Source organism: Henckelia pumila, chromosome 2 (genome assembly GCF_033568475.1).
Source record: "Henckelia pumila isolate YLH828 chromosome 2, ASM3356847v2, whole genome shotgun sequence".
Classification (NCBI taxonomy): domain Eukaryota; kingdom Viridiplantae; phylum Streptophyta; class Magnoliopsida; order Lamiales; family Gesneriaceae; genus Henckelia; species Henckelia pumila.
Window position 1 is genome coordinate 89,796,077 of NC_133121.1, and position 72,089 is coordinate 89,868,165.

Sequence of the window (72,089 nt, forward strand, 5' to 3'; positions counted from 1 at the left end):
TCTCGATGAAGGATTTAGGTGAGGCATCCTATATTCTAGGAATTCAGATCTATAGAGATAGATCTAAAAGAATGATAGGACTCACTCAATCAACCTACATCGACACCATATTGAAAAGGTTTTCAATGGATGGGTCCAAGAGAGGACATCTACCTATGTGTCATGGAGTTTCTCTATCCAAGTCCATGTGTCCCAAGACTGACGAAGAGATAGAGAAGATGACACACGTGCCATATGCGTCAGCCATAGGTAGTATCATGTATGGGATGATATCTACCAGACCGGATGTGGTCTATGCTCTGACCGTCACGAGCAGATACCAAGCCAATCCCGGTCAAATGCATTGGAAAGCCGTGAAGGATATTCTTAAGTACTTGCGAAGGACTAAGAATTTGTTCATGGTTTATGGAGGGAGAGAATTGAAGTTGGAAGGCTATACCGACTCTAGCTTCCAATGTGACGTGGATGACTCGAAATCAACCTCTGGATTTGTATTCGTGCTCAATGGCGGTGTTGTCTCTTGGAAGAGTTCCAAGCAGGACACCACAGCGGATTTCACCACTGAGGCAGAATACATTGCAGCATCAGCTGCTGCTAAAGGGGCGGTTTGGATAAGGAAATTCATCCAAGAGTTGGGTGTAATTCCTGAAGCTGTTGGTCCAGTCCCAGTGTACTGTGACAACACGGGTGCCGTTGCTCAGGCAAAGGAACCAAGGTCTCATCAGAAGTCCAAACACGTACTGAGGAAATACCACATCATCCGGGAGATCGTGGAAAGAGGAGACATCAGTGTCGAGAGAGTGGCCTCTACAGACAATATCGCTGATCCGCTTACTAAGCCCTTGTCAGGACCATTGTTTGACAAACATCGCGAAGCAATGGGATTACGTAGTATGACTAGTTGGCTTTAGGGCAAGTAGGAGATTGAAAGAGTGGGTGCTCGGTTAGCCAACTTGTGGCTAAGGGCTTTTATGACTCTATATAAAACAATTTTTTGTTTAATATAAATTACACTTTTATAATGGCATTGACTTTATCTTTCTTCATAATGTTATATTATGATATACTATTGTTGTTTTGATAAAGACCTTGAATATACTATAGTGTATGTAAGATGTGGTAGCACATGGGGATGGCTATCATGAAACACATCTTATAGTCACTGTATATTCTAAACTGTTCCAAGTCAATTGAGCCGTCCGCAAATAAGGATAAGGATCGCTCGAGATTGAGACTAGCATTTGCGATGCCGAGTACCACGTTTCATTGGTATGGAACATAGAGATGTTCAAAGCATGCAAATGGATATTCAGATGATGAATGATCGAACTACCCTATTCGGACTTTCCAAGTGGTTATCACTTATCGAGTGGATAAAGTCCGCGGTTTTGGTTGTACACCATTAGTCCTTATTACTTGAAACATCATTGAGACTCTATATGCTAGTACTGTACTTTGACTCATTTACCGACTCTATTGGGATCATCAGGTGTCGGGATTGGGTACAGTTACGACACATATAGGAGTCGATGCTTTGTTGTCAAGGATTCACCACATACTTGCGAGTGTGGATATCCTATGCGATCTGAGGAGATATTAGTGTGACGAATCTCTGGCCAGAGTACATGATGTGTTTTAGGTTACTTGGTGTTCCTAGTAACACATGCGATATCACTAATAGATCTCCAAGATGTTATGCATAGTTATCGGATCTCGAACGACTCTCGATATACCAATGGTTGTTGATTCGATCGGGATATATGGATGAAGGGACCGTACTGTACGCTAACCAAAATCTACTGGTTCTTGCAGACACTATCAGTAATACCTAGGGAATCATGGGGCGATGTTGCTAGGCGCTCTTACCATGATTCGATGGGTAAGTCGGAAATTGTTGTTCCGAGTCACAAGGAGTTGTGAGCCCACGGCTAGCTGTATTCCTGAACCATTGAGGGTTACACAAGTAATGGATTACTAAAACCCCGTAGAGATAGTTAAATTTAAAGAGTTAAATTTAATGAAAGAGAAGTTGGACTTCTTAACTAAAGGGAGTGAGATTTCCTAAAATGACATAGGGATGGGCATTTTTGGAAATCACTGAATTCGGATTCAGAAAAATTATCTTGACTCTAAAAGATGCAGAAATGGTTTCTGTGCATATTGGTGAAATCAGTTTATCAATCGGAGTCACGATGAATTTTATATTAATTTCTATAACAACAGGCTTGGCTTGTTGGGCTTAAGTTATGGATTGTGGGCTTTAAGGAGTTAGAGTCCTAATACAATTATAACTAGAAATTATCTATAAATAGAGGTGTGGGCTTTATGGATTGTATATTGCAATTTTCGAAAATACACTCTAGAATTTTCAAGGGGATTTTCGAAATCCTCTATCCCTTTTTGGAGAAAATTCGACTTGTGATTTTTGTGAAAAATTACAAATCGAATTAACAGATCATATCTGTTTATTCTCTACGTAAAACTTCTGATTGATTTCTAGTGCAGTCAATCAGAGGGTTTCTATTTTTCATTCGTGGATCTAATTCCAGAGTTAGATCGTGACTGTCATCGGTTCCCGGGATTTACAAGAAGAGCAGATTAAATTCTGTTGGAGTCCACGATCAAGCCTTTGCTTGACGAGGTAAAAATTTAATTGTGATTTTATTTTTACTTGAACAAATTTAATCGTAAAAATTTTTGATACCCATATATGGAATCGTTCCATATAATAAAATAAAATTTTAAACTTTCGCTGCACCGGGTATCAATTCTTAATTGATCTGAACACAGTTTTCCAACAGAAGGTTGAGGCAGTGCAGAAATGGGGTATTCCGAGGAATGCTTTGGAGATTCGCAGTTTCTTGGGTTTGGCAGGATATTATAGGAAGTTCATCAAGAGTTTTTCCTCTATTGCAGTACCCTTGACTTCCTTAACCAAGAAGAATGCGAAGTTTATTTGGAGTTCAGACTGTCAGAGGAGCTTCGATCAGCTGAAGGAAGCACTCACTACTGCACCGGTTTTAGCGATGATAGTACCACACGAGGAGTTAGTAGTATACACTGACGCGTCTAAGCTAGGTTTAGGCGCAGTACTTATGCAGTGTGGTAAGGTTATTGCTTATGCATCGAGGCAGTTGAAGATTCATGAGCAGAACTACCCGAAACATGACTTGGAGTTAGCAGCAGTGGTCTTCGCTTTGAAAATCTGGAGGCACTATCTGTATGGCGAGAAGTGCAAGATTTTCACTGATCACAAGAGCCTCAAGTACTTCTTCACTTAGAAGGAGTTGAACATGAGGCAACGGAGATGGTTGGAGTTGGTGAAGGATTATGACTGTGACATTAGCTACCATCAAGGTAAAGCTAATGTAGTGCCGATGCTTTGAGTCGGAAGTCGTCAGTGGTATCATGTTTGTCAGCGCAGTTACCACTGCAGAGTGAGATTCAGAGGTTTGATTTGGAGTTTTACTCGAGTGGTCATGCACCGAGCTTGTCAGTGTTGACGGTGCAGCCGATTCTACGGGATCGGATTAGAGAGGGACAGCCTACAGATGAGGAGTTGCAGCGTTGGAGACAGAGGGATGAGGCCAAGGGTGGTCTTCTGTATACAGTTGTGGATGGCATTGTTCTGTACCGTGGTAGGATGTGGGTACCAAATGTTGATCAGTTGAGAGCTGAGATTCTAGCAGAGGCTCACACATCTCCGTACTCCATTCACCCCGAAAGTACGAAGATATACCGAGATTTGCAGCTATTGTATTGGTGGCCTGGGATGAAGAGAGACATCGGGAGAGTTGTGTCAGAGTGCTTGACTTGTCAGCAGGTCAAGGCTGAGCATCAGCGTCCAGCAGGACTTCTTAGACCTCTTCCTATTTCGGAATGGAAATGGGAGAATATTACGATGGACTTTGTAGTTGGCTTACCGAGGAGTGCCAGAGGTTGCACAGCTATTTGGGTGATCGTGGATAGACTCACCAAGTCAGCTCATTTCTTACCGGTGAGGACTACTTACTCGTTGACACAGTATGCAGAGCTTTACATCAAGGAGATTGTTAGACTGCATGGCATACCAGTGTCGATAGTATCAGACAGAGATCCGAGATTTACGTCTGCGTTTTGGAAGAGTTTTCACACTGCATTGGGGACTAGACTTTTGTTCAGTACAGCGTTCCATCCCTAGACAGATGGTCAGTCTGAGAGAGTGATCCAGGTTCTCGAGGATCTACTGAGAGCTTATGTCATCGACTTTCAGGGCTCGTGGGAGACTAGACTGCCATTAGTGGAGTTTACCTATAACAACAGTTTTCAGTCGTCTATAGGTATGGCTCCTTATGCAGCTTTGTACGGGAGGAGATGCAGATCTCCTGTGCATTGGGATGAGGTTGGCGAGAGGATTTTACTTGGTCCTGAGATTGTGCAGCAGACAGCTGACATTGTGACTCAGATTCGGGATCGAATGAGGACTGCTCAGAGTTGTCAGAAGAGTTATGCAGATACTCGACGACGAGATTTGGAGTTCACAATAGGTGATCACGTGTTTCTGAGAGTGTCACCTATGAAGGGAGTGGTACGATTTGGCCGGAGAGGGAAGCTTAATCCGAGGTATATAGGGTCATTCGAGATCTTGGAGAGAGTTGGCACGTTGGCCTACCGTTTAGCTCTACCGCCAGGGCTTGCAGCAGTGCACAACGTTTTCCATGTATCCATTCTTCGGAGATATGTCTCTAACCCGTCGCATGTGTTGGATTTCGAGCCCTTGCAGTTGCAACCTGATCTAGTTTATGAGGAGAGGCCAGCGCGGATCTTGGCTAGGGAGGAGCGGAGACTTAGGACGCGAGTCATACCGATAGTCAGAGTCCAGTGGCTGAATCACTCAGAGGAGGAAGTTACTTGGGAGACCGAGGCAGAGATGAGGACTCGTTTCCCGGAGTTGTTCGGGTAAGTACTTTAATTTCGAGGACGAAATCCAATTTAAGGGGGGGAGAATTGTAACACCCGATATTTTTAATACGTAAATTCGCATGCATAATTAGGAAATTTATTTATTTGAAATTTTAGATTATGGGTTAAATATTTATGTGAATTATTTGTGCATGATTTAATTTATTTTCAAGCATTTAACCCATAATTAGAGATTTTCATGATTTATGGTAATTGAATTATTTTATCGCGTTGACGGGACCGTGGACGGACAAGATGACAACTTTCTATCCAATTTATTTTATGAGCATTTTAGAGCCCAAAAATATTATTTTGAGTTTTATTTCCTCAAAATTATTAGTATTTAATTTTATATAATTTTAGGAGTCCATTTTTATTCAAAATAAGCCAAAATAATGACTTTTTATTATCTTTAAAATTCTCTTAATTATTTATTTCGGGATTTTTAAATTAGTTATCAGATTTTAATTATTAGTTAGAGCTTTTAAGTTATATATTTCATAATTAAAAATCCTTATTAATATTTTATTATCCTAAAAACCTATTTTTATTAAAACCTTACCCTAAACCTACCCAACCCTCACGCCTCCAAGCTCTCAGCCGACACCTCCACCTCTCCTTCATCTTATTCATCGATCAGCAGGCTCTAGGACTCCATAGCCGATTTTCTTCGAAGCTTCAAGGTTGCTCGTCGTCCCGGAATCGTTCTACGCGCCTTCTTCTCTTCAAACATCGGTGCAAGCCATGATTTTCTTCCCTAATTTTCATACTATATCAGATATTATGGTGTGTGTATTGTGTATGCATCGAAATTTCAAAGGTTTCAGAAAAAGGGTTCGTTTTATGATTGTAGGCGCACGGTTCTTGTTGTGTTGGTTGTTCATGCTCATGTTTTCCTCCATGGTTGCATCTAGGCTGCTGGTTAGGGTTCCTAAGTGGTGTGGGAGTGGCCTGGACTCGAATGGCTCGAGTGGTTCGAGCCAAACGAGCCCAAGAAACCACAATGTTCAGACAGCTCCCTTGGATGCGCTGATTAGGGCTTCGTGGAAGGGGGCTCGGGGTCGGCTCTGTGGGTTGCATGGGGCTGGGACAAGGACTAGGTTCGAACCGCCCAGACGTGGGCTACGTCTGGGCGGCGGCGCTCCAGCCAGGGGCGGCCGGAGCAGGCCGGCAGCAGCCAAGGAGTGGCTGCTGCTCACGGCCGCAGCTGAATTGGGAATAGGGGCGACGGGTTTAGGGTTTTCAGGGCGGGTCCGGGTCGAATTATGGGTCCGGGTCGGGTCTGGAATTAAGTGGGTTAAGTTAGTTGGGTCTGGGTCCGGGTTAAGTTAGTCGGGCTCGGGTATTTTATTTTTAAGTTAATGATTAAGTTTAAGTGTTTAATGAGCCTAATTAAATCTCAAAATTTAATTGGGCTCCATTTAAATTCTTTTGGGTTGAATTTATTTGTTATTGGGTTTATTTAAATTTAATTAAGTTAGTCCAATGATTTTTATGGGCTTGGGGGCCCATGAAAATTATTGGGCCAGTCTTTGGGCTTTTGGGCCCATTAGGCCAGAATAGGTTATTATTGGGCCAGGAATGTTTTAATGGGCTTGAATTTATTAATTGGGCCTAGAAATGTATTTTTGGGTTTAAGTGTGTTAATGGGCCAGTCTCAGTGTTAATGGGCCAGAATTTAAGAAAATGGGCTTGAGTGTTAGGGCCAGCAGTTCAGTACAACCCATGAGAAATTGCATGTGTCCTGAATATATATTTAATTATTTTTATGCATGGAAGTTATTTTTAATATTTATATGTTAGTATGAAATTAAATTAAATATATATGAAGGACACACATTTTATTTAAGTACATGCATTCATGAAATAATTTTTTTATGCATGATTTAATGTCTAAGGTTGAGCATAAGAAAATAATTTTATGTTAGAAGTTGAAGTAGTGTGACAATTTAAGGGGGATTCGTCCCCATATGTGAACTATTGAAGGGCAGTTTACTGCCAATTTAAGAGGTGATTCGTCACCGCCACGTACGTTGGTTTACCACGCTGATCAGTATTTAATGTATGTATGGTTATACTATGGAGACGACCTTTCGATGTTAGAAAATACTTTGCTCAACAATGTTTATGTATTATTATGATATTCAAGTTTAATTTATATTTATGTTATGTTCATGATATTTTTAAGCATGCTCATTCATGTATATGTTATGTATTAGTATTAAAGTGATTTAAATTATTTTAAACCCTTGTTATGTTAGCATGTTGGGCCTCTAGGCTCACTACACTGATATGGTACAGGTGAGTACGTAGAGGAGGATGTAGTACCCACCGGCGGCGAGGACCTATGAGCGGACAAGCAATAACCCCGTGACCGTTGTCTGAGTCTACGTCATGTTTTGAATATTTTTATCGTGTTATACATTTTTATTTATTTTCAGTGGTGGTTATTATTACTCGTCTTATTTAAATATTTTCAGTGCATTCAAATTTTATTTATTTTGCTTATGTCAGTATTTTATTAAATGTTAGACTCAGATATTTAATTTATTAAAGGTTGCATTTTTATTTAAGTTATTTATTTTTAAATCTATCTATTCTGTGCATATATGTAAGGGCATGTATGTACATATTATTATTTAGTAAGTAATAAAAAAAAATTCCGCATATTTATTTATATTTAGAGAGTTAGGGTCGTTTCAGAAACAGGCTCCTAGAGCTTGGTATGACACTTTAACTAAATTTCTTCTTGAACACGAGTTTGAAATAGGCACATTTGATAAGACTTTGTTCAAATTCACGAAAGGTGATCACACTTTATTAGTTCAAATTTATGTTGATGATATTATCTTTGGGTCAACTAACCCCAAACTGTGCACAACATTTTCTAAGCTAATGCAGGAAAAATTCGAGATGAGCATGATGGGTGAACTGAATTTCTTTCTTGGATTACAAGTTCGCCTAATGGAAAATGGGACATTCATAAGCCAAACTAAGTATACCAAAGAACTTATCAAAAAGTTTGATATGGAAAACTGCACAGTTGCAACAACTCCCATGGGTGTATCGATTAAGCTTGACAAAGACGAATGGGTAATATCAGTTGATGAAACAATGTATCGAGGTCTAATAGGTTCATTGCTTTATTTAACAGCCAGTAGACCTGACATTGTCTTTGCAATTTGTTTATGCGCCAGATTTCAGTCTAATCCTAAGCAGTCCCACTTCATAGCTGGCAAGAGGATACTAAGATATCTTAAAGAAACTCAGAATGTTAGGCTGTGGTATGCTAAGCATAATTCTTTCAATCTAGTTGGATACTCAGATGCTGATTATGCTAGATGTAAACTGGATAGAAAAAGTACTAGTGGATCATGTCAATTCCTTGGGAATATACTGATCTCATGGTTTAGCAAGAAACAAACATCCATTGCAACCTCTACAACAGAAGCAAAGTACTTGGCTGCAGGAAGTTGTTGTGCTCAACTGCTCTGGATTCAACAACAGTTGAGGGATTATGGAATTGAGGAACAAGATTCACCAATATTCTGTGATAACACCAGCACAATTGCAATCACTTACAACTCCATTTTTCATTCAAGAACAAAGCATATTGAAGTTTGCATCATTTTATCCGTGATCATGCACTCAAGAAGAATATCCGACTAGAGAATATATCAACGGAGCAACAAACTGCTGACATCTTCACCAAACCACTCCCAGAGTCTAAGTTTTCTTACTTTCGAAATATCTTAGGACTTATTGAGTTGAATTAAAATTAGTTTATACATTGCAAATTGTCTAAAGAAGTTTAGCATGACCTAAACTGAACTCTCCTCAAAATCATTAAATTTTTCATTTTTTTACTTGTTCACGATGCTTTAAAATTCTCCTTATATATTTAACTTAGTATAAGCATATATTAAGGGGGAATATTGTTATTCCTTTTTGCAGTTTATCTTTTAGGCGTTTAACAGATATAAAAATATATATAAAATAAATAACACCATATACAACAAAATAGCATACTTTATTAATAAACACCATTTACAATGTCTATTTCAGTTTTCACAGCTATTTTTCAAAGTAGAAGATGCTCCTCCAGCGGGCCATCTTCCACCTCCTCCAAGCCATGAAGAAGGGTCACCACCCTTAACTCCTTCTTCAGGAGCAGCAGTTGTATGCCCTCTCGGCCAAGGACATACGCAGGGCTGTTAATCCCAAGCACTTGCTTATACTTCTCAAGACGACGAACCTCTTCAGGACCAAGTGCATTCGGGCCTCTGAACTGCATCCGTATTAGTTTTGCTCGAAGACGAGCAAGTTTTCCTTCGACGAAATCTTCATGAGCAATTCTCCAATTATCCATTTTTTTTTGCTTATCTGATTTAATATCTACGTGCATATCCTCATCTCTCCTTCTTTTTATATAGAATAAAAGCTCAAACATCGAAGAGTCTCTCACATTTATTATCTTTAAATTTATTCAGAATATAAAGAGTCTATTACGTATGCTTTCACACAATAAGACACTGTTCAGGACAAAATATCTCTGAAATTTGATTGCATGCCATAATTACCTGATAACATAGTTTTTCGTGCTTATTATTACATATTGCAGTTTACCTTTATTAATTTAGCATTACCATCAAAACAGTTTGGGAAAACAGTTCATGCACAATATCATTTTAGTAAAATTTCTTTTATTGATACTTGAAATCAAAAGACTACAATCACACACTTTTTATTTCCCTCATCTTGAGGAAAATCTCAAAACTCCAGTTCGTCACCCATGCTCGTAGAGGAGCAACTGAAGGATCCACTAGCTCATCGGTCGCAATGCAAACCAATGTGATATACTCTTTACTGAGCATCATATAAAGAACATTCTTGTCCTTAAAAATGTCTCTGGGTTCAAATGTGTCCAGTGTTATCATGTAGTACATCGCCCCCTGAGCTATCTCCTTTGCATCCTCAAATTTCCTCGGAGGAAATTGAGCATGATGATACATGTGGAGTTCTTCTATCTTCAGCCAGACTTTCATCACTTTCTCATAAACCCTTTCCTCGATCCTCTTCTTTTCAAACTCAAAGTAACTCTCTCGACATGCCTCACATGCCACATATGGACTTTGACCAAAACCAAACAAGGGAACAATGTTACTCATCTTTCTCTACTCAACTGAATTTATAAAATCAATCATCCTACTATAAGTTCACTATTTATAGTTGGAACGCGTAGCCCTTTTAGAGGGAAATATGTGTATCATCTCCCGCCTTACTGTACTATTTATTATAAATTTCAAAATTGGTCTATGTGATACGTCACTCTCTTGTATTATTGACCAAATCACCCATTATACACCATATCAGTTTCTCATAAACCCTAAACGCCTAAACTAACTTCGTTAAAACTTCTCTGTTTGATTCACAGGAACTATTTCCATGGCTACCTCATCTGCAGTGTACATTCTCAATGCCCTCGCCGTCGATTTTGAATCTCTGTATGGAATGGATAAACCAGGCATATCCAAGGTTTGCACTGCTCTTGAACAATATGAACTTCACCCTTTTTTGGATATCCAAAACTTGAATATCTATCAAACGGACCTGTTATCGTTATATCATAACTATACGCTCAACAATGATGGCATTTTATTACTTTCTCTCGGAGGACATACTATTCAAATCAGTGAAGAATTCTTTGCCAACACTTTCAGTTTACCCACTTCAGGGAATACTGACTTCAATATTGTATCAACCACTGATATCACTAAAATGCAAAGCATATTTTCTGGCTAAACTCAACCGATTTCTCTGTCTGGATATAAAAGAGATTTAAAGCCTGAATATTAAATGCTAGCTGACATTGTTGCCAAAAGTATTTTGGCAAAAGGAGGGTCCTTCGCAAAATTAACTGTCGGAAAGTTTAAGGTCATGACTGCTATCATGAAAGGGGTAAAGATCAACTGGAGTAATATCATTTTCAACATCTTTGTCCAAATGATGACACCCACCAAGCAATCTTCTGAATATATACTACAAGCTAGTCAACTCCTTGAAAATCTCGGAATTACTCTTCAAGCATCTTCTCAACTGCACAAGCTTAGAGTTCTGAATGTTGAGTATCTGGAAAATTTTCAGTCCAGAGAATCAACTGATTTAACTACTGCAAAAATACAAAAAACACCAATGAAAAGACAAGCAAAAAAGAAGAGAAATCTTTTGATATATGACAGTGATGAAACTGATAGTGAAGAAGTCGTGAAACAGGCTCCAACCAAGCATACTAGAACTCTTCAAACAAAAGCTATCTCATTCCCAGCTAAACTGATCATCTATGTGATTCCTAAACAAGTGAATATGGCCTCAACTGAAGACACACATCTCGCTGATAAAACAGCTGAGGAGCTAAAAACCAGAACTGATCCCAAAGGAAAGAAACCAATGATGATTGAACCACTTCAAAGCCTTCAACCATCTCACATGAAGACTTGGGAACATTTGTTAAAACTCATAAGGCCCCTCTACAATATATCTCACCAATCGTAGCTTTGTCTTCAGCAATACCAATCGGTGGTTTATCTTCAGAACAAATTGTTGAATATACTCACTCAGGTTAGGATTTGGCAACAGGAAGTTCTCAGATATCATCCTTCTCTGATCCTGACAGACCATCCAATGCTATTCAACTTCAAATCGACTTAACCATGGATGAAGTACTTGAATATGCTGAGAAGCGCACTGCTGAAATTTTTTATACTTGGCGCAAATACAGGACCTCTACATTGGCCAGACATCTCACCAAAAAGAATGAGCTGTCTAAATTTGTCAAACTTGAAGAAATCGTACTAAGGGTAGTCAAGACTGTCAACATTCAAGATGCATTGATAAGAAGAAAGTACTTCTATGATCTCTTAAGGATCAAGAAACTAAGTGAAATTGTTGATGAATTTCAAATGAAATATGATCCGCGTACCAGAATCTCTTATGAAGATCGAGCCATTTTTACTCAACTGCAAACTGATCTCATCAATATACAAATAGAAGTAAAGTTCTAGGAGACTGATCAAACTTTGGAAACTCCATAAATCTTTGTTTGGAAGAAACACAAATCACACTCCACATCCAAATCTAAACACAAGAAAAGCAAGAAAAGTCACACCTCCACTGGATCCTCCAACCATTCAATCGATCAGGTGTTTGAATAACTTCAAAAAGAAACTTCAGTTGCTCCCAATACAACAGATACATCCATTGAGAAGCAGTTGCATACCTCAGGCACTGAAACTGCTTTACCCGAGCTTCAACTAATGAACATCGATGAAGTCATCTCTCATATTGAAGCTGAGGACCATCCAAATCCTTCATTAACAGCACCATATCTATGGAATAAGTTGTGTCTCCACTGTCTTTCTAAGAGGAACCTGAAGAACCTCAACCGATCACTATGGAAGTACCATCTATGGAAGAAGTTGTGCCTCCATTATCTTTCCAAAAGGAACATGAAGAACCTCAACCAATCGCTATGGAAGCATCAACCTCTAAAATTCTTGACCATACAGATGAGCCATTCACTTCAGCTCAGAAGGAAATCACATAACCATACATGTCTCAAATAGATGAGTTATCCTTCTCAACTCCCACTGAACAAGCTCAGACAGAATCAAAGGAAGTCTCACACATTTTGGATATTTCATCTCACTTTGATGACACATCTGTTCCAACCAAGTCTATTGATGAAGAAGCACTTCGGACATCCAATTCAACTGATGATCCACCAGTCATGCCAATTCTTATTGATAATGAACAGCTGCAAGAACCAGTGCATGAATCATCAACACATGTACAAATTATCAATGATTCATCTCTTAATGACAAAGCTGTTGAGACTGAGACTTTATCTCAAAATCTAGCAATGATTGTTCATACAGTCCCTGAATCATCAACTCATCAAGACAAAGGAAAAGAGAAGGTTGAGATGATCGCAACTGCACCACCATCTCCTCCTAAAGGACAGAAGACAGATTTTACCAAAGAAAATCTCTCATTCATTGGCAAAGGAACTCCATCTCCCACAGCAACGAATGATGATGATTGGTATCAGGTGATCTCTCAGATTGAAAACTCAGTTTATGCCATATCTAAAACTGTCACTAGTCTCAAAGAGAATCAACAAACAACCAACAACAACATCTCCTTTTTGAAACAATCAATGAGTACCGAGCTCGATAAACTTCACGAAAAACTTGCACTATTAGATAAAATCCTAGTAGACTCAAGTCAACTGACAAGCTCACTGTCTCAACTACAAGATTCTCATCAGTTTTTGGAGACAAAAGTTGGCAACTTGAATGGATATTTTCAATCTTTTCACACTTCAATTCAATCAAATTTTCAAGAAATTTCTCGGCAACTCAATACGTTGGCAAGTCTATCTCAGAATATCTTGCGAACCCAACATGAAGCTCAAGCTCTACATCGTAACACCTCAGCAGCTCATCAACCATCTCGCAGCTCATCATTCCACAGATCCTCTTCCAATCGAAGATAGTTTATCTTCTATTATATCAAGATTATTATGTTATCTACTCTTGTATCTCTCCTTCAGGATCTTTATTTTTCAGTTTATCAAAAAGGAGGAAGATTTATAAGACCTTGAAGATTTACAAGAACATGAAACTGACTTTGTATGACATTAAATATCATTTTATCATCCACATCTCAAAGTTTTGATAAACACCAAAAAGGAGAAAATTGTTGGAAAATTCAGTTTTGGTATTTACAAAAGAAAGTCAAACTAACTTAGCAACCACAAAAGGGCTAAACTGATATTCGGAATTGATGATGTCACTATCAACGACCACATGATCGATACGATAAATTGAATCACTCAACTGGCTAAGGGATGTCACTCAACTGGCTAAGGGATAGAAATCAGTTTACCCCCACTAAAATGAATAAGGAATGCAAATCAGTTTACCCCTCTATAAACTGAATCCATCAGGTTACCCCTGCCGAACTGACTACATCAGTTTATCCACAACAGTTTTACTACCGTGTCATTTCTGGATAAGATCATCCGTACTCTGACATCTCTGCAGAAGGTAGTGTCGCGATACTAAGGGAATGTCGGCTCCAAAAATCATTGATGATGGTGACAAATCCAACGGGAATAATTTAAATTCTATCTGAAGGACAATTTGAATTTATGACCGTTGGCAATCCAAAGGGTATAAATAGAGATCTTGATCAATCTCCGATACAACTAATGATCTAAAAACTCTGCCATTCTTGCGAGGACATTAAAAGCTTTTACGCTCAAATTTGATCAAGGAACTCGAAGCACAAACGCTCAAGCATTATTTTGATCATTGAAGGATCGATCTTTGTGCTAAGGATTTCGAGTTGTATTAACTCTATTGTACTATCAGTCTAGGACTGAAACTAAGGTGTTATACTAGGAGTTCTTGTTTAGGCAGTGTCTAAGTCCTAAAGTGGTGACGTAGGAGTGTTTGAAATCTCCGAACATCCATAGACAATTACTTGTGTCATTTCAGTTCACTCACCACTACCACACACACCCTAAACTGATTCTCACTCAGTGTTTTAAATCTGCAGCTTGACATATTTCCGCACATACTTTGTTTGTCAAACTGCATTTGACACTAAGATAAGCCTTGGACTTATTCATTAAACCGATCGAGTTTAATATTTCCTACTAAACTGCTTGAAAGTATATTCACCCCTTTTAGACTTTCAACCGATCCTAACAATACACGTATATATATACATATATGTATATGTATGCAATTATGTTTGGAATAATATATATACATATATTTGTATATATGGTAATAATATACAATGGTTGATATATTATTACCTTAACCCACAAACATGCTCATTAAGAAAATACATAATTGTTATGTATGATTTTCGAAAAATCACTCTCAAGAATGATTTGCAAGAATTCGGCCACTATCTCTAATTGAAAGAGAAATTTTGTGTGGCGTTTCTTGTTATTTTAATATCTCAACGAAAAACTTCTTCCTATCTCTCTAGTGCGAGTTCGAAGAGGAACGAGTCATCCGGTTGTGGAGTTGATTCGAAGATTAAAGAAGAAGGTATTCCAGTTGATCGTTCGTAGGGAATTACAACAAGAGCTATCTCCACTAATCCCGAAATAGTTGGTGCCAAGTGAGATATTCACTAAAGGTATAATTTCGTAAACACCCTATGAATGTATATTAAATCACACGAGTGCCTAAGTAATTTTGAATGTCAAAATTAAAAATTTAAAACTTCCGCTGCATCTTGGGCACGAGAAAAACGGTATTCCAATAGTGGTATCAGAAACAGGTTCTCTATATCGTATGGTTAATTTAATGTTAAATTTTTATTTCTAATCGCATAAAAAAATCTCAAAATCGCAACGCCTTAAAAAATTTATTTTTCAAATTTTTTTTAAAAAATATTATCAATTGGAGTTCACGAATTGCAATTGCAATCGAACTGTCATTATATTAAATTGGGCCGAACATCGGCCCAATTGCAATTATTCGCAATTGCAGTTCACGAATTGCAATTGCAATTAATTGCAATTCGTGAACTGCAATTGCGAATAATTGCAATTGGGCCGATGTTCGGCCCAATTTAATATAATGACAGTTCGAACAACAAGAAAATGGACAAAATATTTCGAAAAACTTTTTTGCGAAACAAATGTTGAAGAATATCGAGTTGGTCTAGTAATTTAGTTTTTGGAATTTTCTCATGTTTTTCTCCTAAAAATATTGTTTGAAACTTGTCTTATGAAGTAAAATTATTAAATATTTTTTTTAGTTTCACTCTAGTTTTTTTTTTTTGTTTATCTTTTAGCATATTTTCATATTTTATTAATACTAGAAATTTATTATAGAATATTTTTTTTATCTTTATTTATTACTAGAATTTTATTTTATTAAAAGTTGATTGTACAAAAAATATTTTTTATATCACTAGGACGATGGAAAAGAAAAGTATTAACTATTGATGGATTTGATGATTTGATGATGGAAACTCGATATTTGATGTATTGGATTAGATTAGTTATTTTTAGCTTATAAAATTTAATGTTATAATATGATATACATTTGTTTTTGAAAAAAATAAAACATCAATATTATTTTGAATATTTATTTATATAAATAAATTAATAAATTTAGTAATTTTTCTCATTGGAACAAATGAATAAGTATATATATATATACATACTATTTTATTTTAGTTTTTTAAATTAGACATTGTTATTTTATATCATAATACTTGTCTTCATTTCAAACTATACGCAGATTATAGTAACGTTTTTGTGATTTGAAATTCTCATATTTTATATTCAAGTAACATATTTCTAACTAATTAAATTGAAATCCATTTGAAATTATATGTCCATCTAAGCCAATGATTTAATAACTAAAGGATTTCAAACTAATTGATTTCAAACATATCAATTTGAAATACCCTCTCAAATTCAAATCCCTTCAACCAAAGTACCTAACACAACTTAATATTACGGCACATATATTGCACCGATAGCTGGTAGGAATATATGGTCTTTCAAATCCTCACAAGTTGTCTTTGCGAAAATACCCCAAATCACAAAAATACATAACACTAAAAAACATAAAATGCAAAAAGAACACAAAATAGTCAAACTAATTAAATATAAAAAATATTTCAACGTATATTTATATAATATAATCTTTACTATTTTATTAAGTGTGCGTAGCCTATTCTAACTGTGTTTGATGTCATGGTCCATTTTCTTCAATTTTACCTTTTGTACACATACGCTCGCTCTCCAACTCACTTATCTCTCCTTTTCTCTCAACTATTTTCATCCTCTATTCTTTTATCATATCTCTTTTCATCAATTAAAACTGAATTTAATTCATGACTAATTTTTTTTATATTTGAAAAAAAACAAAAATAAAAATAAACAAACACTTTAAAATTAACAAATTATTCAATATACAATACATTATATTTGTACATAATATTTTACACACGTAATGCGTGTGCTCCGTCGCTAATATATATTATAAATGTCATTGATGCATTTAGAACAACCGTATATTCAATAAAAAAAATATTATAATAGGGATACAAAAAATATATTTGATACAAGGGAAGGGGTTAAATAGATATAAATCATATAACAAATGAATACCTATATATATAGGGAGTGTTATTTACACTAAAAAAAGTGTTAATAACACTCCATCTTATGAATTTAAGTTATATATAGACAAAATTATCCCTAATATTACTTTTCTTATATTATAAAATCTATATTTACCATTAAAAAAACCACCTCAAGTTATATCATTTTATTTGTCAACGTCTAAAATTTTATTATCTCAAAAAAAATTTCATGGTTTTTAATAAATTATAAAAAAACATAAATTTTTCTTGTTATCTTAAAATTAAATTATTCATGTTTTATTCAGAATTTTATAAGGTATACAATGTTTACAAAATTTTGTTTTACCAAAATTTGAATCAATTCCTGGGATAAGATTTAAATTTTTATATATTAAAAGATAAAATATTTTATTATTTCAGAATATTTTTGACCGTGTATAATCTAGTTATTAAGAATTTAATATATAATTATGATGATATAAAGATATTATTTGAACTCTATTCATTTAACATCAATATTTTTTTTTGAACTCATTCATTTAATATAGATGTATTAAAATCAATATTTTGCTATTTTATTTTTGGTATAGAAGAATTTTTACCACAAATATATTAACTAAAAATTTAGTAACTATATTTTATTGATAATAAACTAATAATGTCTCGTTATAAGATATTGCAATAAAATTAAACTTTGACTTTTTAAGTTGCAGTAAAAACATAATAAAATGTATGTAATAAATAATGAAAAACATAATAACAAAATATTTATTCCAAAAATTAGAAATATAATTAATAATGAAAAATCGTTATGATGAATAATATTTTAAATTACTCAACATAATAATATTTTCTTATTGTTCTACATTTAAAAATACGGAATAGTTAAATAATAAAAATTATTTTTTGAATTATTAAAGTCCTATATAATTAATTATTTTAGGAATAAAAATTACTAAAAAATTTGCCCAAACAAGAAAAGCAATCAATGGAAGGATAGTATAGTCCATTTTTATGACAAAATAAAAAGTGGAGTGAAATTAACAAATAGTGGAGTGTAAATAACACTTTCATATATATATATATATACTATTACATAAAAGTTGAGCTTATTATAGTAACTAACTTTAAGGACATTATAATTTTTTATTCCATAATTATCCTTTTTGATCCACTATCTCAAAAAACCTTCATCTCAATCTATTTTTTGGTTTAAAAAAATTACATAAAAAATCATTTTATTTTACACATGCAAAACATGTGCATTTTGCACTAGTATATATAAAATATTTCCTTTTAATAATTGCAGTTTTGATATAATTTTTATTTTTTATGTAACATTTAAAGAAGAATAAACTAAATATTTATTTATACAAGTCACCATGGCACACGCGATGCGTTTACCGTAAATATATAATTTGGTGAAAACTCCAACTTGATAAAGTGTCGACAGAATAAAATTTAATTTGATAGTGAAGAAAAACGGAAGAGAAAGAAGGAGATTAGAAGAAAAACCGAAGAGAAAGTGGGAGGAAATGAGACATGATAGTTTTTTTTGGGAGTGTGGGGTATATTCAAAAAATTTAAGAAAATTTACCATGACACCAAAAACAATTTTTCTAGGGTACGCACACTTAATAATATAATAATATATATCGTGGCATACGCGATGCGTGTGTAGAACATGAAAATGTCGAAAATTAGACATTTAAAACTATCTATATTTATAGTTATGTATGTATGTGATAAAATATAATTAAATGAATAAGAGATTTATTGTTACTTAAAAAAAATGAATGTATCAAGATGTTGAAATTTATAAAAAAAATAAAGAGAAAAATATATTGTAAAAAAATATATGGAGTCTTGTACGGCCTAAGTAGTGGGGAGAAAGTTTGGAGGATGGAGGTTGTTGGAAGGCGTGAGAAGTGAGGAGAAAGTTTGGAGAGAGATAGTGTATGTAGGGGTATAGAAAGAATAAATAGGTGAAAATTTATCATGACATCAAAAATAGTTTGTATAAAGTGCTTAAACTTAATAATATAGTAAAATAATAACCAGTGTTTTCATAACCGGACCGGCGATCGAACCGTTCTAGCTAAAAAACGATTCAACTGGTCGGACCGTTTTAACCGGACGGTCGAATCGAAAAACCGTTTATATAATATAATATAATAAATAATATGTTTTGAATTTTAAAAACTCAAAAATACATATGAATATACAAAAAATATATATATTATCATAGTTTGAAAACTAAAAAAAAATATGTAAGTACATTCAAAATATCAATTATAGTTATAAATTATTTAAATAACAAATTATTTATTTTAAAAAATCTATTATTATTAAAATAATATTTTTAATGAATTACAAATAATCATATATATAAAAAAATATTGAATTTAAAGTTTTTAAAATAAAAAAATTAAATTTTCGAAAAAAATAAAAAAATTCGAAAAATCGGTTCAATTGATTCAACCGATTTTCCGATTCTTGGCAGGTTCAATCGGTTGTTGACCGATTATTGATCGGTTCTGACCGGTTTTCCGATTTTTTGGTTTTTAGGGGTGAACCGAACCGGATCGGCGATAGGTTCCTGGTCGAACTGGTCGAACCGGCCGGTCCGATCCGATTCTAAAAACACTGATAATAACTACAATGTATATAAATTTTAATGCTTAACATGTTAAGTTAATTTAAAAAAAAAAAAAGAACTCAAATTGGCAAAGAGTGTTATTGGAGATGTGAGGATACTGAGTAAGAAACATGGAGAAAACAAAAAAATTGAAAAGAAGGGCATTTTGGATATATTGAAAAATAGACCGTGACATCAAGTTAGTTATTCTAATATGCCTATAGAGGTGTTAAAATGGGCTAGGCCCGTCGGGTTGGTCCGTCCCGCCATACAAAATTGGTGGGTTTGATTGGTAATTTCCCAACCCGCGTAAAAAGTAGGCCGACCCGCACCCCCCGCCTAATGGTGGGTTGTGGTGGGTTGCGGTTGGCCCGCAAAAACCCGCCAATTTACACATGAGCTCGTTGGATTGGCCCGCTCCGCCACCTAAAATAGGTGGGTTGGTTGGTGTTTTTCTAACCCGCCTAAAAAGTGGGCCGCCCTACCCCGCCTAATGGTGGTTTTGATGGGTTGTGAACCGGCCCGCCCCGCTGGCCCGTTTTGACACATCTATATGACTACACTTAATAAATAGTAATACATATATATATATATATATATATAATATAATATAATATAATATAATATAATATATAGTAAAAATAGTAAGGGCCTGTTTGGTACGCATGATTATGGGCGGATTACGAACAAGTCCTTCGTTTGACTCATTTTTACGCAATAGTAGGATAACCATAGGCCCGGTATTATTTTCTGTGGACAAGGGAAAAGGTTGGAAAATGTATTCCAACGTCAAGCAGGTATTATGAAACCCATTTGCTAGAGTTCGTGGGAAAAGAAAATGCAATTACTGCCTTCGTTTCCTTTTTGGGTTTGATCTGATTGAAGGCCAAGAAAGAGGAGTATTGTGACTGTGATGGCTGCTTGTATCACACGCCGAATGAGATTCTCAAGATTTTTGAGGAGATCCGATCGCTTCATGTGAATATTCCCAGTTATGGCGATAGAAATATCGGTTCGAAAACGAGTAAGAATCGAGATGTTTGTACGAATTTGCTGTAATTGAAATAAGAATTCTGGAGCCAAAAGCAGAGCTGTGTGATTCTTGGAGTCAAAATCTTGATCTGTAAGCAACAAAGTCGAAGAGAATTTGCGTGAAACCGTGAGTGAACTGGATTTGATTTCTGATGAAGAGCTGAAAATGAGACATGAGTTGATTCGAAAAATCGCGAAACATCAGAAAAGCATCGAAAATGTGGTGAACACAAATGAGAGTAATAAAGGAAAAGTACACATGAACATAGGGGAGATTCGGGAGATGAGGAATTCCAAAAAGAAATAATATGATCAAGTTCATTCATGGAGGATGAAACACAGAAAGATTTATGGTAGAATATAAGCAAAGAAATGGGTCAAAGATTAAACTTTGAGGACGTATGGGTTCATCTCACGTAGAGTGCGTTTGGATTTTGTAGACTTTTTTTTAAAATAAGTGCTTTTAAAAGTTACAATTTATGGCTTTTAAAAAAGCTCTAATTTTGACTTTAAAAAGTGCTTATTTAAACACTTTTTTAGTTAACCAAACACTTTGTTAATTGAAAAACACTTAAAAAAGTGTTTTTTTGGCTTGGCTTTTGAAACCAAACGGAACCGTAATTTCTGAGTCTTGTAGAGGGTATTTTCGAGAACAAGTTGCTTGGTCAAAGATTTATCCCAAACAAAAAATCTCAACCAAACACAAAATAATCGTATTTTGTATATTAATAATCCCAACGGAAAAACCATTTATCCCTCATATATTTTTTATCTCATATATTTTTTTTTATCAAAATAGTCTTATCACACATTTTTTATCTCATATATTTTTTTATCAAAATAGTCCTTATCACACATATCAAACGACCAAATGACCTCGATAGATATTAAAATCAATTAGTTTGAGTTTGGGAAAACAGGAAGATTCGAATCAAATCAGATCAAGAGAACCTCCATTGTCGCGTAAAATAGGAGAGGAGAGGTGAAGCATAAGCTCGATTACAATAATGGCGGAAGATGATTCGCAGCAGGAAACCGATTGTAACTTCGAGTGGGAGGAAAGCTCTCAGCTTTACTACCATGCCAGGTTTTCGTTTTTCTTTTTTCCCTTAAATTTGTTTCTCTTGTTTTTTTTTTCAGTTGGTTTCTCTTGTTTGTGTTCGTTGCTTGATTCGTGTTTGGTTAATACCGCAGCTTGCAATTTTATGATTTTTTTAATAATCACTGCACGTGTGATTGAAAATTTGGATTCGGACCCTCATATTGAAGCTTCGATTTTTACGTAAATTTTCAAACTCGGAATGTTTCAGTTAGATTTTGTTACCTTTTCACGTATGTTTTGGTTTTCTTTATTTTGATGCAGCTCTGGATTTTACCATGACCCAAAAGCAGGCTGGTATTATAGCAGCAGAGATGGGCTTTATTACAAATTTGAAAATGGAAATTATGTCCTGCACGGATCCGATCAGGTGTTCAGTTGAAAGATGATACATGGAAGTATTATCAAACCAATTTCCAAGTTCCCGACTTCTTTTTTCCCATCATGTTACTAGCTTATAAGTTGCCATGTTTTTAAGGCCTTATCTATTAATATTTCAATAGTTTGGTTTTAATACTTATTTTGAGCCGACGTAGCCAAAATACTGCAATCAGTTGGCGACCTTCGATATTTTGTTCCAAGACTCTGTTTGTCTTTGGCTTACGCATGAGTTGCTCGTTCAAACAAAAGCTATTATTGACACACTCACAATCAGCTCAAACTTTTGAAACTTCTGTCGTCCAAAACACTGCCACCACATATATTTTGGAAATTTGCTTACGAGCCTATATTCTCTGGTCTCTGGCCTGCAAGTCATTGGCAGTTCAAATGATAAATTAATGTGGACCATTCTCAGTCGGCTCAAGCCTTTGATACGAGTAGCTTGTAACATGAAAATCTGGATAATGGTGTAACGAGCATTGCTATTTATATTCATCAGGATGCGGATCAACCTGAAACTATTGATGCTAATTGTGAAGGAGACACACATGAAGCTAACACTAGTGGAGAAGAAGTTTCTGATGAGCCCATGCAAGGTAAACTAGTATGCATGTGCTGGTTTTATGTTCGATTGACCTTGTTCGAACAGTTTTCCATCATGCCATATATTGCATTATTATGCCAGTAACATGTTTGCAATCGTGTAAATGTCTTCCTGATGTTAGTTTTTGAGGTCTTCATTTTGGTATGTGTTGTAACGGTTGATTTTCTTGCATCAGTTTTTCCCATGTGTAAATACTTTCGTTCACTATTTCTAGTTGGTACTAGTATTGGTGCTTATAAACATGTAGGCAGTTTGTGATATTTTGTATGATCTATCGCATGGATTTATTTGTTATTTTCCCCATATTTTTCATGTTCTATGTTGTGTGTATGTTACAATCTGCGGGCCTGGGCTTATGAGTAATAGTAGGTTTAGGTTTAGGGGTAATAGTGGGCTGGATCCAAATGGGGTTAGTCCTATTGTATGTGTTGTGGATAAAATGGGGTGGGAGTAGTTATTTTCGTAGGTTTTGAATTTTATGATAGTTTCTGCTAGCCAATGCTATGGGAGAGGGAAGATGTTCTGTAATGAATATTTTCTGCTCTGAGGGCCGTTCTTCTTGGAGAATTAGTCATTTTCTTTGTAAATCTTATTATTATTTGCTGAATATAATGATCATGTTTTGTATTCTCTTTTATTTCTGGTTTTGTTGGTGTTTTGTGGATTGAGATTTAACAACGTATTTCTTGGCATCCCGCAGAATGCAAGTACAATGACCAATTGGAGTATCCACCTCCACCATCAGAATGGTGCGTTCACGCTCAATCAATTTTTGATCGTTTTGGCCTTGATTTTTGTTGGCTGCTGCAGATTCCTAAGCCAGAGTTTTCATATGCAGGCTGGAAGACACTCTTATTGATATGTATTTATCAGGTTATTCCAATCTAATTGCGAATACCACTTGTTCTGACGTGAAAATTCCCATGGACGATAACCACATCCACATGGAGAAGCTAAATGTGCCATCGCATGGTTTGTGAAAATATTTGCATGTGTCTGGTTTCTGGAGCTAGGTTACTGGGGTGGATCATTCAACTTCTTGTCTGTTCAACTGCAGGAGATGAAGATGTTGATGAACTGGAAGAAGGCGAGTGGATCCCTGATGACCCCATTTTTTGGAGTAATGGGAGCAAATATAGTTCAGATGAAGGTATCTGAAACCTCGAAATTACTGCTTTCCTCTACATTTCTAAATTTTTAGAATGTTTTTTTCTAAATTGTAGTTGATACTTTATATTGCGTGTTGATATTCCCTCAGGTAGCATTTGGATTTGCTCTGCATGAATTTTAATTATGTCATCTAAATTCATCATTTATGTTTAACAAGGAAATTTTGATAGTTTGAGATTCATCCTTCAAACTTTTGGGGCAATTGAAATCCTATCATTTCAAGTTCATTGATTTAAAAATCCTCTTTAGAATTTGTCAAATCCAATTCCGTCAATCCATTTGCAGCCTTGAATATTGTCCCTCTTATTTTCTTTCTATTCATTTTGATTAGAATTTTAAAGATGCATAGGGAAAATATTTTGGGAATCTTTTACGTCATACATGCTGTCTCTTTAAAGTTTCAGGAACAAATAAAAGAGTGTGTTCTTCATTTGAGTAATTTACCAGTTTTTTCTTTCATATGATGAAGTCAACATAACATTATCATATTTTGTTGGTGATGGCTGTTAAGCAATTGTCTTTCAGGTATGTCTCAAGAAGAAGAGAATTGGCGTGCTCAGTATGGTCAAGTCAGTCAAATAGACGAAAGGATGTCAAATTTTCATGTGTTGGACATATGGGATTGGGCGTTGGTCCGAGAAAAAAAAAAGGATGGAAAGACTGAGGTATCTAGGCTAGTTGGCAGACTGATGAAGCACTCTTTAAAGTTCCATCCAGCAGTGCCTTCTGGTGGTGGTAAACTGAAAACAGCTCCAATATGTGATGTGCATCTTCATATAGTACGAGTGACAACAGGTTTGCCTGTTACCCGTTCACCTTTTTCCTTTATCACATACCTCTCTAAAATTAATGTACAGGTACCATCGCACCCTTGTGTAATATTGGTACTACCTCTTCCCAATGTGAGAGAGGTCCCATCAATCCCCAATTCCCCACCCTATTTCAAAAAATAAATTACAAATATTATTATAAGATAACTTTTTTATCCTATAACAGGCCGGATATACAGATTGAAGATTCCAAGCTTGCAATATGTGACATCCTTGTCGACATATGATGCTTCCAACCCGACAAAAGATTGGGGCTTTCCACAATTATCAATTAATAACCATACAAACAAGTTGCCAAATCATGATCAGGAATCTCAATCTCAGAGCTTGGGTGCTCTTGATTATCAGAAAGACATGTTTATGTCATCAGCAAAACCTAGCTCATCTAGGAAGGTAAAGTACACGAGCTTGTCATCTTTTAAAGTGCCTCTTCAATATCTTCTTATACATCGTGACTAATTATGTTCTTTGTGTTGCTCTAGGATCTAATAGTTTTTTCTTGGCTTTTTTTTTTACAAGTTTCATTGTAAATATACAGCTCCCTGCTCCTCAACTAATCTGACTACTCAAAATCATGTCTTGTGTTAGATCCGTGTTAGGATCGATTTTTTGCTTGAAGAAAGTTTCTTTACTCAAAGAATAAGAGCAGTTGAATGTCAGAAATATCTTCGGTCGAGCAGTTGAATGCTTGATTCCTTGAGAATGAGTTCAGGTGTTGATAACAACTGATCTCTAGTCTTTCTCGAGTGTCAATGTTAATTAGCCAACAATTATATGTGCGAAAATAGGTCAACTAACAGATCGAACATGTATGTAGAATGACTTGACTGGAATGTAAAACACACAAATATGTTTATGGATGTTCGGAGACTTAGATGGTGTTTGGCTAACCTTATTAAAAAGAGCTTATAAGCTCATAGAGCTTAAAAACTGTTTTACGAGCTTATAAGCTGTTAGAATTTATTTTAAAAATAAGCTGTTATAGTGTTTAGATAAACTTATTTTAAATAACTTAAAGATGTTGATGTGTTTGGTATTATAAGATCTTTTTATCGTCGAAATTACCAAAAAGGGTATAATTATATGAAAATAATGTTTTAAGTAATACATATATGAAAATAGTTTTAGAATAAACATATATTAAAAAATAATATTGTTATAATATTTTATTTTAGAAAAATTTATGTGATTTGGAATTTTTTTAAAAAAATAATATTTAATATTTAATGGATGAAGGATATGATGGAGATTTACTAAAATATTTAAGGATATTTTAGAGAGATAGAATGTTAAAATAAGATCTTTTTGAAAAATGTATCTCCCCTCTTACTTTTTTAAAAACAGCTTATAAGCTGTCAAACAGCTTATTTTGACAGCTTATAAGCTGTTTTTTAAAAAATTACCAAACAAAAATTTAGAGCTTAAAAGCTCTAAAACAACTTATAAGCTGTTTGAAATAGCTTTTAAGTTCTGCCAAACATCCTCTTAACTGCTCTTACGTCATCCCTTTTTCATAACAGGGGAGGTTATACTAGAAGATTTTGGTTATTACATCTTATAATACACCCTCTTCAATCGTAGGATTTACCCTTTGCTTAGATTGAAACTCCTAAAACACAATACAAGTTAAGATATCACACCTTAACACCAAAGCAACAAGTGAAGTATAATTAGTTTGAATGAATTCAAACAGGAGAACAACTCTTCTTCTTTAATCGAACACAATACAAGTTAAGACATCACACCTTATCACCAAAACAACAAGTGAAGTATAATTAGTTTGAATGAATTCAAACAGGAGAACAACTCTTCTTTTTTAATCTGAGGTAAACAGTTGAGAGTTGTTTCTTCGCCCTTCGTGATCCTTAGGGGGTGTATTCGTTGCAGAAATTTACTGACTTTTTTTTAAATGACAGACTTTTGTGGAGTTGATAGATTTTTACAGACTTTTATAGATTCTCAGACTTTTAAAGATTTTCAAAGAATCTTGCAGATTTGGTTTTTATGAGTTTTATTGACATTTGTAAACTTTTAATAAGAACCCTATGAATTTTGTAATTCATGATTTAGATTTATTTTTTAGAATTATTAACCGAGTGTTAATAACTTCTATTTATATTTCTTTAAAATAATTTTATTTTTTTATAATATTTTTATCTATCAATGTACATAATTTTTACTTATCAATTTATTACAAAAATCGATAAGTAGTATAAATTTATTGCAATTAAGATATAAATATAACTTTATAAAATTTGAATATATTTAATTTTATATAGTTTCCGTATTTATATAATATCTCTATATATATATATATATATACACATTCATGTTAATAAATTTTTAAAAATACTTCAATATATCAAGTTAATATATATCAATCATATACATATTATTATATTATTATTATTATATATATATATATGTATATATATGTATTTTAAAGTGAATAAAATCACTATGGTAAAGCTAAATATTAAAAAAAAATTTATAGAAAATAAACATCAAAATTTATATAATAAATAATGAATTATTCATAAAAAATAATTATTGTTATTTTTAATTTATGATCAATAAAATATTATAATTTTTTGTCGTGTAGTATAATAAGTTTTTATTAAAAAATTTTAATAAATATGATTTTAAATCTCTTGAGGTTTTGTAATTAAAATTCAAAAAATTATGAATGATAAATTTTTTTATTTTATTTTAGAAATAGAAAAATATGTTTGTATATATATATTTTAATATAACTATTATGTATGAGGCTAGTGCTAGTATAAAGACTATTTTATATGATAAATAATGAATTATTCATCAAAAATAATTATTGTTATTTTCAATTTATGATCAATAAAATATTATAATTTTTTTGTCGTGTAGTATAGTAAGTTTTTATTAAAAAAATTTAATAATTATGATCTTAAATCTCTTGAGGTTTTGTAATTAAAATTCAAAAAATTATGAATGATAAATTTTTTTATTTTATTTTAGAAATAGAAAAATATGTTTATATATATATATATATTTTAATATAACTAGTATGTATGAGGCTAGTGCTAGTATAAAGACTATTTTAATAGAAATGAAAAAAAAAGTGTGAGTTTGAATTAAATGTCAATCCAAATCTTTAAGTTGAACCAAAGACAATTATTGACATTTTATTGGTGTACCTTAGGTTTTAATTATTGTAATTAATAGATTTCTATGTAGTCTTTAAAAGTTTATTGACATTTTGAATACCTCTAGACTTCTGTAGAGTTTTTAAAAGTCAAGTTTGAATATCACATGCTTTTTAAAACTCTACATATAAAAGTCTAGATTGAATACCTCTAGACTTTTAAACTTCACAAAAGTTATTAAAAGTCTAGAACCAATACACCCCCTCAGAAGATCTGATATATATCTTTGATGAGTGGGCAATGTGAGCAAAAAGATAATTCCTGTAAAGTGCTCGAAGAATGCTTAGATAACTTGTAAGCTGATGTATGTATCTCATTTATCTTTATCTTGTTAGCATCCTTTTAAATATATACATGTTCGAGCAACGTGTGTCATGATGTCTTCATAAATGCTTGTCTCAAACGTCTCTTGATTTTCTGCATGTCTTCATTAATACAAGCCGTAGATGTAGTTTAATATGCACATCTTTTGATAAAGATGTTTCAATGGCTCTATCTTCATATTTAAGCAGTCGGATGGTTAGACTGTGTAAGGCAGTTGACCTGAGCAGTCGGCACTTGATCATTTTAACTGAGCAGTCGGCACTTAAGATCAGACTTGTGATATATAATAGAACTGGTTGTCTGGTTGTATGAACCAGTTCTTCAACTGAATGAGAGCAGGTGAAGATACTCCGACTGTACTGCATCTTTTAATTCTTGACTGTATTTTTATCCCGCGTTATAACCAGTTTGAATAATGTTCTAGAACAGTTTGTCAAACACCAAAACCTGTTCTAACAATTTCTCCATTTTTGGTATTTGACAAAGTTGAACAGTTCTCCAAGTTTGTCATTTCTCTTTTTTTTTTATATAGATCCAAACACTTCTGGCTGATTCACTTGTCCTGCTTTTGTATTTTCTGTCGAGTAATTCCTCCTGAGACTGGTATCCAATAATTCTAGTTCTCGTTTCTCATAAACATTTATTGCGTCTCTTCGTATCCTTAAATGTTATAGGAAAAAGTGAGCGTATATGACTATTCGTATTCCCTAAATATGTCTATAAAAGAGATATGAATAAGCATAAATTTGAACAAGTTCTTTATTTTCTTCATAACGATTTTAAAAGAGCTTTAAGCAAAAACTATTATGGAAGATATATAGAAAGAGTGCGAAATAATTGTTCATTTGAAGACAATGTCTACCAAGTCAAAGGTGGAGAAGTTGCAATTATACAAAGTTTCACCTTATCCGCAAGCAGAAGCCGAAAAAATGGCTAGAATAGAAATAAAATTCATGCTGCGGCTTGGCACGTCCAAGTCTGAAGACATCTTCTCTCCCGAAGGTGTTTTCCTCCTGATGCTCATAAAAAGACTTTGGACAAAATCTTCTCTTCTCCAGACTTCCATGACACATCTTCAGGTATGCTAAGCACCCGGATGTCCTTCTGGAGAATGTCAGTTGAATGAGAGATTGACATTGTAAAACATAATCTATGAATAAAATTGATTTATTTTATTCTATTGTTCATTTTATTCATGCGTATTATTTTTGTTTCAATCTCAACGCTTAACAATATATCGACAGATAAGAAACAAACTTAAGCAAATCATCTTTGATACTTAAAAATAGAAGATATGGATGAGAAAACTTAGTTATAGTTTGTGTCGTGTCATTCAATAGCTGTTCCTTGCTAGTCATTTTTGTTTTTGGACTGCTTTTGGAACAATTGAGACTGCTACTGTTTTAAGAATATATTTCAGCAATTATTCTACAAAGAGTTGATGTTCCCCTTACAGTTCCCCTTAATTGATCTTCTTTTTATTTTCTGTCACCTGCAAATACTTAATGCAGACTGGACTTTGGTACCCATTTCTTTGTGGGTACAGTATTGATTAGTCCTTTAGGAACCCAAACTTTGATTAACCTATCTGGTCGATCATTGATTGTCTCCCATAAAGTTGGTGTCTTGTGCAGTTTGTGTGTGTGATAGTATGCATTGGACTGTGAATAATGTGATCGTGAGTGTGCTTGATATGCACGTGATGAAGTATATGGTTTCTCCCATTTCTCATCATAGTTTTGCCTGTATCTTCTTTGAACTTGCTTTCCGTAAGGTTTGTGATTGTGTTTTTCAGAGATGTGCTTGTTTTGACTGGAATTCCAATCTTTTCTTACACAAGAGCTCTGTGACACATAACCAATTCCAAACTTCTTGCCATTGTTCTAGTTTTCAACAGGTTTGTCATTTTTCGAAACACAATTACTTTGTTCATGTATCCGACTGGATTGACAAAGTGTATATGTTTTCCCTTTTCACATATTCAGTTTTGGCCGAATATCAACGTCAGAACTACTTTTATCTTCTTTAAAACGTAGACCAATTTTATCATTACCTGGTCTCTGCAGTTCGTGTATCGCACTCAATGTGACTGAGGATTTATTTCAAGTTTGAATCAGTCAGTGAGTCTAAAATTTTCTAATCTTAGCTGCTGATCCTCAACTTGTAGTTTGTTATTTTCAGTCTCAAGCTTAGCAATTTCTGCCTCTAGATTGACTTTGTTTGACCGTTCATTTTGCTTTGCTTTGACTTCCTCAAATGCCAAGCACAATTTTTTATACTCATTAACATGTCCTGCAGTGCAACTCTTTTCGTGTAAAATTATTTGAGTTAAAACTAAATACCTGTTTACTTGTAGATGGTTGATTGAGTACCTTTCTACTGGTAGAGGGCTGTTCTTCATGAGCCATGAAACAACTGCTTTCTTTTTTGTTGGATTTTGATGAAATATCTGAATAGCAAGATTCTTCATCATTAGAACTGTTTGAACAACATGATTCTTCAATATCTTTTATCAGTGAACTCCTGGCCTGCTCAGTATTCTCATTTTCGCCTAGCTTAGTCGGCTGTTGCCAAATATTCTTGGCATTCGAGGACTCGAGCATGTTTCCAAGGTCTTGATAGTACAGTACAATTTTCTTTGGTTGTGCACCAGAAACTTTTAACCATCTCACTAAAAATAGCCATATGAAGATGTTAGATATGAGAAAGAACCCGCTCTGATATCACTTGTTAAAATCGATTTATTGCTTGAAGAAAGCTTCTTTACTCAAAGAATAAGAGCAGTTCAATGTCAGAAATATCTTCAGTCGAGCAGTTCAATGTTTGATTCCTCGAGAATGAGTTCAGGTGTTATCAACAACTGATCTCTAGTCTTTCTCGTGTGTCAATGTTAATTACCCAACAATTATATGTGCGAAAATAGGCCAACTAACAGATCGAACATGAGTGTAGAATGGCTTGACTGGAATGTAAAACACACAGATATGTTTATGAATGTTCGGAGACTTAACTGTTCATGAATCATCCCTTCTTTCTCACAGAGAAGGTTATACTAGAAGACTTTGGTTATTACGTCTTGTTATACACCCACTTCAATCGTAGGACTTACATTTTGCCTAGATCAAAATTCCTAGAACACAATACAAGTTAAGACAACAAGCCTTAACACCAAAGCAATAAATGAAGTGTAAGCAGTTTGAATTAATTCAAACAGGTGAACAACTCTTCTTCTTCATTTTGAGGTAAACAGTTGAGAGTTGTTTCTTCGCCCTTCGTGATCCTTAGAAGATCTGAGATATATTTTTGATGAATGGGCAATGTGAGCAAATAAGTTATTTCGTGTCTTTCACTTATCTTTATCTTGTTAGCATCCTTTTAAATATAGACATGTTCGAGCAACGTGTGTTCTGATGTCTTCATAAATGCTTGTCTCAAACGTCTCTTGATCTTCTGCATGACAAGCCGTAGATGTAGTTTAATATGCACATCCCTGTGAAAAGTCTAAAAAGCATAAAACCCCTTAAGAAATATTAATAGGCTAATGCATCCCTCAGTTTTTTAAAATGTAGCACATTTCACCCCTATGTTATACAAACTCGGGCACATTTATACCCTCTCATAGGGGTTTTTATGGTAATTTTTTTAAAACATAGGGTCTTACATGCTATTAATTTTACACAGGGGATTTTATGCCTTTTAGACTTTTCACAGGGGGTGTGGATGCAATTAGCCCGCAGTCGGATGGTTGGACTGTGTAAGGCAGTTGGCCTGAGCAGTCGGCACTGGACCATTTTGAATGAGTAGTCGGCACTTAAGCAGTCTTGATCAGACTTGTGATATATAATAGAACTGGTTGTATGAACTGGTTGTTCAACTGGATGAGAGCAGGTGAAGATACTCCGACTGTAGTGCATCTTCTAATTCTTGACTGGATTGAGTCTTTTTATCCCGCGTTATAACCAGTTTGAATAATGTTCTAGAACAGTTTGTCAAACACCAAAACCTGTTCTAACAATCCGGTTGTCTATGCATTAGTTTACTCAGTAGGGTTTTGGTTAATAAATATGAAATTTGTTTATACTGGTGTAACATATAAGTTTAATCGTCCCAATGCTCAAGTACATGGTAATACTAATATTTATAGGTGTGAATAACAATTGTCATGATATTTTTTTCCTTGATTTTGGTGATTTAAAAATCATAGGATCATGTTTACCGGGACAGAGCTGCTGAGAGAAGAGCGTTGCATGGTGGCTTTGGGGTAGGTCCAGGACAAAAGGGTTCTGTGACTTGTTCAGATTCTATCCCATCATCTCCAACTGATATACATCCTGAAGAAGCGGCTTCCGAGGCATTGAACATTTCATTTGGGGAAAGAAGCTATGCCAGAAAAATTCTAGAAAACATGGGCTGGAAGGAGGTAAGTGCAAACTGGGTTATGGCAGTCTTATCATTTGACTTCAACTCGTGTCCCATGTGTTATGCCAAGAATGATAATTGGTTAGTTCTATTCATTCCGCTTGAGTTTGAAATGTACTACATTTTAAATAAAGCTCTCAATGACTTTGTACAGGGTGAGGCACTTGGATGTAGCATGAAGGGTTTGACTGAACCAATACAAGCAATTGGAAACAAAGGTAATGCTGGTTTAGGTTGGAATAATGGCAGAAGAAAGTAATAGTGAAGATTGAGTATCAGTCATGCTGGGAAGGATTTTACCGGTTACTTGGTGAACAGCCAAATCATGTATAGACTGTATAATTATTACATCTTGGCTGGGAATGACTGGATAAGCATTCCCATGTAAACATCTGCCAGCATATTTCCAGATGTAGAAAAACCTGCATTCCAAGAAATATTCAAAACCACCCACCCAAAAAGCCTTCACAGATTTACTGATGTAAGGCATCATTAGTGATTCTGAGAGAGGGTCTAAAAAGCCTCTGGAATTCCATCAAAAACATCCGCGATACATGGTACTTACCGTCCTCTAACATATCATACAGGTAATCATCACCTCCACAAGATGAGACTTGGGAGTTGTCGTCGCCAATATGTTTAACATGGCCAGTAGCAGCAGGCAGATTATGATGTCATGGACCCATTTTTAGGTTATGGCAATGGTAATCTGAGCTTTGGCCTTCCACTTGAAATCATCCATTCATCGGTGTATTGCTTTCCCATTCACTTGTATATTTAGCGGTTTTACCGTTTGGTTACTTGGTATGCCACTTTATCTTCCAAAGGGCATTGCGAGGAAACACCTCAGAGATTTCGTAACATGTTTGGTCGTATCACAATGGTGATCAGGTCGTCTACACGATCATTGAAGGACATTAGAATTTGAATTCGGAATGAATGGAGGATATTTTTCAAAGTCCCATAATTTTGATCCCTTCTCCTAAGAATGGGATCCCTGTCGAAATGAGATTTGGGCTTTTCGGTATGGTCCAGCCCATAATCTTCTTCAATGGGCCTCGGACATGATAATAATTCGTGGACTAAAAATTCATATTTTCAAATTTGATTTTTAAAAGTGTTTTTTTAAAGAAAAAATCATTAATAACTTTAGTATTTGGATGGATAAAAAGAAATTCCAAACAATGTTTTTCGACTTCTATTCTGTAACTTGTTAGGCACTTTTTAAAGAAATTTCTCCATGCAAACATCAATACTTTAATAAATCGTTTTTAAATCACGCTTTTGGAGAACTTTCTATCCAAACATACTTTACTATTCCATTATCCCATACAAATAATAAAAAGTAGCATATGCTGCATATCAAGCGTTATTGTGTTTGTCTTCATTTGATCATATTTTAATATCTTAGCAATAATTTAAATTGGCAGAAAATAATTGTTTAGAGTAGGAGTGTTTAGTATAAAATATTGCAACTTTGACCAAATGTACCAAATAGTGGTAGAACAATCTGTCCACTTTGATCGGGACAAAACCCCTTTGCCTTAACATCTCGGGGGGTTTTTTGTAAAGGTAATTTAAAATTAAATAAAATTTTTAAATAATTTAAGTGGCGGTGTTTTACGAAAATACTGAAAAACGCCAAGGCTCCATGAGTAACGTGTTTGTGATATAATTAAGGACGGTTTGCAAAAGAGAGTGGGTAAATTGTAGACCATGAATATAAGTGAGAAAAAGTCACATGTGGGTAGTGTTTGAAAATAAAAATGAAAAGATGAAAATTTTTAAGATTAAGTGTTTGGCAAATAAATTTTTATACGAGCTTTTTAATAAAAAATAAATATTTAACCAAATATATCCTTAGTTATTGAAGAATTTGCAAATGATAAGACTTGATGGTATATTGTGATTGTATATGAAGATACTTTTGAATTAGAAAAAAATATTAGGAATAAGAGTATCTTGAAAAATTTTCATTTATTTATTAATATGGTTTTTGAAGATTCAACTTTCAAGACTCAGCATAACATCAGCTTTTGAATTTAAATTAAACTGTGCTCAAACAGAATCAAAGTTTGGAACTAAGAAACATAAATTCTGATTTTTTTTAAGTGAAAAGTGAGGTTGCCAACACGCTTTTGATAATTGTGAGTGCAAACATATATGGCGTAAAAATCTTGCAAGTTTAATAAAAAAAATCATGCAAAAGTGTGCCTAATAGCATAAAACATAAAACGAAATTGAGATAAATTTCAGTATTTAATTAAAAAAAACATTAATTTTATATTCTAATTATATATCGAAGATTTCCGAGTGAAGACTCAAAAGCCACGAGATATTTGCATCGCGTAGTTTTTAAAATAAGAAATTAATTTAAATCATGTCTACCTAGCGTTATAAGTAGTCCTCCATCTAGCCCTAGCTAGTTCCTACGTATATAAAATCTTGGTAGTATCCATTTCTGCAATTCTTTTTCTTGGGCACTGAATTTCTCTTTGCACTTTTGTATATTATAAAATTTGCACTTTGTGATTTTGTACTGTATTATAGAAGATGGAGACAAAAAACCTTTTCTCCGTGTCAATTGAGTCTATAAAATAATACTAAACATTCACATTCAAGGGAACACATTGGAAAATTTTCAAACCTTTTCATCTTACATTCAATGCCATGCATTGAACTTAGTTGAATTCCTTCATGACTTGTGAAATGTTAACCATTTGCTTTCATGCCATTAGATCTATTCTAGGGTTTTCTTGACTAGGACTCTTGTATTATGATTAGAATATAAATTAATGAGAAAATTACAAATTTAGTCATATATATTTGTCACTTTGCGATTTTGGTCCTCTATATTTTCATATTTCAGGGTTAGTCTTACATGTTCCGATTTTTGGCAATTTCGCTCTTTTTTATTCAAAAATAATTACTTGACACTATACACGTCAACTACACATCAGCATTGAATTTGTGACCACGTCAGCGCCATGTCGGAAAAAGAACTAAAATTGCCCCCAAACAAATAGCGGACTAAAATTGAAATATAAAAATATAAAGGACTGAAATCGCAAAGTGACAAACATACCAGACCAAAAAAGCAATTTTTCCTAAATTTATATATTATGTGATATTGTCACGTCTCGAACCGAGACTTAAGTAATTCAAATTCTAATCTAGGAGGGACAGGGACATCACATATACTGATTGAATAAGAGAATATTTGGCAGAGCTTATAATCTCTTATAAACAGTTTATAAGATGTTTCGGAGGTCAGTATCTCTTTAAATTTGTTTGACAACTTTTTTTTTTCAAACAACTTGTAAGCTGTCAAAATAAGTTATTTGACAGATTATAAATTGTTTATACAAATACTTTTTTTAGAAAAGATCTTATTTTGATATTTTACTTCTCCATATTATCCATATATGTTTTATTAAAATTTCATCATGTCCTTTGCCCATTTTTGTACATAATTTATCAATTTTTTTTTCTAAATTAAAATTTAAAATAGTTTTATTTTAATATATGTTTAACATTTATGATAAATTTAAAACTATTTTTGTATATATACATTACTTTCATAGATTATACTCTTTTTGATAATTTTGAAATTAAAAAGATCTTATAATATCAAACACATAAACATATTTAATTTGTTTAAAATAAGTTCATTTCAACATTTTAACAAGGCCTGACAGATTATAAGCTCCCGAAATAACTTATAAGATTCTAGATCAGCTTACAAATGTTTTTAAACAAGTTTAACCAAACATACTCTAACTCTTGTTTCTCATATACAAAAGGTAAATTTACGTAAAAGACCATATTCTAGTATATTATTATGATTAGATGGTGTGTATATACAAATAAGTAAATTAATTAACTTGGTGTTTGACTGAGCTTATAAGGTCTACAAAACATGTTATAAGTTGTTTTGAAGCTTATAAGATGTTAAAATTTGTTTGGTTATAAGCTCACAAAATAAGTTGTTTGAAAACTAATAAGTTTTTTTTTAAAATTACGTGTGACATTATTTTTTTTTAAAAAAAGATCTTATTTTAACATTTTATCTCTCCAAAATATCCTTACATATTTTCATAAACCTCCATCATAGCCTCCATCCATTAAATATTATTTTTAAAAAATTTTCAAATAACATAAATTTTTCTAAATTAAAATATAAATAGTTTTTTTAAATATAGGTCTATTCTAAAACTATTTTCGTATATACATAATTTGTTACATTATTTTCTTAGTATTATATATCTTTTGGTAATTTTAACAATAAAAAAATTTTATAATACCAAACATATCGACACCTTTAATTTTTTTAAAAATAATTTTATCCAACTCTTAAAAATCTTATTTTTAAAATAAGTTCTTGACAGTTTATAAAATCTTAAAACATTTTTTAAGCTCAAGAAATTTTAAACTCAATGCTACAAATTTATATCAAATTAAAAAGCAGAAACTTCTTGTAACCCAATCATGGGTAATTAGCCTCACCACATTAATTTAATTTTTTAGAGACAAATATCACGTCAAAAGTTTGAACAAAATCTCCTTGATTGGCTCTTGTGATCTCAAAACAATAACATAAATATGATGTATGTCCCCCCATAGATAGCATGCAGCACGTGAGGCTACTGCTTGTCAACATGATTTTCATATCTCATTTAAAATAGGGTCTTTATTGTGAAACACAAATAACATAATTTTCTTGTCCTAGTACACCTTTAATTTTTTGTATATAACAAGAAATAAACACCTAAAATTTAGGCCACTCAATGTATCTTATCAGTTCGACAAGATTTTGTTGGATCCTCGCAGGAACTAATTATATTTCTAACATCATAGTTATTTATAGTTTTTGGATCCATACATATTCCACAAATAAAGGTCTAGATTTTAACTCGAAGAACAAGTTCAAAATAAAAATAAGTTTCAAATTAAGCCATGTTTTTATATACAAAAAAAATACTTAAAAGTATAAATTTCTATTCAACATTTCATCATGCAATTATTAGCTTCGATCCATTTTTGTTTAAATATTTAATTAGTCCATAAATATATAAATTATAATATAACCAGGATATATACTTGAAAAGCCAAGTTAAATTAATTAAGAAAATTTAATTAGAAACCCTACTTTTATTTCATGGGTGGCAAGAAAGTGAAGAGGGAGATGATTGATGGAAAAGGGTGCTATCTTTTGTCGGAAATGGTGATTTAATCTTAGTTGGGGTGAATCAATTCAGGTTGGAAATTACTAATACAACAACTTAATCTCATTAGGGCCATAAGTGCTAGGCTATATCCACTTGTTAAATAGGCCCCTCTAATTAATATGATACTGATTAATTAATCATACTAATTCGGATCTCGATTTGATGATTAATTAAATCGCGATAATTAAGTTCGATCCAAACAAATCAAGCTATGATTTGACTTCCAGTCTTTGATTCAAATCTTCACGCAAATTCGATAAAATTTAAGTGTGAAATTGTATATAAATAGTGTGTATCAATCTTCGTCCAATAAAGTTTAAGATAACTTGTTACTTAATATTTATATTATGAAAGGAATTTTGAATGCCACGTTTGTCAATGATATTTTGATAATTTTACACGCTTTAATTCTATATCAGCAGTCTGATCAATTGACAATTATCGAGTTTAGGTATAATATAGTGCCATTTTGCATCTAATTGATGTGATTTGTCGGTTTTTAGTGGGCTATTATTGAAACTAATTAAAAGTGAAAAAATTGTCAAAAATGAGAAACCCACTTGGAGGAATTAAATTAGTTGGATCACGAATCTCAATTTCCCACTTGGAAATGTTCCTTTCCCAACAATAACCAATCCTGTGAGACAAACACAAAAGACATGTTTATTGTGTGGTAGAGTTGATAGGATACGTGAACACTTGATTAATGATTAAAAGTTCGATTTTTTTCTTAATATTTTTTTTTCGGACGATCCTGTAATATATATAAGGTTTGTTTAGTACCATTATATTTACCTGAATAACGTGATTTGCAGGCTATTACGTTAGTCTAAATATTTACCTACTACGCACCGTAAGATGAGCGATTGTGCATGGGTTTCATCGTCATTAAAAAAAAACAAAAGTCATTAAAAAAAACCATTGAAGGATCATGTCTATTTAGGTATAAAGTGTGATTTCAATACATTTGTACACATATATTGCATATCTTTTCTCTAATATTTTAGAAAATATTAATTCTTGCCAGATGCAATTTTTCATGGCAATGTATAAATTAAATATTTTTCATGTAAACATTGTGCATGCCATGAATTGCAATAAATTTTTTTAGGATCTTTAGTGACACTACCCGAATCACCTACCAATCATAAATTTAAGCATGCAATTAAACTTAAACATAAAAATCATAATCAGAGTTATTGCTGAAACTTAAAACTTATACTAAATCGGTAGAATAAAACTGGAACAATTATCTGAAAACCCAAATAATATCAATAAGAATACCGAATAAAAGTTTAACATAAACTACCGACAACTTCTGCACTCCGGCCATGGTCACCGACCGAAAATTGATCCAGCTCCTCGTCAACCTGCAATCCTATCCCGTCAATTGGGGTTCTGAGATAAAATTAGGGACCTGAGAGCTAACGCGTAATACGAAAGTACGAGTACACAAGTCTATATGATGTATGCAACATGAAACGTGAATGATTTGGTACATTGGGATCAATATTTAAAATATCATGCTCAAAACGTAAGCGTCTCCAGTATGCGCACGCTGCTTTAAAGATCCAGTGGGTACCACACATACAGAACCCGATCTTGAACTCTCACCATCCTAGGTAAAACTCCCACGTTGTCCCGTTGGTCCAATGAGTGTCACACAGTACCCGATCGTACAAGAAAATATTAGAGCTGAGCGACCCTAGAATCAACTGGCTATCTCGAAAAGATGACTGACTCAACATGGTATATATGTCAATGTCGCATACATAATCATGAACAATAATAATCATGCATCATATGACAGATAATAATGCAACAAATAAACATGCATACACAACTGTCTATCTCAGTCTGTACTTACTTACCTCAACTACTAAATGTACAACTGCCTAAATTCCAGGCCTACAAGACAAGATAATATCATATCACTATAACTTATACAAAAATCTTACCTAGACTAATAGCTACTCCCAAAAGCTATTAAAAGTCTAGACTTAAACCTGTATCCGTCGTCAGCCCGCTGATGTCGAAGGTCCTAACCCAAGCACAGCTCCACTACAAGCCCCGTAGTACCTCATGAAGATGACTAAAACACCAAGAATTATAGTGAATCTAAAATCCACACACTCAAACAAACACTTAATGTGTGCTCATGACCCGTATTTATAGACCTTGATCGGAAGCTCCAATCCCGAGTTCGGACCTTCTGAACTCGCATGATTCTCACATGTCAATAGCATTTTGACACCTCGCTGGACAGCTACGTTCGGTCCGGAGGTTTCCAAGGACTCGATTGGTCCGGACCTTCCGAACTCTTACGTGTTTGTAGTAACCCAATTTCATTTATGGTAATTATAAAAACTAAGCATGTTAGAATGGTTAAAAATTGATCAAGGAATCTTAATTTAGATTTATTAAGTATAAAATCGGATTCTGGACGTCCGAAAATGGTTCGGAGGGTTCCAAGGACACGATTGGTTCGGAAGGTCCAAACTTATGATCTAGGAAGATCGGTGGTTCCGAAGTGTTTGGAAAGAGCGACACAGTTCGTAAACGGAGGGTGAGTTCGGAATATCCAAACTCACGATCGGAAGTTCCGAAGTCCATTAGCTAGTTAGAACAGGGTATGAGTTTTGATTGGTGATTTGGCTCGAGAGAGTTCAGAAGCTCCGAACTAGAGTTTGAAAAATTCAAACCGTGTTGTCAGCAGTGCGTTGTCCAATCAAAGATGCATGCTTGGTATTGAAAGATCGAAAGGATGATCGAAAGATCCGAAGAGCATTTAGAACGTCCAAACTAGCGATCGAAAGGTCCGATCTTTGTCTATGAATAGGGGCCGAATTTCTCATAGTTAGTGCATGTTTTAGGTGTGGGTTTTGAGCCAGTGTCTATTTCTTAGGGATTTATTCGTCTTCTCGAGGGTTGGGCGATAGAGAGATGCTATAGGGCTTGTGAAGAAGCTGTGCTTGGGTTAGGGTCTTCTACAGTAGCGGGCTGATGACGGAGACAAGTATAAGTCTGGACTCTTAGTAGCTATTAGTCTAGATAAGACTTTTAGATAAGTATTGGTGATATGATATTATCTTGACTTGTAGGTTTGGATTGTAGACATTTGTTTTTCTAGACCAGTAGTTGAGGTACGTAAGTACTGACTGAGATAGCCAGCTGAGTATATATGTTTATGTGTTGCATTATTATTTGGCATGAGATGCATGATATTACTGTTCATGATTTATATGCGGTATTGACATATCATGTTGAGCCTTTGTATCCCTTCAAGGGTAGATTTCAACCTAGCATATGGGTAATACCCCAATGATAGATCTAATGTCTCATGATTTGCCACGTCAATAATATAATTAATTACGCCTATGTGTAAAAATACGAACCGTTGGATGCATGATTTGGGTATTACCCATATGCTAGGATCTCATCTACCCCTTCAAGATAGCCTGTTGTCCCTAGGGTCGCTCATTTCTAGGGTTTTTTTGTACGATCGAGTACCGTGTGACACTCACTGTATCGATGGAGCAACGTCTGTGGTTTTACCCAAGATGCTGATAGTCCAAGATCGGAGTTCAGTATGTGTGGCACCGGTTGTATCTCTGGAGCAGCGTGCACATACTAGTGACGCCTATGTTCTGAGCATGATGTTCTAGATCTTGATCCCAGTGTACCAGGGCATTCATTATTTCATGTTTCATGTATTATATAGACTTGTATAATCATACTTTGCGTTCTGGGCATTAGCTCTCACGTCCATGCTTTTATCTTGGACAATATCCCATTTTATGGGACATGTTTTCAGGTTGATCGGGAGTGAAATCATCGGTTCATCAGTGACCAAGGCTTTGGTAGTAGGGGTCACCAAAGGTTTCCAGTTTAAGACTTTATTTCGGTATTTATTTTTCGATTGGGTTGTATTATCTTACTGTTGGGTTTCCATTGGTTCACCGGTTGCATTTTTTGTCGGGCTTAGTATTTTGTTTAAGTTTTCCGCAGTTTCTCTAATTATTAATTTTTTTTAAGTTTTATTGCATGCCTAAAGTATGTTTAATATGTGATTCCGGAGTGGGTCACTACAGTGTCCGTGCTCTGTTGACATCCCACTGTGTGCATGGCCTAACTGAGTTTGGATCTTCCAAACTCCCCCGTTCTTCAGAACTGTACATCCTCATCCGATCTCATTCGAACCATCCGAACTCTCATGGGTCCAAGTTCGGTGCTTCCGAACTACCTGAACTAGTACTTTTTCCTATTTATGGACCATTTTCAGACATCATGTAGCTGATTTTCTACTTATTGTTTTTTCAAATAAGGACTCCTTAATCATGTTTTAACACCTTAACATACTTATATTTTGATTACTTAAAATGAAAGTTCGTGTTACTGCAGGATCTATAATAATATAACAATCTTCAACATCGACCCTTTTGTATTATATACAAAACAAGACATGATTCCCACTCAAAATTTCTCTTCATTTTCAAGAACCCTAATTGATATTTTGTAAAATCCCATAAATTTTCGTCAAATATTTCCCAATTCAATTATCGTTTTGTTCGTAAATATGGATAAATAATCAATTTCTTTTAACTCTCAAGTAAGATTTAACACTTAAAATGTTAGATTAGGTGCCCGTCGAGCCAATGTGTTGGTCGATGGTCCTTGAGAAAACTCTTGTATGACAATCTTTATTTTATTAATATTTGAAATTATTTAATTTGGCACATCTTTATCTTTATACCCATGCTAGCTGCATAGATAAAGCCCTTGATTATACAAATAGTAGAAAGAATATGAGATGATCATGTGATGACTATAATGAAACTCATATTTGGAATACTGTATATTCTAAACTGTTCCTAGTCGATTCAGCCGCCATAAAGAAGGATAAAGGCCGCTCGAGCTTGAGACTAGTATTTGCGATGTGAGTACAATGTTTCATTGGTAGGGGACATGGAGATGTCCAAGCATGCAAATAGGTGCTCCTTGTAGAGTGAACTGAACAACCCTCCCTAAAGGACTTTCCAAGTGGTTCTCACTTATCGAGTGGAGAAGTCCTAGTTATGGTTGTACGCCATTAATACTTATGACCCGGGACAACATGGAGACTCTATATGCTAGTGCTTCACTTTGACTTGTTTACCGACTCAATTGGGGTCATCAGGTGGCAATGTTGGGTGTTGTGACGAAACATATAGGAGTCGATGCATTGTAGTCGGAGATTCACCCCATACCTACGGGTATGGATATCCTATGTGATCTCATGCATACGTAGCTTGAAATCTCTGATCAGAGTAGGTGGTAATTAAGAAAGGGTTTCTTGAATTACACCTTTGATGAAACTACGACATGACACATAGTTATCTATTCAATGACAACTCTCGATAAACCAATGGTTGTCGAATCGGTCGGGATATATGAGTTGAAGGGACCGTACTATACGCTAACCATAATTGATTGGTTCTTGCAGGCACTACCATTTGATACCTAGGGAGTCATGTAAGCGATGCTGCTAGACGTTTAACTTGACTGGTTGGGTACTATCAGACTTGAGTTTTTCTGACGTTCTTATTATCAAGGAGTTGATCAATAAGAATGGAGCTATATAGGGTATGCTCATATAAGGGACTTGTCCCGAATCACATGGAGATGTGAACCCACTGCTAGTTGTATTAATGAACCATTGAGGGTCACACAAGTACTAGCTTTCTAGATCCCGTTGAGATTAAAATTAGTTCAATGTGTTGAACAACTTATAAAGGAGTTTATAAGAAAAATAAATTAGAAGTTTAACTTCTAATGGAGAATAAATGGAAAGTAACTTTTAATTTGTGAATGTGTTCTAATATTAAAAGTTGACTTAAATAAATAATTAGTGTTTTTGAAAATGGTGATTTTAAAAACTATTATTTTGAACTTAATTAATTAATTCAAGTGTTGAATTAATTTTACACTAGTAGACTTTGTAAAGATTAAATGATTAAATTAATTCAAGTGTTGGATTAATTAAACACTATTAAGTCTTGTAGAGCTCAAAATAAAATAGTGTTGTATAATTATTTTGCTAGTGGACTTGAATGAGTTTAAGTTGAATTTAATTAATTGATTAAACTTAAATGGGTTTAGGTTTAATAATTAATTAAAATAAGTTCAAAAAGCCATGCATATATATATATATATATTAAACGTGTATATATATATATGATTATATATATATATATATATATATATATATATATATATGTGTGTGTGTATGTGTGTGAGGGAATGGGAAGGGTTAAAGGATTTGGGTGCATGAAATATATGTGTGTGAGGGAATGGGAAGGGTTAAAGGATTTGGGTGCAATTTTTCATGCAAGCTTTGGACTTGTCCATGCATGTTTTAATTGTATCTATTATTCTTGACCATGATAAATATTCTTCTACACATAGAATGCAATGGCCGAACACTTCTTCAAAAAATTTTTCAAGTTTTTCTTTTCATTTTTGAGGAAGAAAGAAAACGAAATCTCAATGAAAAATACTCTAAATATTCTAGTCCATATTTAGAGCGGATCTAGATTGTCTAGTCGTGGACCTAATTCGAAGGCTTGAAGTGTTGAATCCATTTTGAGCAAGGTGTGCTCTTGGAAGCTTGTAGATAATGTCTACCACTTCAAGAGCCTAGTTGTTTATCAACTTGGTTAGAGCCATAAATCAATCTTTGAGATTGATAGGTAAAACTTCTAAACACCCTATGGTTGTTTGATTTTGAATGCTACACAAGTGCTCGGATCTCTTTTGTTAAAAATTTTAAAATTTCCGCTGCATTTTCGGGCACGAGTTAACCGATCCCCTACAGTGGTATCAGAGCCAGATTACTCTTTTGTGTAGCATTTGTTGCATATTATATTGAGGTCAATTTCTAACCACATGAGAAAATCAATATTTTAAATTTTAGGGCTGTTTTTATAAAAATATTTTTTTTGTTACGGGCAGCCCATACTTTTAAAATAAAAAAATTTTTTTGGCCGGAATTCGGCGACGGAGTTTCGGTGACGACTATGACGACTTGAGTTTTTCCAAAAGGTGTTTTGGAATATCACGTGTCATAGACCCTAAATTGTTAAAAACATTATATTTGATTTTTATGAAAAATTAAACTTTATAATATATGATTTTTCTCATAAAATAAATAGTTAAAGTTTGACTTTGATTATTTATAGTAAATTGTGATTTACAAGAAATTCGGTTATAAATAAATTAATTTGAAAGTAAGAAAAGGTGTTTGTTTATTTTGTTAATTTAATTTATAATTGTGGTGGTTAGTGATTGGACCAAGAAATATAATATTTAATTAATTAATTATTGTGATAATCAATTGATGGTGTATGATATGTGATATTATGCATGAAGGATGATCAAAATGTTGGAACACGCGTTCTCTGATCACACGGATGTGATACCCGGAGCAGCGGAAGTTTAAAAATTTTATTTTTTGATATAGAACGATTCCATATCGTGGGTATCAAATTCTAACGATTAAAATCTTGCAAGTAAAATATAAATACACAATTAAATATTTTTACCTCTTCAAGCTAAGGCTTGATTATGGACTCCAACAGAATTTAATATGATTTTCTTGTAAATCCTGGGAACCGATGACTATCACGATCAACCTCCGAAATTAAGTCCACGAATAGAAAACTAAAACCCTCTGATTGATTGCACTAGAAATCAATCAGATGTTTATCGAAGAGAATAAACAGATTTGATCTGTCAATTCACAATGTAATTTTTCACAAAAATTACAGACTGAATTATCTCAAAAAAGAGCAGAGGATTTTCGAAAATTCCTCTTGAAAATATATGTGTGTAATTCGAAAATTGCAAGACTGAAAGCTTATGATTTTTGAATACTACACATGTATTTATAGATAATTTTTAGACTAGATTAAGTTATAATTGTATTAGGACTCTAACTCCTTAGAGCCCACAATCCATAACTTAAGCCCAACAAGCCAAGCCTGTTATTATAGAAATTAATATAAAATTCATCATGACTCCGATTGATAAACCGATTTTACCAATGTGCACAGAAACCATTTCTGCATCTTTTAAAGTCAAGATAATTTTTTTGAATCCGAATTCAGTGATTTCCAAAAATGCCCATCCCTATGTTATTTTAGGAAATTCCACTCCCTTTTAGTTAAGAAGTCCAACTTCTCTTTCATTAAATTTAACTCTTTAAATTTAACTATCTCAACGGGGTTTAGTAATCCATTACTTGTGTGACCCTCAATGGTTCAAGAATACAGCTAGCCGTGGGCTCACAACTCCTTGTGACTCGGAACAACAATTTTCGACTTACCCATCGAATCATAGTAAGAGCGCCTAGCAACATCGCCCCATGATTCCCTAGGTATCACTGATAGTGCCTGCAAGAACCAGTAGATTTTGGTAAGCGTACAGTACGGGCCCTTCATCCATATATCCCGATCGAATCAACAACCATTGGTGCATCGAGAGTCGTTCGAGATTTGATAACTATGCATTACATCTTGGAGATCAAATAGTGACATCGCATGTGTTACTAGGAAAACCGAGTAACCTAAAACACATCATGTACTCTAGCCAGAGATTCGTCACACTAATATCTCCTCAGATCGCATAGGATATCCACACTCGCAAGTATGTGGTGAATCCTTGACAACAAAGCATCGACTCCTATATGTGTCGTAACTGTACCCAATCCCGCACCTGATGACCCCAATAGAGTCGGAAAATGAGTCAAAGTACAGTACTAACATATAGAGTCTCAATGATGTTTCAAGTAGTAAGGACTAATGGTGTACAACCAAAACCGCGGACTTATCCACTCAAATAATAATAACCACTTGGAAAGTCCGAATAGGGTAGTTCGATCATTCATCATTTGAATATCCATTTGCATGCTTTGAACATCTCCATGTCCATTACCAATGAAACGTGGTACTTGGCATCACAAATGCTAGTCTCAATCTCGAGCGATCCTTATCCTTATTAGCGGACGGCTCAATTGACTAGAAACTGTTTAGAATATACAGTGACTATAAGATGTGTTGCATAATAGTGATCTCTCTTTATTCACTATCTCATCTTACTTACACTATAGTATATTCAAGGTCTTTATTAAAACAACAATAGTATATCACAATATAACAATATGAAGAAAGACAAAGAAAATTCCATTAATGAATGTAAATTATATTAAACAAAGATTGTTTATACATAGAGTCATAAAAGCCCTTAGCCATAAGTTGGCTAACCGGGCACCAACTCTTTCAATCTCCCACTTGCCCTAAAGCCAACTAGTCATACTACGTAATCCCATTGCTTCGCGATGTTTGCCAAACAATGGTCCTGGCAAGGGCTTAGTAAGTGGATCAGCGATATTGTCTGTAGAGGCCACTCTCTCGACAGTGATGTCTCCTCTTTTCACAATCTCCCGGATGATGTGGTATTTCCTCAGTACGTGTTTGGATCTTTGATGAGACCTTGGTTCCTTTGCCTGAGCAACGACACAAGTGTTGTCGCAGTACACCGGAACTGGACCAACAGATTCAGGAATTACGCCCAACTCTTGGACAAAATTCCTCATCAAAACGGCCTCTTTAGCAGCAGCTGATGCTGCAATGTATTCTGCCTCAGTGGTGGAATCCGCTATGGTGTTCTGCTTGGAACTCTTCCAAGAGACAGCACTGCCATTGAGCATGAATACAAATCTAGAGGTTGACTTCGAGTCATCCACGTCGCTTTGGAAGCTAGAGTCGGTATAGTCTTCCAATTTCAATTCTCTTCCTCCATAAACCATGAATATATTCTTAGTCCTTCTCAAGTACTTAAGAATATCCTTCACGGCTTTCCAATGCAGAGCATAGGCTACATCCGGTCTGGTAGATATCATCCCATACATAATACTACCTATGGCTTACGCATATGGTATGTGTGTCATTTTCTCAATCTCTTCGTCAGTCTTGGGACACATAGACTTGGATAGAGAAACTCCATGACACATAGATAGATGTCCTCTCTTGGACTCATCCATAGAAAACCTTTTCAATATGGTGTCGATGTAGGTTGCTTGAGTGAGTCCTATCATTCTCTTAGATCTATCTCTATAGATCTGTATCCCTAGAATATAGGAGGCCTCACCCAAATATTTTATCGAGAATCTACCTGATAACCATATCTTTGTTGACTGCAACATCCCTACGTCATTCCCAATGAGTAGGATGTCATCAACATAAAGCACTAAGAACGTCACCGCATCCTTAACTACTTTCTTGTACACGCATGGTTCCTCCGGGTTTTTGATGAAACCAAAGTCCTTTATTGTTTCATCAAATTTCTGGTTCCAACTTCTTGATGCTTGTTTGAGACCATAAATTGATCTCTGAAGCTTGCATACCTTATGCTCGCTTCCCATGGATGTGAATCCCTCGGGCTGCATCATATATATTTCTTCCTTAATGTTTCCATTAAGAAATGCAGTCTTCACATCCATTTTCCATATCTCATAGTCATACCATGCTGCTATGGCAATAAGGATTCTTATGGACTTGAACATTGCGACTGGTGAAAAGGTTTCATCATAGTCAACTCCTTGTCTTTGAGTATAACCTTTTACTACCAATCGTGCCTTGTAGGTCAATACCTTACCATCAGGCCCAAGTTTTCTATTGTAGATCCATTTACACCCTATTGGAACAATTCCATCGGGAGTATCTACTAAAGACCAAACTTGGTTTGTATGCATCGAGTCTATTTCCGACTGCATAGCATCAAGCTATAAATTCGAATCCGCATCAGAAATTGCTTCCTTGATGTTTTTTGGATCACATCCAATGTCGGGTTCACTTTGATCCCCTTCAAGAAAAAGACCATATCGAATAGGAGGTCTAGAATTCCTCTCGGATCTCCTAGATGTAGGCGTGTCCACTGAAGGTTCTTGAGGCGTGGGATCGTTATTTTGTATCTCAGGTTCTTCTCGAATCTTGAGTTCCATCATCTTTCCTTTCTTATCTAATAAAAACTCCTTCTCCATGAAGGTGGCATTCCTCGAAACAAACACTTTTGTTTCAGTAGGATGATAGAAATAATATCCGATTGAATTCTTCGGATATCCTACAAAATAACATAAGGTGGATCGACTATCTAACTTATCTCCCACTGTCTGCTTCACATAAGCAGGACATCCCCAAATTCTCAAGTACGAATACTTAGGAGCTTTGCCATTCCATAACTCTTATGGAGTTTTATTCACTGCTTTGGTGTGAACATTGTTCAACAATAATACCGCCGTTTCAAGTGCATAGCCACAAAATGAAGGAGAAAGCCCAGTGAAGCTCATCATAGATCGAACTATGTCCAACAAAGTTCGATTGCGACGCTCCGAGACACCATTCAGCTGAGGTGTCATAGGAGGAGTCCACTGAGAGAGAATCCCATTCTCTTTTAGATAGCTCAAAAACTCGGTACTTAAGTATTCTCCACCTCGATCCGATCGAAGTTCTTTAATACTTCTACCTTGTTTGTTTTCTACTTCAGCCTTGAATTCTTTGAACTTTTCAAATGATTCAGACTTATATTTTATTAAATATAAATATCCATACCTAGAATAATCATCAGTAAAGGTAATGAAGTAGGTGTGTCCCAATTTAGTACCGATACTAAATGGTTCACAAACATCTGTATGGATCAAATCCAATAGGTTTTGACTACGCTCAGGCTTCCCTTTGAAAGAAGATTTAGTCATTTTTCCTTTTAGGCAGGACTCACAAGTAGGTAGAGAGTTAATATCAGACATATCAAACATGCCCTCTCCCACTAGCTTGTTCATCCTCCTTGAGGAAATATGACCTAGCCTAGCATGCCAAAGGTTTGCCGGGTTTTGACTATCGTTTTTCCTTTTATTTGTTGTTACCGGTTTATCAACATAATTAATTGGAACGTCTTTTAATTTTAAGTTATATAGATCGTTTTCAAGTTGTCCATTTCCAATCAAACATTCATTCTTGTAAATATTGAAAATCCCATTCACAAAATTACAAGAAAAACCATCTATATCAAGCATAGAAACAGAAATAATGTTTTTAACTAAATCTGGCACAAATAAAACATCTCTCAAAAATAACTTAAAATTGTTCTGCAAAACTAAATAAACGTCTCCCACTGCTTTGGCTTCAACTCTGGAACCATTTCCGAGCCTCAGCTGGGTCTCACCCATCCTAAGCTTACAACTTCTTGTCATCACCTGCAAATCATTGCAAATGTGAGATCCACATCCGGTATCCAATACCCAAGAAGTAGTATTAAGTGAAACATTTATTTCAATGTAAAACATACCCTTTGCAGTTCGCAACTGCTCGAGGTATTCCTTGCAGTTACGTTTCCAATGACCGGGTTTCTTGCAGTGATGACAAACATCTCCAGATATGTTCATGTTTGAAGCGTTTGTCTTGCCCTTCTTCTTTGGTACAATTTTCTTGGGTGGGGCAGAACATTTCTTATCCTTTCCACTTGGCCCCTTCTTAGAGTAAGAAGAGGAGCCAACCAAGAGTACCGATTTTTCCTTCTTTAATGTGGCCTCATAAGACACAAGCATATTGACCATCTCTTCAAGGGTGGCCTCTATCTTGTTCATATTGAAGTTCACCATAAATCCGTCAAACGACGAAGAAAGTGAAAGAAGCAATAAGTCCGTATTCAATTCATGCTCCAATGTCAAATCGAGTGTTACCAACTTCTCTATTAGCCCAATCATGTGTACCCCATGCTCACGGACAGAAGTCCCATCTCGCATGCGGCATGTCATGAGCTCTTTGACGGTGGCATACCTCTCCGACCTTGATTGAGCTCCAAAAAGTTCCTTGAGGTGCATGTGTATGTCAGCAGCATTCACGGCATCCTCAAATCGCCTCTGGAGTTCATCAGACATTGAAGCTTGCATAGAGCATTTAGCCTTGATATCATGTTCCCACCATTGATCAAGTTTTGCCAATTCTTCCGGACTTATATTAGCCGGTGCTTCCTTTGGAGGATTCTTTTCTAACACGTTGAAATTTTTTTTCCGAGTTTAGAACAATCTTTAATTTACGAAACCATTCCATATAGTTTGCGCCAGTCAATTTGTTTTGTTCGAGAATTGAGTATAGTGGATTGCGCAAATTCATTGTAATGAAATACTGAAAAGACACAGATAATAATCAGTGATTGTTTAATTAATTTACTAAGACATAAAATATGGCGAGATTTAATTTTATGAATTTCACTCCCACTATTTTAACGATTTCACTACCCTCTAGTGAAAACGGGAAACTTGTTTCCTTAGTGGGAACATGGAGTCCAATTGACAAACTATAGTCTCGAATAATATCAGCCAACCATAATTTTCAAAAGATAGAGCCCAATTGCTTCCAAAGCAACCCCCATGTTTTTACCTCATGTCCAATAAGGGCCCAATAATATGACGCCGTTTAATGTGACATGTCAAGATGACCCATCAATATTAAGTTGTGATGGATGGTCGCCATGTGGATCCCCAATAATATGAGCCAATCCCATGGGAGTTCCACCCAACTTACAACATGTGTCGATCCAATGTACAGCTTTTCGACGAACGGGCCCCCCCAATAATATGAGCCGAACCGTGCCCGCGGATAGCATCTCATATATTGATCGTTGATGGAAGGTAGAAACATTTAAACAATATTTAAATTCCCTTTTGTTTATCTTGATATCAATTTTAAATCATATTTAAAATGAGGGATTTTTAATTTTGAAATGACCCACTGTATCAAGACGGGTCTTTCCAGCGTGCTTATGTTCTCACTCACACGCACCCTGAGAAACTTCCCAGGGGGTCACCCATCCTATAATTGCCCCAAGTCAAGCACGCTTAACTTTGAAGTTCTTATGTGATGAGCTCCCGAAAAGAAGATGCACCTTCTTGATATGAGCAGTACATATGAAATCTTTTAAGCCCTCCTCAACTATGGAGTCCCATACCTACACAGTCTCAGAATCCCCTCTCATTCCGGTACGGGATCGGTTCATTCATGTCTCCCTCCGCCTAGAAGCCTTTCAGGAGCCGCTCATTGTCCGTGCAACCTCTTGGCACCGGCGATCACTCCCCGCCTCCTCAGCCCCGGGCGTCACATGCCCACCAGCTTCCGCTTGGTTCGTCCCCGAACCATACCGTACTAAGAGAGGTCGGCTTTGATACCATTAGTAACGACCCAATGTATCAAGACGGGTCTTTCCAGCGTGCTTATGTCCTCACTCACACGCACCCTGAGAAACTTCCCAGGGGGTCACCCATCCTATAATTGCCCCAAGTCAAGCACGCTTAACTTTGAAGTTCTTATGTGATGAGCTCCCGAAAAGAAGATGCACCTTCTTGATATGAGCAGTACATATGAAATCTTTTAAGCCCTCCTCAACTATGGAGTCCCATACCTACACAGTCTCAGAATCCCCTCTCATTCCGGTACGGGATCGGTTCATTCATGTCTCCCTCCGCCTAGAAGCCTTTCAGGAGCCGCTCATTGTCCGTGCAACCTCTTGGCACCGGCGATCACTCCCCGCCTCCTCAGCCCCGGGCATCAAAAAATTTTTCTCATCATGCAATATTTGTATGCTTGCGGGATTCATACAATTTAGTCTAAACATGCATACAACAATAATATCATATATTATTTAAAGGATGATCGATCCCAATCACTAATCGACCCGTGGTTGCCAATCACGAGTTTAAGTCCAATCCTAGGTGATATGCAAGTATGCAATGCAATCCTATTACATTGAGCTTCCAATTTACATTTCTTCGGTCTTTATTGTCTGCTGGGCCCACCTTTGTCTTCAAATCTTTATCTCCCACTAAGTCTAATAAATTTACAATAAATTTCGATGACAAGTAGGGGATACATATTTAAGGGTGGGAACGGGCCATAAACCAGGCCCATTTTTTATTACAAATGACAATTCAAATTGGGCCATAAACCAAGCCCATTAATAAAACCCAACAACAATAAAACCAAATGTAAACAACCTAAGATACACCTATAATATTGGTCATGACAATCGATCATCCTTTTATCCAATAATTAATTCAATAATTAAATAATTGGATAACATGCAATGACATCATAATTAAAAAAAATAAAATCAAATTTTATCTTATCCTTTCATAAGATCATATCTTATCATCAATTGTACCAAAATAATTAATTTTATAAAATCTAATTTAACGGATAAAATTAATAAATTTTCCAAAAATTCAAATTTATCCAAAAATCAATTTAAAAATTTCGGACTCAAACAATTTGATCCGATGCCTCGTGGACCAATCAAAAAAAATTTTCGATCGGACCAAAAACTAAAATTTCAAAAATTTCAAAAAATCCAAAAAATCAAATTTTAAAATTTCCGGACTGCCCGGGACATTCCCGGGAAGCCCCGCCTCCACGTGGGACAGGGCTGCCCACATGGATGTGGGCAGCTCGTCGCTGCCCCGGACAGCGACGCTCGCTGCCCGATTGCCCTTGTTTCAAATTTAATTATCGTTTAAGATTTTCGTTTTGTTTTCCAAAAATCGAGGCTAAAAATTTTGTACAATCGATTAATTTTAATCGTTTGATCAAAGATTACAACCTGTCTCTGACGCCACTGTAGGAACACGCGTTCTCTGATCACACGGATGTGATACCCGGAGCAGCGGAAGTTTAAAAATTTTATTTTTCGATATGGAACGATTCCATATCGTGGGTATCAAATCCTAACGATTAAAATCTTGCAAGTAAAAATATAAATACACAATTAAATATTTTTACCTCTTCAAGCTAAGGCTTGATTATGGACTCCAACAGAATTTAATCTGCTCTTCTTGTAAATCCCGGGAACCGATGACTATCACGATCAACTTCCGGAATTAAGTCCACGAATAGAAAACTAAAACCCTCTGATTGATTGCACTAGAAATCAATCAGATATTTATCGAAGAGAATAAACAAATTTGATCTGTCAATTCACAATGTAATTTTTCACAAAAATTACAGACTGAATTATCTCAAAAAGGAGCAGAGGATTTTCGAAAATTCCTCTTGAAAATATATGTGTGTAATTCAAAAATTGCAAGACTGAAAGCTTATGATTTTCTAACACTACACATGTATTTATAGATAATTTCTAGACTAGATTAAGTTATAATTGTATTAGAACTCTAACTCCTTAGGGCCCACAATCCATAACTTAAGCCCAACAAGCCAAGCCTGTTATTATAGAAATTAATATAAAATTCATCATGACTCCGATTGATAAACCGATTTTACCAATGTGCACAGAAACCATTTCTGCATCTTTTAAAGTCAAGATAATTTTTTTGAATCCGAATTCAGTGATTTTCAAAAATGCCCATCCCTATGTCATTTTAGGAAATTCCACTCCCTTTTAGTTAAGAAGTCCAACTTCTCTTTCATTAAATTTAACTCTTTAAATTTAACTATCTCAACGGGGTTTAGTAATCCATTACTTGTGTGACCCTCAATGGTTCAGGGATACAACTAGCCATGGGCTCACAACTCCTTGTGACTCGGAACAACTCCTTGTGCCTGCAAGAACCAGTAGATTTTGGTTAGCATACAGTACGGTCCCTTCATCCATATATCCCGATCGAATCAACAACCATTGGTGCATCGAGAGTCGTTCGAGATTCGATAACTATGCATTACATCTTGGAGATCAAATAGTGACATCGCATGTGTTACTAGGAAAACCGAGTAACCTAAAACACATCATGTACTTTGGCCAGAGATTCGTCACACTAATATCTCATCAGATCGCATAGGATATCCACACTCGCAAGTATGTGGTGAATCCTTGACAACAAAGCATTGACTCCTATATGTGTCGTAACTGTACCCAATCCCGACACCTGATGACCCCAATAGAGTCGGTAAACGAGTCAAAGTAAAGTACTAGCATATAGAGTCTCAATGATGTTTCAAGTAGTAAGGACTAATGGTGTACAACCAAAACCGCGGACTTATCCACTCAAATAATAATAACCACTTGGAAAGTCCGAATAGGGTAGTTTGATCATTCATCATATGAATATCCATTTGCATGCTTTGAACATCTCCATGTCCATTACCAATGAAACGTGGTACTTGGCATCATAAATGCTAGTCTCAATCTCGAGCGATCCTTATCCTTATTAGCGGATGGCTCAATTGACTAGGAACTGTTTAGAATATACAGTGACTATAAGATGTGTTTCATAATAGTGATTTCTCTTTATTCACTATCTCATCTTACTTACACTATAGTATATTCAAGGTCTTTATCAAAACAACAATAGTATATCACAATATAACAATATGAAGAAAGACAAAGAAAATTCCATTAATGAATATAAATTATATTAAACAAAGATTGTTTATACATAGAGTCATAAAAGCCCTTAGCCACAAGTTGGCTAACCGGGCACCCACTCTTTCACAAAAGCCCAAGACCAATTTGCAAGGTGTATGCTAGGATATTTTGTGTTGAATGGTTGTAATAATTATCAAATTATAAAGTGGTCTTGGTTTATGGCTTGTTACCACCCCATGAGATGTATCCCTATTTGCCATGGATATTTTAATGTAAAATATTTGATAGTGGAAGATCAAGATTGGAAAATGGTGGACCATGATGAATTATGAAGATCCAAGACATGTAAATATTGGAAGCTTATGTAATTGTTGCATTTGCATCCTATGCATTCCCTAGGATTAGACTTAGGCCCGTGTTTGGCTCACACGGGCCAAATAGTATTGGGTGATTGATCATCCTTGTTAATTTAACGTTTATAATATATACATGATATATTATAAATAATAAGTATGTATGTTATTATTTTATAAAAACAATGTTTCATGAATCCGGCAAACATACGAACAAACATGGCAAAACTTTTAAAATTAATGATGAGACCTTTTCGGGATAATTCCTAAATATATCCTTGTATCTTTTTCATTTTTCGTATTATATCCCTTTCATTTTTCATGTTCCAAATATATCCCTAATTCATTAAATAATTTCTTGAATTTGTCCTTAAAACTAAATAATGCCCATTCTACCCTTTATTTTCCTTTTTAATACTTAAAGGCTTAATCCCATCATGCTTCCGTTAGTAAATTAAAGCAGAATACCTTTTTGACCACACTGTTGCCGGGTAATGTCCACCGGGTTTTACAGGTTGCTCCTCACAACCAAACCACGCGATCGCAACCGATGGTTCCTAACATAGACTCCTTTAGCAGCAGCTAGCACAACCCTATTTCGTTTCCTACCTTAGGGCGTATAGTAAAATCTTAATTTTTAAAATAAAAAAACATGATAGGGAAGAGCTTTGGAAATTTATTCAAACAACATATTATTACATAAATCAACCTCATTTGAAGAGGAGGAGATAACTAGTTTAGCTACTCATAGTAGCCTTGTTCTTGGAATACATAAAATTACAGAAGCTTAATATAATTGTATAAAGAGAAATATTACAATGATTTTTATTTGTAAGAAAACTGAAGGGAATGATCGATGTCTTCAGCTTCCTCAAAATCCTGTATTTATAGCCGAAGTTCCACTCGTTTCACCGAAAAACTTCAGGGAATCTTACAGCTGTCTTGAATTCTTTATGCCATTATTGATGACATCTTTTACAAGTGGGAGAGTCACATGCCTGATGACATCTTTTACTAGTGGAGAAGTCACATGCTTGACTTTTTCTTTTGGATTTATTCTCCTCACATGCCTTCTTTATTGTTGTCGGAACATCTTTTGCTTTTGCAGTGGGCCCCTGGGAAAACGCGGTTTTGGTGGTCCATGTCCACCTTTGCTTGTCTCGGAAAAATATTTTCGATCCGTTCGGGGTTTGAAGGTTTTTTCGAATTCTGGCTCCTTCTGGTTTGGACATTCTGGGCAGATATTCTCTGACCATCTTCCGATATGAGCCATGTTACAAAATTTTCGGCGAGTTTCTTTACTCCCCGGCAGCTTGTTGTTACACAAAAAGTTCCTCTTCTTTTCGAAGAGTTCTTCCGCAAAAACCGTAGTTTTTCATATCATTGTGTTTAATAGGAATGATCCGTTCACAGAATTTTGATAAAATTTGAACGAAAACTTGACCTTATCCATCTCGGTGAGACAAACCCAAATACCCCATGCCCTTCTGGTTGAAATTTCATTTTCTCCAAAAGTGGACACCAATGGTATTTCTTCAGATATAGGATCCTTGATAAATATTTGATTATTCATGTCAGATCTCCTTAGCTTGATGAAATGAAAGGGCTCGTGTGATCCTTTCCCTGTTGGTTCTGGGGCTGCACTAAAGAAGTATAACTCAAGCACATCTCCTCTGGACAAATGATCATTATTTGCCCATGTTTCTTGGACTGCTTCCTGAATCCATTTTGGTAGCTGTGATATATCCTGGAAGCCTGATGAAGTTGTATAAACTGAGTCTAAAGACCTAAATTCATACCATAGCTTTACATCCTTAGGATTGACATTGTTTTTTAGCCAAACCCATAGATATATTCCTGCAACATCAACCCTTCAAGTGATTGGGTTGATTTCACTTCTTGTACTTAATTTCTCCCATCTTTGTTGATAAACCCGAAATGGAGAAATGACAGTTGGGTTAGTATCAATCTTAGATTTGCCCTTGTCAGTGTTGGGCCTAAGATTGATCTCTTTCTCTTTTATCCCCGAGGCGGAGGGTTGACTTGATGAGTTATCCTCATCGATTGTTGCTTTATCTAGATAATCAAAAGCTGATGATAGATTAGCGCTTGTTTCTTGAGTATTATAATCCTCAACATATTGTTTTACAACCGGTGGCTGTATTTCTTGTTCTTGTAAAACCAATGGTTTTAACATTTTTTTTTTCTGAGAAACCAATGGTTTTTCTATGGCATGCATAATTGGCCCTTGAATAGCAGGCCATAGTTGAGTTTGAGCTTGCATACATTCTGTGATTCGATTGGATACTTTGATCCGATCAGCTTGTTGTAACCTGCCCGCCATATCGGCACTTATGACAAGCTGGTTGAACTCGGTTTGAAGCAACCCAAGGTGTTCCCTGAGATGCCTCTGCATTTTCATGATGGAATCCACGTCATTGTCTTCCATATCTTGTTAAGAAATCTGCAAGAATATTTTCATGAGATTTAATAATAACAATATCAAAAATATAATTTTGACATAAAGCTTGCCATCTTAATAACCTAGCTTTCTCAGGTTTAGATTCAATCTTATTTCTTAGGAAAGCTTTTACCTGAGTGTTATCAACCTTCAAAGTGAATTTTTTAGCAATTAAAAATAATGGCCATTTTTCGAAAGCCTTTTTAACTGCATAAAATTCCTTTTCGTTGATATGCCACCTGATAGCCTCAGATTCTGAAAAAAGACCGCTACAGTATCTGCATGGTATTTCTCCATCCGGAGTGATCTTAGTAAGGACTGCTGCCCACCATTCGTCACTGGAATCCGTAAATAACACCAGATCATCTTCATCCATGGGTATAGCCATTTTTGGTAGATTTTTACATATCTCCTTTAATTGGCTCACCCCTTTAGTATGGTCATCGGTCCATATAAACCTTGCATCCTTTTTTAACAAAGGACTGAACACCTTTCTGTACATTTCCAGATTGTTTATGAACATACCTGCAAAATTAACTACTCCTAGAAAACTTTGGATTTATTTTACATCTTTGAGTTTATCTGGAAAATTCTTTACCTTTTCCACAATATGGGGTTTTAGAATTATTCCAGTTTCATCAATGTCAATTCCAAGGAATTCAATTTTCCTTGTTGCTATGACTACTTTCTTTTCAGATAAAACCAGTCCTTCTTGTGTACAAATTTTAAAGAAAATCTCTAAATGTTTAATATGTTCATCTATGTTTTTTGATGCTATAAGAATATCATCAATATAAGCAAACATGAAGTTGAAATAATCTTTAAAAAGTTTAGCCATCTTTCTTTGAAATATTTGGGGTGCATTAGCCAATCCCATAGGCATAACTTCTCAGATATAATGTCCTTGTGGTGTAGAGAAGGCTGTGAATTTCTTACTGCCTTCTTCCATTCGAATCTAGTAAAATCCAGACTTACAATCAAATTTTGAGAACACTCTAGCATTTCGTACACAGCTAATTAGATGTTCTCTACTGGGTATGAATTACCCATCAAACTCCAGGATTTTATTAATATCTGGGTAGTTAATAACTAACCTGAGTTTCCCTCTTTTTATTTCACCATGATTTCTGACTAGAAAACCTGGGCTGCTATATGGTGAAACTCCTTCTTTGATTAGACCAAGGTCCAAATGTTCTTTGATAATCATTCTCATATCCCTTTGATCTGTTATGTTCATTGGGATAGGCTTATATCTGACGAATTCATACTCTTTGCCTTCCTTTAGAGTAAGACTGGCTTTGAGTTGATTTCTATTCCACCATGCCAAAGGATGCTCGTTGTAACTTTCTTTGAGCCTCTTTTTGACATCTTCAAGGGATACCTTATTTTCTAACTCTATATCTCTGTGATTTAGAGTTACCTTGAGAAGCTCCATATCCTCTATTTGGAGTTCTTGTTCTGTTGTTATTTTCAACATGGTTTCTCCAAACCTCCTTGGATCTTTTATTTTTGGGTGAAAAATTTGTCCTTTATCACCACGCTGGCTGCGAAATATTATCGGTAATTGTCGATAAAAAGCAACCTTGAGTCATTGAACGATAATTTTATGATCACAAATTGTAGTGAACATAAGTCTTCTTGACTCATTGTCTTGTGTGTACTTCTTAAACATTTGTAAGAAGTTATTTCCTAACAGGATATCATCTCCTGTATCATGGAAATAGATTGGTGGTGTCTTTACCTTGTACCAAGGTGTTTGACCTGCTCCTCCCATAAGGATCTCTGCTTGTTTTATTCCTTTGCAAAGAATTAAAATTTTTCGAGAGAAATCTCGTCCAGCAATTTTTGGCAATTCTTCTTCACATTCTTCAGGGAAGACTCATCTTTTTGCTGTACAAATTCCTGCTCCCGAGTCAATATAAGCTGCAAAGTATTCAGCCTTATATTGTTCATACAACATCCCTATCGGAATGTATATGGAGAAAGGACTTGTTGTCATTTTTTAAAGGGATTACTTAATGGCCCCGCCACTTTTAACAGACTGTGTTGTAACTCAGTAATCCGATTAAGACTATTCACCTTTAGTTTTCCTAAGGCCTCAGAAGGTAGAGTATGGTTACTTATTTCCACTTCTTCAATGCGTTCTAGTAAATCATGTTCATGACTTACTAATTTCAACAGTTGCTTTTTCCTCTGTTTGTAAACAGAGTTTTCGAATCTGATTAATGAATTGTCCCTTATCCAATTCTCTTGGTTTTCCATCTCGTAGAATTTTTATTGAATCCTCCAAGTTTTTTCTTTTGCCCTAAACTCTATTTCTTTTTCAAGGCGTTTTCATGGTTTATGGTCCTCCAGAAACTCTAGGCCAAGAATGAGCTGATCCACTTCTTTTCCTGGAATTCCACAGATTTGAACTTCCAATTCTACAATATTTATTAATCCTTGGTAAGTTCTTGTTACCTGCTGCTCTAAATAGTAAATCGAGTTACAAGGAAATTGGTTCATGTGACTTGTAATTTCGAATACTATTTTGACTTCTTTCCATCCTTCTGGAGATCTAAGTTTTCCTATTATTGAAAACTTCTTTTCTTCTGGTGGAATTTCCTGAATAGGAGATTTTTCCCACCTTCGACTTGTCATTCGGTCACCTTGGAAAGATAACCTTCGGGGTTCTATTTTAAGATCTCTGTATAGAATCGGTTTATCTTGTATTTGAATGTCTGTTTCCTGAATTAAAGGAAACTCGATTCTTTTCGGGTATATTGCTTGAGCAACTTTCCCAAAGATTTTTGGAATTTCAATATACTCATTTCTAATAAATAATTTAGAATTGTGCGTATTAGAAAGAGCATATGAAATTTGATAAGTAATAGAATATGATCTATTACCTTCATTAATCTTTTTTCCATGAAGTTTTGATGCAACGTCAAGGCTCGACTAAAGTCTTTGTCAGCTAAATTGTAGGCTATTTTTGGATAAATAACTCCTACAATTTTTACTGCACATAGATTTCCTGAGATCGTACCCAGAACATCATCTTGGATATTCCCCATTCTTTTATCACATGCGGCGATATCTATGGGTGAATCTATTCCTTCTTTAAAAGTTGCCTTGATCATTATTTGGATCGCTCTAATATAAATCCAAGACATCGTTCTTGCTACCTCACTTTTCAGCTTTTGCAATTCCTCTCTTTCTTCTTCAAAAGGAATTAACTACATCTCTATTTGATTACTTGTTAACTCCATCGGGATTGCCATTTCCCTTCTGGATACTTTGTAAATCAAATGATGTCTTCTTTGTCTAAGCCCTAGGTTGCCTAAGACTCTTTCTACTTGTCCTGCAGAAAATCCTTGGTACTTCTGTAATGTTGGATTTTCTCTCATAATCCTTTGGACCATATTATGAGATATCGTGGTTTGACTAAAAAATCCAGCCAAACTCTCATGTGTTTCGTGTCGAAACACTTCTTATTTATTCTGATTCTGATTCTGATTCTGATTCTGATTCATCTTCAGATTCATCTTGGCTAAACAATATCTCTTCTTCGTATATACTTTATCTGAGGGGATATCCTCAAATTGATATACTTGGACTAGATCTTGAAAGAAGACCGCATCATCCATATCTGGTGTTGCTTCAAAGAGTTTAACTCCTTTTTCTAGTTTTCTGGACAGTTTGTAGATATATGTCCTCTTGCTCCACATGTCCACCAGTTGCAATCCTGGAAACTTTCACTTGTTCTCGTATGAGTTCTTCTGAAAGTTCTTCTAGATGGTGTTCTTCCCCTGCCTTGTGATGAGTTTGTTGCTGGGGATGTTCTTGTAGGTCCACTTCTTCTACCTGATCTATAGGATCTGGCCTTTTGTTTGGACCAAAATGTTCTTGGTTTCCAAGAACTTTTCATTCTTTTATTGTAGGGATTATTTTTGAATTTCTTCTTTTTAAATCCCAGCGATTTATTCCCTATAACCGTAGGGAGATCATTTTCTCTACAACATAGAGGAGTATGCTTATTAATACCCCTTATTTTCTTGTATTTCTTCTGTAATGCTGCCATATGGCACCATTCCGCCAAATTTTCTTTCAAAAAGGAAGCGCGTCTGGCCAATGTATCAAGATTACCTGGAACATATTCTTTTATCAGCATTTCTCTCCAGGGGCTTGGCATTTTTGCGAAAAATAGCTGAATGGATACATTTTCTTCAACTCCCGAATTCCATCTGTATTTGGTGAATACCATAATATATTCATCAACTAAGAAGATATCATGTAACTCGAGGCTATACAGAGCTTGAGTATATCTTCTCTTTTTCTCTGTATCTTGTTTATTGAAATAGTCTACCCCTATGAATTGTGCTTTAAAAAGGGTGGCCATTCTTCCTCCAATCTCTCTAAGTGATTCTCCTGCTAAGATTGATTTCTTGGATTCTGGCATGGTCATTTCCGAATCATCTATGAGATCTTCTCTGTTTTGAAGTCCAGAACATCCAGGTTTAACATAACCCCATAAGGATGTATCGGGTCTAAAATAGTTTTTCCATAAGGAGTTTGATGTATTGGTATATTACTCCTTCTTGATCTGGTTCCTGCTGGATGTGAATTTTCTCCAACATGGAACTCACTATGTGGTTTTTCTATTTAACCACATATCTCGGGGGATTCCCTATGGGTTTTTCACCCTCGGGGGAATTTATTTTTAGATCTACTACTTTAAGATTCAAAAAAGAATCCGCAAGATCTTGTAGATCCTCGAGATTTAATCTTTCTAAATTAGTCATCAGATAGTGTTTTTCTCTGATACTGCCTTTATAAGATTAATCATCAATTCATCATCAGTTAAAGGTTTTTGAACCATTTTGGTTTTATCTTTCTGATGTAACAGAGGTTCGGTACCAAACGAGTGGTAACCTTCCTCCTGTATTTCCCTTTCTAAAACCAGAAGTATGTTCTAGATTTATGATTTTAGTTTGAAGATCCTTTATAGTTACAAGAATTTCTTCTTGTTTTTTAAGGATTTCTCCAATCTGCCGAGGTATTTCATACAGCTGATTACTGCAATATTGTACCGTCTTTTGAATTTCTCTAAGATATCCAGAGAGTTTAGAGGAATCTGGTGTGATATCTAGAAATTGAGAATTAGAAATAATATTTCTTAATCTCTTCAGAGAGTATAAAAGACCTTAGTCTCTTTAAGTTTTGTTGTAAAGAAACTATTTTAAGTAGATTCACTTGTTTATAGGATTTCATATAAATGAAATCCTTCTGGTTCAAACTCTCGTTTGAATCCATGGTTTGTTGAAAATCTCTTCCTCAACAAAGAAAAATATGATTTAATGAATAATATAAAGTCTGAATAAAATTACCTAGGCTCTGATACCATTTTTTGAGCCCAAAGGAAATATTAGTTATAATTGCTAAAACAAGGGTATTATAGGCAATTTTTTGTTTGGGGGACATATTAAGGAAACTATTTTTTAAATAAGGGACATAATTAGGAACGAATAAAGTGTTAGTATATTTTTGGGAAAGTTAGGAAACTTTGAGGACGTATTTGGGTTTTATCCCGACCTTTTCAAAATTAAAAATCCTAATTTTTAATTAGATTCAAAATTTATATCAAGCCCGAAAAGGGGAATTATAAATTTGTTTATACTTTCCATGTCTTCCATCGACAATGGGTGCATGATGAACGCTACCCGTATTCAATGCTTGGCTCATATTATTGGGGGGGCTTGGATGCCGGAAAGCTGTGACATTCATTGACATAGTGATGTGAACTACATGGAACTCCCATGACTTTGGCTCATATTATTGGGCGAACTCATGGCGACCGTCCATTAAGGTTCGATATCGATGGGTAAGGCTTGACACGTAAAGATGAACGACGTCATATTATTGGGTCCTAATCAAGCGTGAGACAAAAGTTTACGTAAGGGTTGCATGGAGATGCAATTGGAAAAAACCTTTTAGGAATTGTGATTGGCTGATATTATTCGGGATCATGATTGGCTAATTGGACCTTATGTACCTACTGAGAAAAGGAGTTTCCCATTTTCACTAGAGGGTAGTGAAAATGTCAAAACAGTGGGAGTAAAAATTTATAAAGTTAAAGTCCATACTTTATATCTTATTAAATATTTTAAAATAGTCATTGACATTTATCTATTATTATTTTTCAGTACAAAGTTTTTTGACAATGTCATCAATTCGCAATCAGTTATCTACAATACTCGACAAACATTTACTGACCGGTCCAAATTATCTCGATTGGCTAAAAAATCTGAAAATCGTCTTGAACTTGGAGAGGATTGCACTTGATGAGTCGCCCCCTAATAAGGCTCCGACTGATTGTAGCCCTGAGGAGCTACAAACTTACAAGGATTGGTGTGACCATGACTTGAAAGCCAAGTGTTATATGCATGCTTCTATGAATGATGAGCTACAGTGGCATTTTGAGAGTGCAAAGCATGCTGCTGACATTCATTTGCATCTCAAAGAACTCTTTGGTGAACAAACACGTCCGCTTCGACATGCAACTGTCAAGGAGCTGATCACTTTGCGCATGCGAGATGGGGCTTTGGTCCATGAGCATGGCCTGAAGTTGATTGGGCCAGAGACGTGTTGCTCTTGTCACTGCCAAGCTCATTTGACCCTTTTGTGGTGAATTTCAACATGAACAAGTTAGATCCGACACTTGAGGAGTTGATTAACATGCTTGTTACGTTTGAATCCACAATCAATAAAGAGAAGCCGGCTCTTTATGTGGGATATTCATCTGGTTCAAAGAATAGACCACGTGGGAAGGAAAATAAGCGTTCTTTCCATGCTCCCAAAAATAATGTGCACTTGAAGAGGCAAGCTCCGAGTCCCGTTGTGGTAGCCACACCAGTTAAGGCTAACAAGACTAGTGACGTTTGTCATCACTGCAAGAAACCTGGACATTGGAAGCGTAATTACAAGGAATATCTTGACCAGATTGATTCTGGAAAAAGGTATGTTCTACATTGAAGTGAACATTTCACTTAACTCTTCTTCTTTGGTATTGGATACCGGATGTGGCTCACATCTCTGTAATGATTTGCAGGTGATGATAAGAATTAGGAGACTCAGGGATGGTGAGACCTTCTTGAGGATGGGCAATGGGGCAAGAGTTGCTGCCAAATCTATTGGAGATGTTTACTTATTGTTGGACAATGATTTTAAGTTAATTTTGAAAGATGTTTTGTTTGTACCAGATTTGGTGAAAAACATTGTTTCCATTTCTATGCTTGATAAAGATGGATATTCTTGTTTATTTGGCAAAAGTGTTTGCAATATTTACAAGAATGAATGTTTAATTGGTACAGGACAATTGGAAAATGATCTTTATAATTTAAAATTGAAAGATATTCCTATGTATAATGTCCAAGAGATATCAACAACATCAAAAAGAAAACAAGATACTCTAAATCCAGCATACTTGTGGCATGCTCGATTAGGTCATATATCTTTAAGAAGGATGAACAAGCTAGTGGGAGAAGGAATGTTTGATATGTCTGATATTAATTATCTTACTACTTGTGAACCCTGTCTAAAAGAAAAGATGACCAAAATTCCCTTTAAGGGCCATGTGGAGCGGGCCAAGGGACTGTTGGATTTGATCCAAACAGATGTGTGTGGTCTACTTAGCATCACCACTAAGCACGGGCATTCCTACTTCATCACCTTTTCCGATGACTTCTCTAGGTATGGATATGTGTATTTGATGAAATACAAATCTGAAACTTTTAAAAAGTTCAAAGAATTCAGAAATGAAGTGGAGAAACAGTTGGGACGAAGCATCAAGGCACTTCGATCAGATCGAGGTGGTGAATACTTGAGTGCTGAATTCCAAAAGTATCTTAGGGAGAATGGGATTCTCTCGTAGTGGACTCCTCCTGGTACACCTCAGTTGAATGGTGTTTCATAACGTCGTAACCGAACTTTGATGGACATGGTTTGGTCTATGATGGGGTTCACGGAGTTGCCGCCATCCTTTTGGGGATATGCGCTTGAAACAGCGGCACTGTTGTTGAACAATGTCCATTCAAAGGCAGTTGATAAGACACCATATGAGATATGGATGGGAAAACCTCCAAAGTATTCTTATCTTAGAATATGGGGGTGCCTTGCTTATGTGAAGCAGACAGTGGGAGATAAATTAGATGCTCGATCCATTTTATGCTACTTCATAGGATATACAAGGAATTCGGTTGGATATTATTTCTATCATCCAAAAGAAACAAAGGTGTTTGTTTCTAGGAATGCAACCTTCTTGGAGAAGGAATTTCTATTGGATAGAAAATGGGAGATGATAGAACTAGAAGAAGTTCGAGAAACACCCACGGTTGTAGAACTCATACCCGAACAACCAAGAGAGGAGATACAAGCTCCTAGAAGATCCGAGAGGATTTTGAGACCACCTATAAGGTATGGTCTGGTTCTTGAAGAGGGCCAAGATGAGGCTAACCATGGATGTGATCCAAGGACCTTCAAGGAAGCGTTATCTGATGCCGATTCATCCAAGTGGCTTGAAGCTATGCAATCTGAGATGAATTCCATGTATTTGAACCAGGTGTGGAATCTTGTGGATCCACCTGAAAGAATTGTTCCTATAGGGTGTAAATGGATTAACAAGAGGAAACTTGGGACGGATGGGAAGGTGGTGACCTTCAAGGCGCGATTGGTAGGAAAAGGTTATACTCAAAGGCAAGAAGTTGACTTTGAAGAAACTTTTTCTCCAGTCACAATGTTCAAGTCTATTATGATAATGCTAGCCATTGCCGCAAGGTATGACTATGAAATATGACAGATGGATGTGAAGACAGCTTTTCTTAATGGGGATATTAAGGAAGAAATTTACATGTCTCAACCTGAAGGGTTCACATCTATTGGAAGTGAGAATAAAGTATGCAAACTTCAGAGATCTATTTATGGTCTCAAACAGACATCTAAGAGCTGGAACCTCAGATTTGATGGTACAATCAAAGAGTTTGGGTTTACTAAGAATCCTGAGGAACCCTGTGTGTATAAGAAGGTCAGTGGGAGTGCTGTGACATTGCTGGTACTTTATGTTGATGATATTCTACTCATTGGGAATGATGTAGGAATGTTGCAATCAACTAAAGTATGGTTATCGAGTAAGTTCTCGATGACGGACTTGGGTGAAGCATCTTTTGTATTGGGAATACAAATTTATTGGGATATATCGAAAAGATTGCTTGGTCTCACCCAGTCCACATACATTGATACCATCGTGAAGAGGTTCTCGATGGATGAGTCTAAGAGAGGACATCTACCAATATGTCATGGTGCGTCTCTATCCAAGTACATGTCTCCCAAGAATGATGCAGAGATAGAGGCGATGACACACATTCCATATGCATCTGCAATTGATAGTATCATGTATGCGATGATATCTACACGTCCTGACGTGACCTTTGCATTAAGTGTTACAAGTAGATATCAATCGAACCCTGGTCTTCCACACTTGAAAGCTGTGAAAGACATTCTCAAGTATTTGAGAAGGACTAAGAATATGTTCTTGGTTTATGGGAGTGGAGAACTAAAATTGGAAGGCTATACCGAATCTAGCTTCCAAAGCGATGTTGATGATTCGAAGTCAACTTAAGGTTTTGTATTCATGCTCAATGGTGCTGCTGTTTGTTGGAAGAGTTCCAAGAAAAACAGCACTGAGAATTCAACCACTGAGGCAGAATATATTGCTGCATCCGATGCTGCAAAGGAAGCTGTTTGGATTAGGAATTTCATCCAAGAGTTAGGCATTATTCCTAATGGAGTTGATCCAGTCCCGGTGTACTATGACAACACCGGTGTCGTTGCTCAGGCAAAAAAAACCAAGGTCTCATCAGAAATCCAAACATGTACTAAGAAAATACCACATCATCCGGAATTGTGGAAAGAGGAGAGGTCTCGTTAGACAGAGTCGCCTCCGCAGATAATGTTGCTGATTCACTAACTAAGCAATTGAAAGTTAGTATTTTCAAGCCCGGTAAATAGAATTTAAGTATTTAAAACTTAAATTTTCAAATTTGAGTATTTGCGAAATTTGGGGCCCAACAGTTACAAAATACTACTTAGTATATTTTATGTATTATGTTTCTTACCTACTTAAAATTATGTGTTGCTTGGCTCGTTAAGGAATTACCCCAGCCCAAGTTCTCGGCCCATTTTTGGAACTCCCTCGGCCCAATCTCGGCCCATTTGTATTCCTCCTTCTTCAAGCATCGGCCGATAGGCCTTTTATTTCATCCCTCTCCATTTTTCCCTCAAGCGATCGGCTCTCTTTTCCTCCTACAACCTTCGGCAGCTGTTTGAAGCCCTTATTTCCGGTGAAGCATCACTCCAGGCAAGCTATTCGAGTTTTATCTCCCCTCTCTCGGTTCGATTTCCAAACTGCCGAGCCTCATCTCTAATTCTTCCAATCCAAGGCAAGATTTATGGGTTTCTTTTGCCACCAAGTATATTAATATGTCGTGTGCTTGTATTTCTACCCTACATTTTGAATTTTTACTGATATTTAAAGAAGTTGCTCGATTTTACTGATTTTCCCTGAAGACCGTTCGATTCGATGCTTCTGCTTCTTTTATTCTTTCAACTGTTCGTGCCCTATTTCAGATTTCTTTGGAGATATAAATATATATATATATATATTATATACGTTCTTATGATTGTTATGCATAGCTTTCTTGTGTTGGATATATTTGAATAGAAGTCGCTTCATGTTTGCATCTGCTATAGTTTCTAGAGTTTCTGTTTTATTAAATTTGTGTTTGATTGGAGTTTTGTTTGTTGATTTGGATGGTGAAATAGGGGCTACCATGGGTGAGAACGTAGTTCATATGGTAGCACGTTGGGTTGTGTCAAATGGTTGGCAGATATTGAGGCGAGGGGCTGTTGATCGTAGGTGGAAGGAATATGGTTTCCCGGGGCTGGGCAGGGTCTTTCTCGGGCTGGGAATCTGCTCAAGAACAGGGCTGATTCGAGCTAGGTATTGACTTAGGACAGGGCTGATCAAGCGGGGTATCTTCTTAAGAATAGGGGTTGCTCGAGCTGGGGTTGCTTCGAAAAGTGGAGATCAGACTTATGGACTTGCGTGGGGATTATTAATTTCTCTTGGTCATAGGTTATTGGTCGGGAGCATAGGAATTCAAGTTTTAAGTCTCTAGAAAGAGGGATGAATAAGGGCTTGGGTGAGCAGGTTTTGGGCTTGTGTCGGCTGTCCGGATATGGTTAGACTGGGCAGAGTCGCACACATGCTTTGGTTAAAGGCTCGAGTTTAGAAATAGCCTGGGATGATAGGAAAAATGTTGTCTCAAGTGATAACTAGTTCGGTTAAGTTTTGGCGATGTTCTAGGCTATTGAATGTTAAGAGGCAATAATTTAGGTGTTAAAGTGGACTGTTCGGAAACATTATTGCCAAAAATTATTGGATAGGATTTGTACCTCGAGGGTGACTCCCTAGTTAGGTATAGAGTGCATGGGAACCGTGTTTCCAAGTGGAAGTCGTTTTGAATAAGAAATGAGTATGTTTTGGGTGCTTGCAAGTGGATTGCCCGGGATACGTCCTAAGTGCCAAAAAGGTAAGGTCTAGATTCTTAGCTATGGTTTGCCACCTAAATCACCATCCTTGTCAAACATCTGGAATCATTCATTTCATAAATCGAGTAATCGAGTAAATATTTTCAAAGAAAGTCACTTCCATAAAAGCATGTTATATCTTTGAGTCGAGTCAAGTAAGAATGAAAGAAAATATTTTTGAACGAAGTGAGATGATTGTGACTACAGTAAAGCATGTGTTTGTGTGGGGCTGGGAGATGTTATGGCCTCCCTTACCAAATCATTATGGGTTTCCTTACCTTAGCATGTGTTCGTGTGGGGCTAAGAGATATCTTGGCCTCCCTTACCAAATACAGGGCAAGATTGGGTTGGGTGTTATCCTGACCTCCTTGCGGCATAGTGCACTGCAGTCATGATCATGATCGAAATCTGAAAGAGTGGGTGCCCGGTGAGCCAACTTGTGGCTAAGGGCTTTGATGACTCTTTGTATAAACAATCTTTTGTTTAATATAATTTACACTTTTATTAATGGCAATGACTTTATCTTTCTTCATATTGTTATATTGTGATATACTATTGTTGTTTTGATAAAGACCTTGAATATACTATAGTGTATGTAAGATGTGGTAGAACATGAGGATGTCTATCATGAAACACATCTTATAGTCACTGTATATTCTAAACTGTTCCTAGTCGATTGAGTCGTCCGTTAATAAGGATAAGGATCGCTCGAGTTTGAGACTAACATTTGCGATGCAGAGTACCACGTTTCATTGGTAAGGAACATAGAGATGTTCGAAGCATGCAAATGGATATTCATATGATGAATGATCGAACTACCCTATCCGGACTTTCCAAGTGGTTATCACTTATCGAGTGGATAAAGTCCGCGGTTTTGGTTGTACACCATTAGTCCTTACTACTTGAAACATCATTGAGACTCTATATGCTAGTACTGTGCTTTGACTCGTTTACCGACTCTATTGGGGTCATCAGGTGTCGGGATTGGGTACAGTTACAACACATATAGGAGTCGATGCTTTGTTGTCAAGGATTCACCACATACTTGCGAGTGTGGATATCCTATGCGATCTGAGGAGATATTAGTGTGACGAATCTCTGGCCAGAGTACATGATGTGTTTTAAGAAATGGTTTCTTAGTAGCACATGCGATGTCACTATTTGATCTTCAAGATGTATTGCATAGTTATCGAATCTCGAACGACTCTCGATTTACCAATGGTTGTTGATTCGATCGGGATATATGGATGAAGAGACCGTACTGTACGCTAACCAAAATCTATTGGTTCTTGCAGGAACTATCAGTGATACCTAGGGAATCATGGGGCGATGTTTCTAGGCGCTCTTACCATGATTCGATGGGCAAGTCGGAAATTGTTGTTCCGAGTCACAACGAGTTGTGAGCCCACGGCTAGCTGTATCCCTGAACCATTGAGGGTCACACAGAGTAATGGATTTTTAATCCCCGTTGAGATAGTTAAATTTAAAGATTTAAATTTAATGAACAAAGAAGTTGGACTTCTTAATTATGAGTAGAGGAGTAAGATTTCCTAAAATGACATAGGGATGGGCATTTTTGGAAATCACTGAATTCGGATTCAGAAAAATTTATCTTGACTTTAAAAGGTGCAGAAATGGTTTCTGTGCACATTGGTGAAATCGGTTTATCAATCGGAGTCATGATGAATTTTATATTAATTTTTGAACATGCGTGCTTTGCTTGTCGGGCTTGAACTTATGACTAATGGGCCCTAAGCTGTTAGCGGCCTACATTATAAATAAGTTATTGCAGTACAGAAATTAGACACAACAGGTCACAAAATAATTTTCGAAAACCCTAATTTTATTTAGTGTGGCCGCCGCCCCCTCCCCTCTGCTCGTGAAAATCCAGTCTGTGAATTTTGAATTACAGTCTGGTTTAACGGATCAAATTTGTTAATTCTCTTCGTAGAAACTTCTGATAGATTTTCTAGTGCAATCTATCAGAGGGATTAATTATCCGTTCGTGGACCTGATTGAAGAACAGTTCGTCCATCAGTTCCAGGGATATACAACAAGAGCAGAGCAATCGGTTGGTGTCCATAATCTCGATTCGAGATTGGAGGTAAAAATTTATAATTGTTATTTAATTTTTACACACACAATTTAATCGTAAAGTTTTGATACCCACTATGGAATCGTTCCATATAAAATTTTTAAACTTCCGCTGCACCGGG

At 35.5% G+C, this 72,089-nt stretch overlaps 2 protein-coding genes across 6 annotated transcripts; both read left to right on the forward strand.

The window, feature by feature from the left end:
* Positions 1-7,836: 7,836 nt before the first annotated feature.
* LOC140877889 (secreted RxLR effector protein 161-like) lies at positions 7,837-8,610 on the forward strand. The gene has a single exon (XM_073281488.1). The coding sequence runs from the start codon at positions 7,837-7,839 to the stop codon at positions 8,608-8,610; it is 774 nt and encodes a 257-aa protein (XP_073137589.1).
* Positions 8,611-21,689: 13,079 nt separating this feature from the next.
* LOC140880909 (uncharacterized) lies at positions 21,690-33,737 on the forward strand. 5 transcript variants are annotated; one of them, XR_012149736.1, is made up of 11 exons: positions 21,690-21,884; positions 22,161-22,266; positions 22,777-22,873; positions 23,582-23,630; positions 23,720-23,853; positions 23,939-24,031; positions 24,577-24,846; positions 25,048-25,274; positions 32,592-32,807; positions 32,961-33,287; positions 33,394-33,734. XR_012149736.1 is itself a non-coding variant. In XM_073285773.1 (10 exons), exons 1-10 carry the CDS (start codon positions 21,805-21,807, stop codon positions 32,983-32,985), a joined length of 1,377 nt encoding a protein of 458 aa, XP_073141874.1. In that variant the 5' UTR covers positions 21,690-21,804; the 3' UTR covers positions 32,986-33,737. The 5 variants fall into 5 exon arrangements, 2 of the variants coding, with proteins under 2 accessions (XP_073141874.1, XP_073141873.1); XR_012149737.1 differs by lacking the exons at positions 32,961-33,287; positions 33,394-33,734 and adding an exon at positions 32,069-32,275 and having other exon boundaries at positions 32,592-32,726; XR_012149738.1 differs by lacking the exons at positions 32,961-33,287; positions 33,394-33,734 and adding an exon at positions 32,099-32,275 and having other exon boundaries at positions 32,592-32,726.
* Positions 33,738-72,089: the final 38,352 nt, after the last annotated feature.

Excerpts from the sequence above, each read along its gene's own strand:
- LOC140877889 (XM_073281488.1), top strand. The coding sequence starts at position 7,837 with ATGCAGGAAAAATTCGAGATGAGCATGATGGGTGAACTGAATTTCTTT.
- LOC140880909 (XM_073285773.1), top strand. The coding sequence starts at position 21,805 with ATGGCGGAAGATGATTCGCAGCAGGAAACCGATTGTAACTTCGAGTGG. Across the intron at positions 25,275-32,591 it reads AACCTAGCTCATCTAGGAAG|GATCATGTTTACCGGGACAG; the intron begins GTAAAGTACACG and ends TAAAAATCATAG. Across the intron at positions 32,888-32,960 it reads TATGCCAAGAATGATAATTG|GGTGAGGCACTTGGATGTAG; the intron begins GTTAGTTCTATT and ends GACTTTGTACAG.